Below are 71,882 nucleotides of genomic sequence, written 5' to 3' on the forward strand. Positions count from 1 at the left end.
GTGTGTAAGATGCTTTTTAAAATTTTTTTTATTATTAGCAATGACAGGATCCTGCTCCATCAATGTAGAATCGTCCTTCTATTCCCTCTTTATCCAAGTAAGGGTACCAATCCCATCAAGTAGGTTGTCAAAATAAAGCGACACAGAAAGGCCTCTTAAAGGCAGGGATCAAACCCAGGGTATTCTCACAGGGTTACACGGGGGCATTTTATCAATGTAGTAGTCAGTCTCAACGTGATTCAAAGCTTCGAATATTTAGGGAGTTTTTAAACAAGTTACTCATGTTATTACTCAGCGCCCTTGAATGAATTCAATTGAAATTCAATTTAGTTTCATTCATACCGCACCAAAATACAAATGATAGGACGGAGATGTGGAGCAACAATCAAACAAGTGTGCTTTAGTTATAAAAACAGCCATGCCGGGAAAATCATCTGTACATCCCTCAGACATGCATCAGATATGATTTTTCCCCCCCCCCACTATTTCGTCATCATTTTTACTGAATAGTACATACATTCATCCGGCTTTTCTGTCATGTATCTACATATGTCAGGGCTTCTCAACAGGGTTTAGGGCCAAAAATAGGCAAACACAGTGCGAGACCTGATAAACTACAATATGTTAACTTCTGCATTCCAAATTAATGTTGATTAAATTCAACAAAGATGTGTTTCGCCGGTCTCCCACAACGAAGCCTTATGAATTTTCCACACCTCGTTTTGTGCCTGCTTCATCTCCTTAGCAACCAGAGCCGAGGCTCATGGACTTTGTAGTGTTTAACATTATCGTGCTTTTCAAACTGGCAGAATGAACAGAATTTCTGAGAAACAAAGTTGTCATTAGAATCAGCAGAAATAACAAACACCTATTTGAGCTAAACAGAACCTGCCCTGTGTTTTGGTCATACGAGGATTTCTCAAGGGGAGAACGCTTCAACGAGATGTACAATAGAGGAAAACGAAAATGATTCGCAAATCCTTCCCAGTATGTCACTACAGTATTGTTCGTCATGAAGTAAACATTTTTCTTAGCTCTGACATCATAAGACGCAAGAGAATGAGACTTATCTTCAACACAATTTTACAGTAGTTGTTTGGAATTGTTAAAAGCCTTTGAAGAGCAACATCACCAGGGTCACTCATGAAAGGAGCCCAGAACACCCATTCTCAATCTTAGAAGGTGACAGAAAAACAGCATCTGAAATTACTCTACTAGTTGAAAGAAAATAACATCTGTAGACTGTCTGTGGAGCCAATTATACCACCGCACACTCATGTTTGTGTCTCTGATAAAAAAAAAAAAAAACGGGGGGGGGTCTTGTAACTGTTCAAACGTTCTTGAGAGGACGCACAGTCTGGATCCAATTTGACATCCAAGTCAACATATGTTTCTGTCGCGAGCTTTCAGGTCAAATGTAAATAAAAGGCTGTGAGCACTTCATGTTGTGAATTCTTCACACAAAAGCAGAAAAAGAAGAAAGAAAAAAAAAACTTGGCACATTGCTGAACCCATACCAATTGTATGACTTGTGCTTTTGTGGGGCATCGGATGAAGTGCGACCCTCGTGTGTTTTAATAAAAAAAAAAAAAAAAAAAAGTTAACTGATAGACTGTAACCACAGAGTATGTTTTTATAGTTCCCACTTCATTAACTCAACATTGTATTGTTTCCTCACTGGATTTAACTGCTATCAAAGAAAACAATTCGTTTTTTTGGAGCCAATATTCACTTGAAATGTCACCAAATAAAATGTGTGTTTTATCAACATATCACTAGGATATGACTATCAGTTAAAAGCCCTGCACTGACTGATTGCAATAAACAGCATTTTGACTCATAAGCATTCAAATCCTTTTTTTTTTTTGGTGGTGGTGGTGGTGGGGGGGGGGGGGGGGGGGGGTTGCTCTTGCATCAGCTGGACACTACATTGACTGCTGACAGCACAGGAAGGCACTCTTCTCCACAGTGTTTGATATCAACAGTGGGGGGAAACATGAGAGAGAATATGCATATGACTTTTGAGCACATGATCAAGGCTTCCTCTGTCATTTTCTGTCTTAAAAGTTGTAACCAGCTGTAACTCTTTCTTGTTGAAACAGCAGTGACTTCTTGCTGCCAAAAAGCCGTCTCAGTCCGATCAGAGCCGGTGGCTCTGAACAAGAATAATTGACAGTTGAGAGACGAAATCCACAGACTGGTTGTTTTGTGCAGCTGGGCCTCTTGAACCAGTCATCCAATGATGAGTTCTTTCAGTAAGCCATCCATATCCATCCGTCCGTCCACTTCCTACACGAGCTTATGGTCGCGTAGAGCAAGAGCTGATCAAAATGCAGACACCCCCAATCCATCACGTCACTAACACTGAAACCACACATGCTCACACCTACTTCAGATTTTTATTATTTTTTTTAAACACAGCAGTTGGAGGCTGTTGAGTTGCGAGGGCCGAACAAAAACTTTCATGAAGTACATGCAATATCAACCTGAGGTGCCTAGTTTACGTCTAGCTCCACATCAATAGGCCTGCATATAGCAAACAAGAATAGTGTTTTGTGAATTACTTAAAATTTGATTTAAAGAGATATTCTAGAATGCAGCCCAGGGCCTCTCTTGGAGAGTTTGCATGTTCTCCACGTGCATTTCTTGTCAGAGACTGTGTGACCGTCTGTCTCTCTGTGTTTGGCCTGTGACCTCAGCAACCAGATGCACGGACATATTCTTCTGCTTATCTTGCTCTGCGTATTCATCACAGTGGTAAATCGTATTACTTATGGGCAGAAGTGGAAAAAAATTTAACTCAAGTAGAACTGCTATTGCACTGCTAGTATTGTACTCAGTTACAAGTAAAAGTTGAATTTTTCTCAGAATCTACTCACAGCATGATTGTCTGTTACATGGAAACTGCTCAAGTCCTGAAAACAATGTAGTTTTTTTATATGTTGGACTACTAGCGGGGGCTAGAGTCACGACACTTGGGTGAAATGAGGCCTCTGATTAGTTGTTTCCCTACCCTTACATTGTCATTGCTAGCTCAAGCTGATTGTCGTTCTCGTTGCTGTTTGTTGTTCTTATGATATTCACAGACCCATCCCAGGAACAAACATCACATAGGAATCAGCATTTCTTTGGTATTGCAAAGTCAACTGAGACCTTCGCAGACAAATAAAAGTGTGTGATTCGTCTTGCGTGTGTCACTGGTCACAGTGTGAATCTTTTTCACATGCGTATCTATATGTGTCAGTCCCTAAAGGCATGTTGCAGTCAACCATGGGAACTTGTGTAGCTGACTGTAAGTCCACAGTCCTGCCCTGTCAGAAATAGGCCGGGGTAGGTTAGAAAATGTTTCATAAGCTCAGACTGACCTCCTTCCTCTCCGTTTCTTCCTTGCCGCCCCCTCCAGCCACCCCCCCCCCCTTTTCTTTCTCTTTCTCGTGGTGTCGCTGTCTCCATCTAACCAAAACATTGAAACGGTCATTGGGAAAATAGGATCATATACTTCCTTAACAAGATGCACAGACAATCCTGCAAAGTCTACATTTCAGAGTGATTTCTCTTCACTGCAGCACATCCAAACTTCCTCCACGCTTTCTTCATTTTTAATTTCTCTCAAAAGTCTCCGTTCTCATTAATATTTCCTGCATTCTGTTTTCTGATAGCTTTGTGCTGCAGGAGTAATATTCTTTCCACTAAACTGACTGAGGAAGGTGACTGAAATGCTTGAATTTATGACACTACAGTATGTTCTTGTAAATGTGTGCACGCTGGTGTGTGTGTGTGTGTGTGTGTGTGTGTGTGTCGTTGCACAGATGTGTGTGAGTCTCTGGACATGCGTGCAGTTGCCAGTCTGCATCTGTGTGCGTGTGTGTCTGTGTGAGCATGTAATTGCATGCATGTGTCTCCGTGTTTGTCTCCGTCTACCATTTGACTGCCATCTGAATCTGTGGCACGTACGGCAGAGCTACGGAACAGCAGATAGACAGACAGGAGGGAGGCAGGAGGGAGAAAGAAAAAAAAAGAGAAAAAAAAATGTACCCGTGTGTGTGTGCGCGTGTGTGTGTGTGTGTGTGTGGTGGAGGGGGAAACAGAATGGGTGAGAAGAAGTGAAGAGGTAGAAAAGAGAACAAGTGACGAGGAGGAGGAGCAGGAGCAGGAGGAAGATTTCGGAGGTGGAGAAGGAGAGATGAGGACAGAAAGCAGGGAGCGAGAGACAGAGAGAAAGACATGAGCACGAGAGAGTTAGACAAATAGAGATACAGAAAGAGAGAGACAGGCTCGGTGCAGGGGGGGGTGGGGTGGGGTGGGGTGGGGTGTGGGGGGGGCATCGGCATACAGAGGCAGTCTGTGGTCTTCCAAGCAGCAGCAGCAGCAGTAAAAATAGGGGAGAGGAAAAACAACGATGGCTTGAAAGATTAAATTCCTGTTGGAATAGGAAGTGCAGAAAGAGGGAAGGGCAGATACTGAGTGAGGCGGTGGGACAACTGGCTGAAGGTGCTGGATTTGGCTTTGGTGCACATTATATATATGAAAAATCCGGCATAAAATGATAAAACCATGACTGTCTGTCAACAACAAGGCAAATGGGCCTTAATGTCTGATATGATCCATACAGGAGCATTTATTTTCTAAAACAACAACAAAAAAGTTAATGTTCTGGCATCTACAAATGCAGATGTCCAGAATCAGATAATTATTACGTCTACTATTACAGGTAAAACAGAGTTGAACTGCAATTTCTTCGAGGTATTCAATCTGTGAGCCTGACAATTCTGTGTTTACATCTACAGTTTCTTTCTTCATAGTGATGTTGTTTTGTCATAACTGAAGCTCGAAGGAACATTTGGGCTGAAGAATAACCATAATCTCTAAAACTGGCTAAACCAATCCTTTTAAACTGAAAACTGTTCCTATTATGTGCCCAGATGTACATGCTTTTCCTGTGTATGGGCGGGTTTTCTATATTGACCCGGGTACTCTGCATACTCCCCAATTATAAAAGCAAGTGTTGGACGATTCATCAATATTTCTGAAATTGCCTGTTAAGTACGGAAGTGAGTATTTGCTGAGTGATGGTTGTAAACTGCCTTCACTCCTCATAGCCAACCGGGATTGGCTTCAGCACCCTTGACCCAAAGCTGGATGAAGTGTGTATTTTCGTCCTTAGATTAAGGAAAGAAAAAAAAAAAAGATGCAGTACTGTCATTTTGTGAATGTCTGAAACCTAAAGCTAAGCATGTTAGTGCTTTTTAAACTGCATTTATATGAACACCAGTTAAAATCAAACCGTCACATTAGATGTTGTTTTTACATCATGTGCATACTCTCAGTTTTATTGTATTCAACAAAAGATAACATTTTAGAAATTTACAGTGCAAACAGTGAGGATGTGACAGAAATCACTCAGAGATCCAGAAAATCCTAGAATCACAGGAATATCAGACCATTACTCTTACTTAAGCCACCCACTATTCTACTTTAGCTATTTCTTCTGCTATAATTTGATGATATAACTACTTTCAGCCACTTTCCTCTCACAGTAGTCGCCTTACATATATTAATTATTTGAACAGTTACATTTTCCACTCACAAACAATACCGTAGATTCAATGTTATTTTTTTTTTCTCTTCTTTTTTTTTCCAGCAACATTTTCTTCTCTCTTGCTCATCTGATCCCATGATCCTTTGCATGTACGCTACTCGTACTGTGCAGTGTAACAAAGCATTTCCACAGGGGAAGTATTTCAGGAGATTTCAAATTGTATTTTTTGGTTTGTGTGTGACATCCATACAGTTGAGACTGCACCGGCGTCTGTGTTTACGTCCCTCAAACAGTCACAGAAGACATCTTTACATTTTAGCAGTAATCCTCCTGCAGAGCGTGCCGGAGTTCATCTCTGCAGCTGAGAGCTCATCGGGAACTCTGGTTCTCTACACTTTCTCCATGTTTTGCTCCAGTGCTTTGGGTGGAGCACACTTTTGTTTTTGCTCGAGTTAAACCACTCTGAACTTTCACCATACAGTGTGAATTTGCATGAACTCATGTCCACTCATGTTTTTGCATTGACAGGTTATTTGCTGTCTCACTGCATAAGAATTCACTCCACTAAAGACACTATCCTTAAAGCAAGAGACCCACTGAAGACCAGGGGAACTTCTGTTTTTCTTAATTGGGTAAAGCCCATGATTTCATAAACATCTGTTTATATAATTGATGAGTGTGCTCTAATAAGAAACAATAACGCATTTCTGTGATCAATAATTTTGTACTGACTGTGTTGATTCATATTGGAAAATGAGCACTGAAGATGCAGAAATACAATTTTCTCGTGACATTGGGCTCAATATGAGATGAACTATATATTGCAATGACACACCCAAATAGAAACAAATCTACTTTTATCGTATATAACCACAGCTTTTCTTAGATTTAAGTAATTTAAAGTGCAAGCACAATATTTAACAATTACGAAAGCATTTCTTCATCAGATAATCTTCAAAAAGAAGGAGAAAGATAGAGCTGTGTAAACATGATCAAGGATCGTGTAAAAATATCTGCGTTGAACTAAAGAAAACCCAAATCTGCCTCAAAAAACGCCATTCATAGTGCCGCTTATTCCCTTCATCATACTCTTTGATTCAGAAATAATACATCCATAACAGAAAACTGTTAAGCGTGTGCAGTGCTTTGCAAACAAACTGTTTGAACGTACCTCAGTACATAGGTAGTAGAAGTTTTAATTTACTTTTTGCTGGTTTGACGGATAATGATCCCCCCCCCCAAAATGTCAACACTTGATTTTATATCTTCTCGCATTTCTGAACAACGCCTCGAATTTGTGATTTAAATGGATATCACACAAAGACAATCTCTTTTGTATTAAACATAACTCACAAAGGGAAAGCCATTTTTTAATTTTTTTTTCTTCTTCTTTTTTTTTTTTACAAAAGAATTCAGGGAGGGGGAGAAGGAAGGAAGTGATTGCTAAGTGCTGGAAGGAGTCCCACATCTCTCTTAGAAGCCAATGAGCTCTGATAGAGAAATTCCAACAAACCCACTGATTGGCAGCGCAAAGGATGCCATTCAATTAGAAATAAACATGTGAATGGAAGACTTCTGAGAGGGATCTGGAGTGATGAAAAATACAGGTTTGGCATGATTGAGCTCAAACCTGTTTGGGGATTGCGCACGCGCGCGTGTGTGTGTGTGTGTGCGTGCGTGTGTGTGCTTACGCTCTCTGATAGGATAGGGGCTTCGTTAGAGTAATTACAGCTTTGCTATGTAAATAAGCCCGTCATAGAGGAGTGAGACACACCCACCTCTTTTTCAGACCCAATTAACCTAACTCCCCTGGAATTTACATACCTAACAATCTCCAGAATACACACACACATACACACACGTGCATCTGCGTGCATACTGTACATACACGCAGACAAAACCCGTCCAAATATTACTCCATGCGCACGTTTATACACCTTAGTGCAAATATACCTATCAGTGAATCCTTGCATGCACCAAACTTTTCCATCCCACACACAGTCAGTCTGAGGCAGCGCACTATGTCTGAGTGTATGCGCGAGCGCGCGCGTGTGTATGTGTGTGTGTAAACTTGTGAACATTTGTGTGTATCCTGGTTGAGGCGGTAGACTCCAGCTAGCCAGGTGATATCTGTATGCATAAGGCATCACCCCGGGCTAACTGGCTGCTGGAGCTGTGGTGAGCAGCATCTATCATCTCAGGCCGCTGATGAATGTCTGTCCTGAATGGCTCTGTAGCTAGTGAAGGGAGCAGAGAGAGAGAGAGAGAGAGAGAGAGAGAGAGAGAGAGAGAGAGAGAGAGAGAGAGAGAGAGAGAGAGAGAGAGAGCACGGAATGACTCATGGTAGAAGGAGAAAGGAGGAGATGGGAGGAGGAGGAGGAGGTGGTGAGAAGGGGTGGATAGGAAGGAAGGAAGGAAGACAAGGTGCAAAGACGAGGGAGAAGGGCAGAAGTGAGAGGAGAAGAGGAGAAACGCAGAGATGAGAGAGAACGGTGATGGAGAACAAAATGCAGACGATGGAGGTGGAAAGGAGGCTTCGCCCAAGAAGTAACAAAAACCGAGAATATTGAATGGGACTGCATAGCGATGTCGGGATTTTGAGATGCACTGGGGAGAGAAAAGTATGGGAAAGTGGAGGTGCAGAAGAAAGTGAGAAGAGTGGAAGACAAGGGGGTGGGGGGTAGAGGAGCCATGCAGGAGAATGAAGAGAAATAGGAGATTGAAAGAGAAGAAGGTGGAGGAGCGTGAACAGAGAGAAGTCAGATAGAGGAAGAGAAGGAAGGGAGGGGGGGAGGAGAAAGCGAAGGAGAGAGATAGAGATGAAGGATGCGGGTGCATGAGGAAAAACGGAGGAAGATTGTGGCGAGAAGGCATTAAAGTGGGTCAGAGCAGAGGACGACGGCATGGAAGAGAGGGAAGAGGAGATGGAGAGATAGCAGTGGGAGAGGCAAGCGGAGGATGGAGATCGGATGGGGTGGAGAGAGGGAAGGTAGTTGAAGGTACTTTGGAGGGCAGGACGGTTTGGTGCCAAAACGCTGAGTAAAACTTGAGATTTCACATGTTTTCGAGTGGAACTCCCATTCAAGCCGGATCACACGAAAGAAAAAAACACAAGTAAACCCCGAAGATGAAGTACAACAAAATAGAAAATCTAAATAGGATTTGAATTTAACTCAACCAGTTTGTTATATTCAAAGGATTCACTTCAATATTCAGATATGACGCACACATTGGAAGCTGGTATTATTGAATGGAAATATGCGAAAGTGCATGAGAGCATGGGCACAAAACACTAATGACCTCGTCTGAATTGAATAAAACCGGGGAAATAGAGAGCAAAACAGAGAACACACAGTGATACTGCTTGTGTTTATTCCGTGCTAAAGACGAAGAGGCTGTGTTCCCGGGGATCATTGGGTTCTCGGATCAATACTGGTGCTATGATGAGACAGTGATAGAGTTTGTGGTCTACAGCTTAAAAGATACCTACACCATCACTTTCTCTTTCTCCCCGAGAGTATAACCAGCACTAAGCTAGCAAAATTTGAAAATGCACCTCATATTTATTTGTTTTGTCTGTTTGTACACATTGCAGGCATTTTCTTTTGGGACATGATAGCCAGAGTAGGTAAATCACAAACAGCCACTTGAATATATATTCATACCACGCTTAAGTGTGCAAACACAATATTTCCATGGTTTAATAAATCATTCTATGAACTTTTTGGAAATCACGTTTTTTTTTTCTTTCTGGAAAGACATGGAAAGAAATTAGACCAGCTACATAATTAGCTGTATGGAAAGTGTTGGTGATGCTTGGAGTCCTACAGATACATTTACCAATTGGCTTATTTCAGTTACTAACCATTACTTTGGGTTTATTCAGCGCAGATGGAACTATAATAATAATCTGAAAATGCTCCTGTGGACATGTAGTTTTCACATGCAGCAGGTTTAGTGAGGATGTAGTCTGAAACACACTGTGAATATGAAAAGATTAAGGCTAAAGATTAAACAAATAGAAATGCACAGACAGAGCAGGGAGGTGTTTTTTTATTGAGTGTGCACATGTATTCATTTCTGCAAGTAATACAAAATGCAAGATCAAATGGGAATTTATATGAGGAAGTAAAAATCTGCCATTTGTCTTTGAAAAAAATGTCACTCTTATCAACTCTAATGGCCACCAGTGTTTTAATTTCACCGCATCTGTCAGTGTGTCTCTGCTGCAGTATGTTAGATGTACCAGAAAAATATTGGAGATTTTCTTTCCCATAAAAAATAATGTTCTTTGTCTGCTTCATCACTCCATTATTTTTCTATTCTTTTATAATATGTATGCTCATCATGAGTTGTTTGTATTCTCATGTAAAAAAGCAGGCTCCACCATACATACAGAAATGTATTTTCTCTCTCTCATCTTCAACTCTCTCGCTCTCTCTCTCTCTCCCTCTTTCTCTCTCTCTGACTCTCCCTCTGACTCTCTCACTTGCATGCACACAGCACTGGTCTACACACACACACACACACACACACACACACACACATACACACCGGCGTGTGCACAAACATACACGCACACAGACAGTCAGCTGTGCCCTTCCCACAGCTAGTAGCACGAAAACAGAGCACACTGCCTGTCCCTGCCTTACACACACACACACACACACACACACACACACACACACACACACACACACACACACACACACACACACACACACACACACACACACACACACACGCACACGCACACGCACTCTGCAACAGCTCTCTACACACTCTTAAAGGGACATGACACAAACTTAGACAGCAATCGAGTGCCAACACTGTACCTAGACATTGAATACAGTACATAAGCACGAGTATTATCTAGTATTTGTCACTATGATACTGTGATGACTTAAAAAGATTTGGATATCACACAAACAAACCGCTTGTGGGGAAGTGACATTCCTTGGGATTGTATGGGAGTGTCTGACACATTAAAAATTTAATCAATTCTGTTTTTAACGCAGAGGTAAGAAAGCAGGAACACTCAATGTGCTTGTCAAAAAAGCTTACGCAAGCCACAGATTTCACGACGATGTAGCACCAGAGGAATGATGACTGGGTATAATCGAGAAGTAATGACAACCGTTAATGTGACGTATGTTATCGTCATCCGGTTAAAGGGGTGTGTTTAGACTGTTTGGGGAAATCAATTCAAGCAAGATTAAATTAGCACTGCCATAGTTTCTGTATTTGCTTATACCCAAAGCAATGAAGACACAATAAGACTGAGAAATTAAATGAAACTCTAAACGGAGTTGGACTATGTAATAAGACCGGAATCTTCTAAACTACAAGGAAATATTGAATATTCTATCAAAATCTGGAAATGAAAATTACAAATAGAGACAACCAACTTAAGTTGGGCGACTGTTTTGTGTCTAGCTCTCAGCTTGCATGCATTTTTGTAACGGACTGTGTAATATTTCGGAATTCCATTAACCACTAAAATAGCACTTTTCACTTTAGTTCAATTTGCATACTCAGAATATAACTTCGACAGTTTCATCAGATGTTTTCCTGCCTAAACCAAGTACAGAGAACTATAGGAAAAAAAACGTTTATTCTCTTTGATCTTGTTCAGGCTTGGATATCCATAAAAGCCCAATTGGGCATTTGAGAAACACTTTCCTTATAATTATGAACACACTCGTGGCCTCTCCTTTGTAATTACACAATAGACGTAAACTGATTCAATAATAACATGAATCATTACAGTGCTATCTGTGGTATTTGTGGACAAAAATGCTATAATGTACGTAATGAGATAGGTAGCCAACCTGACACGTTGTCCTAGCATCGTGAGTTGTGTTTATGAGTTTACTTATCATGTTTTATACTCGTGTATCCCTGTGTTACTTTCTTTATGAAGCAGCTGCAGTCAATGTTTAACACTCACAGAAGATTTGGTTTTTCATTCACATTGTCAGAATAAACGGAGCTCATCAACTCGCTTCATACACAACGCAAGCTCCATGAGCAAACATGTATACATGCACAGTCGGGACGGGAACGTGTGGTGGCATTTAAATGTGTCACTGGTTGGAGAGGACTTGGACAGAAAAGAAGAGGGACACTTTGGAGGGACATAGGCCAACAGGGGAGGATAATTCAGCCAATCAAATGTCCATTTTCTGTGACATTGGGCTGAAAATGAAATACCAGGCGGTTCCAGAACGATTAATACAAACCTAATCATGTTTTTAAAAACGTGCCGGCAGTCACTTTTGACAAAGTGGCACTGTACATACGCACACATGTAATGTAAGGCCTGAACTCGAAGGCCTCCAAAAGAGAACTTGAACTTGAGCGAAGTCGGCAAAAACTGACACACTGTAGCTTTAAGAAGCCCCCACCGTCTCACAACAGGGGGGGCGTGAGCTGAATCCAGGAACAGCGATTGAAAAAAAAAAAAACGCTCCACCAGTGGACTGTTTCAAGTTCCCCCCGGCTGAAACCCTGCCTGATTTGTGGGCAATGTTGGGGATGTAGAAAAAAAAAAAAAAAAAAAAAAGGAAACCGGAGCGAAGAGAGCGCAGGGGAGAGATAGGGAGACAACACTAACTGGGTAGCTATGGAGATAGTAGGTTTTCCTGGTAGCTTTCTTTGACAGGTGTCGAGTGGGATAAAATAAAGTATCAGAACAGCTTCCAAGATGTACGGCAAGGGTAAAGGAGCTGTGGTCCCCTCCGATAGCCAAGCAAGAGAAAAGTAAGTAAATATTACACTGTCATAACAGAAATCCAGCAAAGAGTGTGCTAGGTGGCTAAACTTGCTAACTGGTGTAGTTGAGTTACTTCAGGGGAGTCTGGCACGTTCGGCTGTGCTCTTTTCCTTTGTGTGTGCGAGCTGTACGAAAGAAAGAAAAAAAAGAAAAGTGATGCTGTGGGAGTTTATTTGCTTTGTGTGTGCTTGGTGAGTCTTCCTTTCCCTCTTCTTGCATCCTCCCAACTAACAGGCATGGCTGCTAAGTTAGCCGGAGCGGCTAGTAGCCAGCCACTTCCACTCTTGCTCTCTCTTGTTTCTCTCGGTCTCGTGCAGAAGGAGCGAGCGGCGCGCGGCGTCTGTGGCCAAGTAAAGTTGCAAGCGGCGGCGCTCCGCCGCACGTGTTTCCAGTAATAATGCAGAAAATGGTGCACAGATAAGACGGACGGATGGGGATGGAGATGGGGAGGGAGGGAGGGAGAGAGGAGGTGGTGGTGGTGGGGGGGGAGACAGAGCGAGAGAGAAGAGGGAGCGAGAGAGAACCCACAGTCCGGGCTCCATCTCAGCCCCGGCGCGAGGAACAATGCAATTGTAGCTTAGCTGCGCTTTTGTGTGTGTGGCCCCGGTAAAAATAGAATACAGCTGTTCCGAGGGCTTTGGAACAAAGTAGCGCAGGAACGCGTTCCTCCGGTTTCCTCCGCGCTCCTCGCCGACCGCGGCCGGCGAGCGGCTGGATACATTGTATCCATGCGGATCGGCCGGCGAGCGGGACGCGCGAGAGCAGCGCTGCGTCTCGTAACTTTTGTGGCCCGATGTGATTTCTTTCAGTGACCACCCCCACCCCCTACCCACCCCTACCACCACCACCACCACCTCCCTCCTCGAGTTGTGTGAATCTTTTATTCGAGCTATAAGCCGCTTGCATCCAGCGCTACCCGTGCTCGCGGAGGATCTTCCTCTCGGTCACAGGCTTTTGTTTCTCGCGGTTCGTCCGGAAACTTGCAGGCTGTTAGCTTGGGAAGCTCGTAGCACCTCCAGTCCCTTTGTCTGCACGCCTCTGTCTCGATGCCTGTTGTCCCCCCACTCCCCCCCCCCTTCCTCACTGGAGAACGTGCGCTCGCTTTCCAACACTCCCAACAGCCTCCAGATTCCACCCAAATGGGGGGTAATTTCACAAATCCGTGTGCAGCAGTTCTCGAATGAAGAACCACGATCATCCAGTTTAACCACCCCCCCACACCCCCTGCCCATTGCTGTTAACAAAGCCCCTTGTAAAAAAAAAAAAAAAAAACCTGTGCATGCTTTCATTAAACTTAGTTGAATTCAAAGTGCTGGCTTTGAACAGTTTGTGATCCACGACACAGTCAGATCACCTAAAGCCACATGCAGCTGCCCGAGCCCCTTCTGTTGTGGCTCCTTGTAAAGTTCACAAAATAAATAAACCTCTTTTATAACACGGGCTTTTCTGCAACAGGGACCGCTGTTCTAAATGAACTTTAATCTTGGCTGTGTCTGACACTTTAAATATAACATGCTGTGGAGTAAAATACACTTTTACTTGATTAAACGATTCAGTCCTCACCTCTTTGTAAGACATGTATGAAGCAAAATAGAACAAAAAGAATGTTGATATAATTCAATGGAGACAGATTCATGAGGAAAAATCGGCGATGGTAAAATAACTATTAAGGACTCACAACAGAAATAAAATGTGTTGTTCCCAAATTTCACAAGAGCAACTAGAACCCTAAACTCTATATGAGCTATGTTCTCCTTATTTTGTAAGTTAACCCTGTTTTGTGGTTCCCGGTGAGTTTTTATTTGGTGGAAAGTGGGTAAAAACGGCTCTTTTGGTCGTAAAGGTTGCAGACCTCTGACCTGAAGGTAATGAATTTGAGACTGTTTCTGGAAGTGTTCCTCGCAGCAGATGCGTGGAACCCGCCGTGCTCGCGGTCCCAGTCAGCAAGTTCTTGAACTGTCACATGCATTTATCCCACATCTGATCCCCCCCCCTCAGATGCGAGCTCCCTGTATTTCCGCCTTTTGACCACATTGCTTTTCCTTTGGCTTTCTTCATCTGCCTCCTCTGACTCTTCTCTTCTCATCCAATGCTGCTCCTCAAAGTCCTCATCCCTCACTTCAGTGTTGAATTATTGAGACAGACTGAAGCAGCTGCTCTCAGCTTTGCGTCAGAGTAGCGAGAGAGAGAGAGAGAGAGAGAGAGAGAGAGACGGAGGAGAAAGAAGGAGACAGAAGACACAGGGAGATATGGTGGGCAGACTCATCTATGTTTAAAGAAGGGGTTTTGTCGGGAGCCTCAGGCAGGATGTCAGGTGTGCCAATGGTGTACATCAGGGAGATTTCTCACTCGGTGGAAGTAAATGTATGCACGTACCGATGTCCCATTTCAGAACGCGCAAAGCGAGTATGGAGGTCAGGGGTCATCCCACACGGTGTGATGAAGGAAGGACATTTTGAATGAGCTTTAAAAGGACCGGGCCAGTGCGGACATCCTGTGATTCCAACAATGTAGTGTAAAGGTTATGCATCGCCATGCTTTAATATCTAATGAGCAAAAAGATGCTAACTTATAACCTTCCTTACCTTGCCTGATGAATGTAATTTCACATTCCCATCTGTGAAGTACCACTGACCCTGACTGCCTCTCTGATCCTCTGTACCACCTACTGCTTCTTCTCCTGTAAAAAAAACCCCCCAAAAAAACAAAACTGGATGTGTCCCCTCTTATGTTCCTGGCAAAGCAAATCTTTCCCCGCTCCCTCTGCTCGGCCACGCTATAGTAGCTCCCCTCCTCAAACTTCTGTTCCTTTTCTATGAGCTTGCTTCTGAGCTTTAATAATGCAGTAGGCCAGGTGCATGCACAAGGCACCCCTTTTGCAACCCACACAAAAACACACACACACACCACACATAAAACTTTCATTGAAGGCCTCTTGGGGGGGCATCTGCAGTGTGATCCTCCTATCCCCTGACATAAGACCAAGTCCTTAACTATTTCCTACTGCCGCTGAAACTCCCGTACGGCGATCCACAGCCTGCAGTACGCAGTGACATGTAAACGGTGTCAATATTGAAGCGCCCACCGGAGCCTAAATTGTCCTGTGAGATTTTTTTTTTTTGCCCCACGAGTCTTCAAATCGGTTTGAATCTGAGCGATCACCTGAGAGCAGAGGTAAAATTCTCCCATGATGTGTGGAAACGCGTGTGGCCACATACGAGGCTGACCTGCGAGTGGCAGGGACTTACACTCTACACCAGCGGTCACTGGGAGCTTTGTGACCTACAAATTGCCAGGAGCCTCAGAAAGTGGTCAGATTCCCCTGGCTAAAGTGGTCAAGTGTTAGTGTGTGCGTACGCGTGTGTGTGTGTGTGTCTTAGCAGAAGCTCAGTCTTTTAGCCTCTTAGGAGCAGCAGTCATTTGTACAACAACCAATCGCTTACTGTGTATGTAATTAATTTAGTGTATGCCGCCAGGATGTACTTCTCTTGTTTAAAGTGTGACTGATAGATGTTATTTACAGCGGACTATTGTTAATCAGTGTTGGAGTCGTCTGCGTAAGTCGAGATGTCACGGCCGCATCTGCTCAGTTTGTTTGTTCATCTGTAGGTCTGCCTGTGCATATATGTTTTGTCTCTGTAACTATCAGCTAAAGGGAAACACCCTCAGCTATTTATTACCTTCCCAGCAGGGCAGCCTGCTGTACATATAAAAAGGCACATGCCGTGCACATTGAAACTATTATCTTTTTTTTTTTTTTACAAGGCATTACTCCTAAAAGTGTGTCCAACTTGTGTTGACCCATATTTCCACTTGAATACTTGCATCGCGTGTCGATTCGTGGACCTGATTCTCCAGAGAACGAAAGAGTCAAGAATCCCTACAGTTTACATTTTACTCCTTTCATTTTCTGTACGATCGAGTCTCACTCTGGCACTCTTTAACTTCTGTTGACAAGCCGAGGAGCTGTTTAGTGTTCTTCAAACATCAATCACTGATTGCTGTCTGTTCAACGGAAGCAGCATCCAGCCGATGAGCCGCTCCAGTTCAGAAGGACTGCGTGCGGCGTTGATCCTCCGTTCACATGACGGCTGTGGTCTCAGGATGCACAGTGTACATGAGCAGAACAAGCAAGAGGCCGTGATTAGTGGCTAAACACACAGCCTAAGATGTATTCCACAAATATTTTGTTTGTTGCGAAACGTACAAGGTTAGTTTGTGGCCACATTCATGTAAACACGCGAATCTACATAATATTAGTGTGTGGGGCCCATTCATTAATATGCAGATTGCAAATTTCACCCCATTCAAGCACAACTGATCATGTGTGACTTAGATAAGAACTTAGTTGATCTCTGATTTTGTCCTGTTTCATGTTTAAAGCATGATAATCTTGCGTAATCATAAAATCCGAATTAAGCATTTGCCCATGAGTCTAGACAATATAATTTTGTCTTGTTTAGTTTTTCTTTTAAGGACAAGGTGTGCAATCGTGTCGGGACCGGCGGCTCCATACTACGGTTACTGTCTTATTTGCCTATTCATATCTTTTACAGACTACATTTGCATACTAACAATGCATATTTTCAACATTTGCATACCATTAGTGGTAAGAACAGGTCAGGCACAGATCATATCTTTATCGTAAAGCACTACAGCACTTATTATTTATCCCTCATAGCAGAAATAGTAACTGAACGTGATCATATTTTAGCCTTGACCTTCCAGAAAATTGTGGCTTGCGTTCCTATCCCCCATGTGTCCATTCACGCACATATATTATCTTAGGGTTATTCTTTACAGACACACAAATTGTAGCGTAGACAATCGAGTGCATATATAAATCTCATCATATTAATAACCTTGGATGTGATTGCAAAGGTGTGCTGGCCATGATTTTGTCAGATCGTTTTCCTTAAAGAGCATAAAGAACACGTGAAACAAAAGTAGGTGTGCTTTACTAGTTTGAGTGGTACAGAATGGATTCATACAGGAACTGGAACTCTTTGTCGGCTTCTGAATTGATTTGCAAATACTGCATCCCCCCCAAAAAATTGAAAAACCTAAATACAGACAAGACGAAAACATCGGAAGTCAAATTCAAAGGCAGCACCTTGGTGGTGTGTAGTGCAACACCTGGATAACAATACAGCATTTACACACTCGGGTCATTTTGTAGTGAACCTTCAAAAACATGGAAAGCCTTTTAAGATTGATTTTTTTTTTTTTTGGAAAAATTATTGACTTTGCAGTAGAAACAGTTTCAACTGCTTGAGACACACAAAAACCCCAAAATGCAATGTGGGAGTCAGAAGTCAATTGTTCCAGCAAATCTGATTGTTATATTGCTAAAGATTCCTAGACCGAGCTAGAAATTCTCAAACAGACTATTGTTTCAATCAACTGCTTATTTTCGGGTTCAGTGCAATGGCCATTAAAAAAACAAACAAAAACTAAAAAACTAAACTAAACCAGAAACGTGGTAAAGTGGACAATTTCACTACATGAACCCTCTTGAATAGATCCAGCACATAATCTCTGCTGTATTGTGACGAAAAGACGCGATAAAGTCCGGAAAACTGGGGCCTTTGCAATTTAGCTGCGTTCTAAAATGTTCCACTGATGGTTGACATGGTGGTGGATTCACTTTCTGTCACTCAGTGCTTCTCAAAGTTTCACCTTGTCCCTGACCATATGAATTCTACATTTACAAACGGAATACTCTTATTAAACCGATCCCTAGTTAGATTCTACATCACTTTGAGGGAGCTTATTGACTTTCTGCCCTTTTTAAAGATTGTGGTGGCAATATTTATACACACATATATATATATATATATATATATAGTGTGTGTGTGTTTGTGTGTGTGGAGTAACTTCTATTCATTACAATATAAAAGACGACAGCAGTGCAAAGCAAAAAATAACTGGCAGTGGTTGAAAACAAACTGCACAACAACCCGATTATCTCAAAACCATCTTTCATTGATCAGTTCATTGGCTAATGATGGGGACTATGACACTGAGCTACTGTCCTTCTCATTAGGACCTTATTGGCCTGTCAGAGGACTGTCTGCTCTGAGCACACAGGGCACTGTCATATCCACACTGCCGGTCGATTGATGGTCCATTAACAGCCTATTAAACATGACTAAGTGAAGGAGTTAGGAGTACAATGTTGGGCCAATGGGGGTTTCCCACTCCACAGCATGGTTCTTCTGTCTGTTAATAGACCCTGGTGGATTGCCATTTTCAAGTGTAGCCAGCCCCGTTATAATAGCAGTGATTTGAAAAAGTCTGACAAGAGCTTTTCAAATATTGTTGGAACTGATGGAAGGCCCCTTGTATGCAGGTATTTCTGTTAGAGGGTGGCACTTTCAGTCAAATTACACATTTTTTTTTTTTATATAGTGCAGTAGAACGACTTGGGAGGGTTAGAATTTGTAATAATCATGATTTCTGAAATTGACACAGTATTTCGTCTTCTCGCCAGTGTTTAGCGCTTGACTGGTTTATTGGTAAACTCTATATTTCCAGCAATTTGTACCATTCATGCATTCGATTAACCCAGCTGACTGTTGAGGTTTCCAGTCCATCATAGGGCTAATAGGGGTAGACAAACAATCACAAACGTTAGAGACAAGTTTCGCTGCAAACGCGTGTTTTTGTAGTTTTTGAGGAAGCCACAGAGAAAAGCGGTGCACAGGGAGGACACATACACACGACAAATCAAGGCTCTGAAGCTCAGCCTGTGGTCAGACTGGCGCTAACCACTACACCACCGTGTAGCCCACCGTTAGTACTAGTTTTCAATTTTAGCAGTCATATAACTCCTCTGCAATTACCAGATTTCAAAAAACTCCTGATAAATATTGTCTAGCATCAACTTAATTGACAAAAAACTTCCAGGTTTTGGAAATCAGAATAAAAAAAATAAAAAAATTTCTTGTTTTGTTTTTTTGTGAGGTCGAACTTGTTTGCTTGGTAGCTTTTTGAGGTTTCCAAGAAATACTTTTATCAAACATGTTTACCAGGCGGTCACAGTTAGAAAAATGCATGTATTGTGGATTTGTAGTTGGTTTGACATAGTTGTTATTTGTCTAAATTGTTTCTGTAGTTTTCTGTTGAACATTCATTTCGTCTCCACCGACAATGAAGTGATGTGATTACAACTTGACTAATCTTGACGAATATTCTAAAGCTGGAGTTTGACTAATCTACAGTGTCGAATTATGCATGAGAAAGATCGAATTTGGTGAGACATTGGTAAAACTTGGTTATATTTGTGGTTTTAAATTTTTTTTTAAAGTGTTTGTTATCTGCGTTTAACACACAATTTAACAGTGTGATTATTTCTGCACCTTGGTATTAAACCAAACAAAGGTGGTACGTATCGTCCAGTACTTGATTTTGAACAGTGAGCCATTTTTCCACAACGTCTGCGTCTTGACCCACCAAGCTATTGTAGCTCTCTGTTTTACACAGGCATCACGTTGGTCCTCTTTTCTCCCTCTGCTGCCATCTTAACAACCCCTCATTAAACCTTGGTGCCTTTTATAAAGGTGCAACATTCCCGCCTTGAACAAGCTGCGTAAAAAGAGCTATTGTCCATTCAAACAGAGGCTTTCTTGTGGGTTTCAGTCAGGAACTTTAAGTCACTTATGGGTCGTGTCTCGTGTTTTATGGCTCAAAATAGCTCTTATACCTGCGCTAGGTTTTGTCCATTATTTTGCAGCTGCTCAAATGAACTTAATGAACATTAACAGCTATTGAAAACCATTTGTCTACTTCTCTGATATGTTCTGCAATGCAAATACAACCCTGGACGTATCTGAAACTTTTAGAATATATGACTCTTATGTGATGGAGCATATTTTCAAATCACATGGAACGGATTAAAACCAACGACAAGTGAGAAAAACAAAGTGTGATATAGACCAGCGATCCATCCTTGGACTATTGCATTGAAACCCACTTGTTTATATATCTGAGGTTAATGTTGCTATCTTCTTTCCATTGTCTCACAAACCGGAGCTCCCAATGAGTTCAGTCTTAGTTGTTGGTTTTCCCAAAATGTGCTTTTTCAAACAATGTTGGGTCCGTTGACACCCGATTCTCCTCAAAAGTCGACTGCGTTCGCTGATGTTCTGTCTTTTCTTTTCGTTCCAGGTTAGCGTTGTATGTGTACGAGTACCTGCTACATGTGGGAGCACAGAAGTCAGCACAGACCTTCCTGTCTGAGGTAAGAAGGCATCCGCGACTCGACGCAGCTCAGAGCTCCAGCTGAAGGCCTCTTTGTTTCTTTCCGCCAAAAAAAAATCACCTATCTCGTTTAACTCGAAGCAGCTCCTGTTCAAACATGTTATCTGAAACACAGGCCCTGATTATTTATGAATGCTCAACAACTTTGTTCATTACTTACCGTTACATAATATATCTCCGGCATAGCGCGTGTGTGTTTATGGCGACCCGTACTCCCTCGGACATACGTCGTCAGTGCAAACACGCAAAAACACGATTACACGGTGCAAGGTGTTGCGTAAATATTTCATCAGGGAATCTTATAAAGTTACACCAGATCGTGCTCGCCGTCCACCGCGGTGAATCTTCGTCAAGTGGTGAAGTAAAACCGACCCTTGTCATTGGAGACATTCGGAGCTATTGTGCAGCCACTGTGCCTTGCAGTGACTCGTGACGGGCTCGCGGTGACTACGTAAATTACAGCGTGTGTTTATGAATGGAACCCGCGTGGCGAAATAGGACCAGTAGAGAGTTTAATAACAGGAAGAGGTTGAGGATGATGGAGATTGTCTGAGACAGAAAGAGGCCTATCCGCACATCTGAGGCCATTGACAGTTCGAAACTGACTGATTATATGTTCTTAACCCCTGGACCTGCAGACATAATCCTCTCTCCAGTGGCCATAAGTGACGTCTCTTCTCCTCTCCTCTCCTCAGATTCGATGGGAGAAGAATATTACATTAGGGGAGCCCCCTGGATTTCTCCATTCGTGGTGGTGGTAAGTGTTGCATTCAGTTTTTTTTTTTCCAGCATGAGCGGCGACTCTCTCATTTGTGTTCATAAGCACGTCCATTTCATTGACTTGTCTCTTTAAACAGATTTTACAGTATATAGCTCCTCCTTGCCACCTATGGACGCTCTTGTTCGTGGGCTCCTCTGTCAGCTTTAACTAGGGATGGGGGCCGATGTGATCCAGTATTCGTATCGGTTCCGATACCAACAAATTCACGGATCGGATATTTCCAAGCCACGTCTGTGCTTCGCTGTGTGCTGAAGTGACTCCACACGGGATTCCCTGCCGCCGCTCTGCTCGCTGGCTGCAAGATGTGGAATGGATTTCCTGAACAGAGGCTGGTCTCAATGATACACAGAGTATTGAGTCCAGAAGTCCATTCTACAGTTTGTAGCCAGCGAGCAGGCTAACGTGCGGCTATCCAGCGCCAGACAGGCGTCACCGTTTTAAAAACGCCAGCTCACCAAAGAGAACGGCAATTGACGGGCGATTCACACCTCCGTTGAAGCTGCGCCCCTACTGCGCAAAACTCCCTGAAAATAGTTCCAGTTGTTTGTGCTGCATTCTTGCTGGAAAGAGTGATGTTTGTGCTGCGTTGCTAATGAATTTCCCCAGGGATTAATAAAGTCATTCTGAGGTTTTAAAGCTATAACAAGTTGATTATGAGACGATGACGTCACGCAGACCCCCACATTTTCAAAATTGAACAAAAATAGTTTGTACTGTTTCCGTTTCTGTCCTTCAACTAACCTCACGCTTCCTTTCTGGAGCATACATGCACACATTCGTACATTTCATACTTGTCTGTAGAGGAGTTTATTACAGCCTCATTTAACGTCAACAATAGTATCGGCATTGGCAGATATCCATATTCAGGTATTTGGATCGGATCGGAAGTGAAAAAACCTGGATCCCTAGTTTTAACCCCATATGTAATAGACACAAATAGTTATATTTAAGTTGTCCTCATCTACGTTAGCCATTACCCAATTTTCTTAAATACATACACAAGCCTTTAGAGACCCAGGTGTTTCAGGTTTCCCCTCTTACATTGGGTTCTTCTTGTCCATTTTGTGGTCAAACATGGCTTCCAGGGGTTGGAGGTCTGGCAGAGTCTCAGCCTTTGGGTTGACCAGACTCACTGAGGGCGTGATCCCTCCCCTCCCCGTCTTCCAGGCTCTCCCCTCCTCCCGCTCTCCAGTCTTAACCCCCGTTTCTGAAACAATAGATCCAGATGGTTAGGGAATGGACCCCCACCCCACCCCACACACATACACACACACACACACACACACACACACACACACACACACACACACACACACACACCTTCCCCCTCCTCACCCTCCCGTCGCCCTTTGTGTGCCCCCCCCCCACCTCCCACTTTTTCCCCTTTTGTTCACATGGGAGAGGGTTTCTTAGCAGATTAACCCGTTGCATTCCAGGTTCCTTTGTGTCACCTCTCCCTCCTCTGTCTTCCTCCCCCCCCCCACACTCCTGTCATTTCTGCCCCTGGCTATGGTTTGACCTTTAGGGTCAACTTCTTAAGCATTGATCAGCAGTTTCTTATGTTTTTGGATGTTGCTCTCACCTGTGGCGCACGTTAACAGGCGCCACAGTATGTTCCTCACTCCGAAATTACACGCCTGCAGTCACATTCCTGTCCTACTTTCCGCACCATATGTTGGGTATAAGATTGGCATATGAGCTTCCCGAGGACCCAGTAGATGTACAAACACTAAACCGCAAATTCACGGCTCAAATCTTAACGACTGGATTCGGTTGTAAGACTGACGAACTCAATAGGTTTCAATCCATGTCTGAATTTTGGCTGTAGCTCAGACTACAAAACTTCAATCAATCTCTTCTAGACTTCCCAAAACAATTCTTGTGAGCGTCGAGAGCCGAGGAAGGAGAGCATGAGTCAGAGTCGGGTCAGAGGATAATCGAAGCAGAGAAACGGGCTGCGGAAATGTTTCACTCAATTAAAACGGCAGCAGTTGGAAAAACATTCTTAACTTGTATGTCAATTTCAAAGTTCTTTGGCTGGCAGTTGTCTTTATTTCCTCCCGAAACTGAAAAGGGATTTGTCTTGGAAGTCAAGGTCCATTACTTACTTCTAAAAGCACAAATTGAACGATTAGTGTCAATATCGATGTTCATTTTGAAACAATCCTTCGAAGCAGCTGATATTGTATCAACCAACTGCTGTAAATGGTATGTTATGTGGATCCATCTTTGGCATCGGATTGGCTGCATATTTGAGTTTTTACAAGACGAATGATGACGTATGCGGCCCAGAGATGAAACATTTAACATTAATGCTGTCCAGTGAGTGCTTAAAAGTGACATAACTATGTATTTTAGAGCCTCTCATAACACTTTTGTTGTAGCATCTGTTTTGTTTAAGTTGTTCACATTATTCAAATAAATATTGATTTTAGGATCACTACTTAAGCTGCAAGAGATAAAACATTGTGTATTTTCATATTGTAAATCTATATGGCGGGTAAAAAGAAATGGAAATGGAGCACAGTATCTATCAGCTACAAACTGCCCCAGGATTCAAAATAGATTCCCTGTGTTGCTGAAGGACAAACTGCATTGAATTGAGTATTATACAGATTAAAACGGAACATATTTGGGGGGGAAAAAAATATGTTAATTCAACACAACCAGTTTAAATATATCCTTAAATGGTCTATAAAAGTACAGTATTCAGTACAACTTTACCTTGGGAGGGGGGTGGCTGTGCTGAGTCAGAAGATTGAACGTCGACACCATCAGCAATCTGAGACCAAGGACATGTTTTAATAAGAAGAAAACGAAGGACCGGTATAATAGTTTGAAAACACAAGAGTCCAGAGCAAAGGTAAATCTGAAGAATAAAGTCCTTCTATTGTTTCGGGACTTAAAGAAATCTTGGAGCGGTGTGAATACAGAACTGCAGTCAAGAAACATTTCACACACAAGCAAATGTTCTTCCGATAGTGTAACTGTCAGCTTTTGTCTCTGAGACAAGCAGGTAGTACTTCTGGCCTTTATCCTGTTTGCCTTTTTTTTTTTTTTTAGCATGAATCACGAACAAACAGTTATTTATCTGTTAAAATTTCTTTTTTTTTATTTTAAAGTATTCTTCTCCACAGCTCACATCTGTTATCATGTGCTTCAACATGCTTTTAAGTAGATTCCTAAAACATATGATGCCTAATCACTCCTTTCTATAGTTGTGTTGGTGTTCGCTCCTCCACTAAATCAATGCCCAAAGAAAGATTCAGCTCAGAGATTTCAGGCAGTGACATTACATAGAGAGATGCATGGGTTTTTATCCACGTACGATTCCAATATGCTAGAAGCAGTCAATACATGGGAAGAAATCAGAAAGCGGCAGCTCAAGTTGTAGAGCGGCCATCTTCCAGTCGGAAGGTTGCAGGTTCAATTCCGAGTCTCCACTTGTCCATGAGTCCTTGACCAAGACACTGAACCCCAAATCGAGCCCCATGGATGGATCGAGCGCCTTGCATGTATGTCTTGCTCCAATGGCGTGTGAATGTGATTAACAGTGTAAGGCACTGTGGAACGGTTCAGGCAGTTGAAAATTGCTCCATTTCCCATTGTTCGTCAGAGCGAAGGTTGCGCAAATTACAAGCTGAAGTAAAGCGGAAGAATTCTCTTATTATTTAAAAACGTGTTCAATAAAAGAAACGCACTTAAAACAGATCACACTCGTTAAGTGAAAGAAGCATGTGAATGTGTGTAAAGATTCCCAGAATGAATTTAAAGTTCAGGGACAAAACTTCTTCAAAATACAAACATTGTGACAACCGAGGTCAGATTTTTTTAGTTTTATTTTTTTCCCTGCGCAGAACAATATGGTGCATTCGATGCCTTAGCTACTTCTTGAACTGTCGAGTCATTGGTCAGGAAGTCACCAATTTTCCCAAGCTGCATTAGATAATTGGTTTTGGCAGGGGTTCAAGTGCAGTGAAAGTAACTGTGACTATATTGAACGGCCGTTTCAAAAGATGTGCAAAGTTTTGTGCGAACAACACTTACTTTATGTTACTTCAGCGAGTTGAAAAGAGGTTGGTTTATTGGCGGCGTGGATGTCAGTCCCTTTAAGGGTGGACAAACGTGATAAGGTGCCGCCACTGAAGTCAACGCACGCATGGTGATACAAGTGTGTATGAGCATGTGTGCATTTTGAGAGAGTGAGAGGTTGATTGAGGGGGCTACACCGGCATTGTGTCCCTCTCACAAAGATGCTCAAGTGTGTAAGAGGTAGTTTAAGAGCGCTCGGGAGATAGCGAGAGTGTGTGAATGGATTATGAATAGCTGTTACACATTTGCTTGTATTGCTCTGTTTTGTAACCTCTGACCTTCTCTCTCTCTCTCTCTCTCTCTGTCTCTCTCTCTCTCTCCTCTCACCCTCTTTCCATTTCAGCGTATTCTGGGATTTGTATTGTGCGGCTCCAGACCGAAGGGAGACATGTGAACACTCCAGTGAGGCTAAAGCCTTCCATGATTATGTAAGTGACAGGCGGGACTCTGCCAACCCTTGTTTGTTTTCCGTCGCAAAAAACAATCACTCTTTGACACACTGTTGAATATCAGATTTCTTTATATCTGCCGTCATTCATGTAAGTCTTCTTCATTTCAATACTGGGGTCAAGGGTGCACGAGAATCTTGAAGCCTGCGAAGAATAACGTCTTGTTCAAGGACACTTGTGCAAGTAATATTGAGCTTTTGTAGCATAATATGCCGCTATTTCCTGGATTTATCTCAAAATTAACAGCTTATCCACCAATTGTGTCTACAAGGAGAAGTGGTAAACATGTAAACAACAATAAATGAGAAATACAAAGTTTCTTTTCTCAAGAGTAGTTGTAATAAACTAAAAAGAAAGACGTTGCGATGTCTCCAACTGTCCAATTCACCATGGCGTCAAATTAATAAAAAGAAAACACAATTCGAAAACAACATGAAGATAATTTTAACATTTACACCTGCTGATATGTTGGAGGAGAAAAGACTATTGTAGTCCTTTAAACTTTTATTTGTATAGTGCCAATCGTGGCACGTGGGACTTACCATCCTTTCACCGTTTCCAGGGTACAACCCAGTTCAAAAGGGCTTCGCACACACACACACGCACACACACACCATGTAGCGTCACCATTCACATCGCTGGATTGAAGGTGAAAGCTGTGGTACCCACAGGGGCTCAGCAGGTTCCACCTACCAGCTGCGATCCAACAGAGCAAACCACTTCACTCCCGCGCTGCTCGACACTCAACACAGTAAAGTCAAAGGCTTAACCAAATATATGCACAAAAAAAAAAATAGAAAATTAGCTAACTAGTCTCATATGTTTGGTTCAGACTTATTCCTCGTTCCAATCGTCGAACCGATTGACATTAGATGTTTGTCACAGGTTCGGATTTCTGCTTCTCCCCCCCGAAACAATTGAATGACATAATCCAATGAAAGGTGGCCGAAACAGTCAACACCAAGATGAAAACAATCAAAATGTAATTCATTTTAGAGAGGTTAGAAATACAACAGAATTAACAGAATGAGTCAGAAAACAGATTCATTTAAAGACCTTGATGATGCTAAAAATGGCATCACGTGGCCACATGGAGCTATTCTTGTTAAGACACAGAGCAGCCTCGCAAGTTAAATGCCAATACCTGAAATGTCACTTGGAAGTCTGGACTGAAGACTTCCGTCAGTGCCGTGCAACTCCAATGCATCTGTAAAGGCACAGTTCTGCATTCCTATACCATTTATAAATTTTAATGATATCTTTAATGTCACTTAACAGGGAATCACACGAGTCTGCTAGAGGGGGTGTGGGGGGGGGGGGTTGGAAACATTATTATTTAGGCGCATGCGGTGTCCCCCAGTTTTAATTATTTCAGTTGTTATCAAAGAGCCAAGCATTTTCTAATATAGTTTCTCATCTGCTGTGCTGATGATTCAGCTGGGAGCATTTCCATCCAAAGCTTTGGAAGTGCTGCCTCCACAATAGTCAAAGAGAAAATGAATTCAGGCACTTTTTTTTTTTTGCTTTTTGAAAAAAAGGGACACCCAAAATTGTTCCTGCCACTTCATAACTCCACAGCTTTTCTAGATCACGAGAGGATAGCAACATCGACACATCAGGCAGATTTTTGGAGGGATCTGATTGAATTGAAAAATGATGGCGATTAGATTTTTTTTTTTGGGTCGTACAGCTCTACTTTCAGGCTATTTAATCAGTTTTTATATATGTCCTTCCTTGAGTTATTTGAGAAACATTTTGTTCTTGTTTTACAGTGTGTAGAAGCTGAAGGCCTTGATCAGCTGCTGCTCCATAGCGTGCAATGTGACGTTTCAATATTTAGCGCCCAAACAATTCAGCAGTGGCTGCTTGTTGTCACAGTTCAAGTTTACACCTCCTTCCACGAGAGGCCTTCAAATAACACGTCATCCACTTTGTGCGCGGCAGCAATGCAAAGAAGTGTGTGTTTTTCTCCTCCAGTGCGAAGAGGAAACTGTCACTGTATGCTCTCGTGTGTAAATGTTATCTATTTTGATTGACACTGTTTGTCTGTCTTCAGCCTGTCCTCTCTGGCCAAGACAGTGTGGCATTGTGTGTGTGTGTGTGTGTGTGTGTGTGTGTCTGTGTGCGTATGTATGCATGTGTGTGTGCGTGAGTGTGAGCGCGCGTTCTGTATAGTGTGGGGAGATAATGGAATAGAGTTCTAATCCGGTAATCCCAGCACTGGGCCGAGGCTAAGCCAGGGATTTGTGTGTGTGTGTGTGTGTGTGTGTGTGTGTGTGTGTGTGTGTGTGTGTGTGTGTGTGTGTGTGTGTGTGTGTGTGTGTGTGTGTGTGTGTGTGTGTGTGTTTTGACGGACGGGGGGCATCTTTGGCAACCAGCCCGCGGTAGGAGGGTGGATGGGCTCGCACCCTCCTCCCAGTTAACCCTGTGTATAAATGTAGATGGGCGTGCGACATGGTTGCTTTCTGTCTGCGCCTAAAAGTGATAAAGCAAAGGAGACAAGACCGGTTTAATTTTGGCTCCAGCCCCCCGAGGCTAGTCTCTGAGCACAGGTCCTTTCTACTGGTTTCAAAAGAATGAGTCGGTTTGAGGCATTGGAGTAAAAAAAAAAGAAAGAAAATTCACCTTACCTCAAAAGAGTTTCTCGGTCTTTTGAGGATTGCTAGATTGCAAGTCTGTGTTTAAGAACTATTATCACAGTTCTCCTCACTGGGTGCAGACACAGCAGAGGCTGTCAGTTACTATCAAAGCAACTCCTTCCAAGTGTCCAAACAGTGGTTTAAGAAGCAATGCACGGATTGTGATAGTATTGGCTACTTGGTGGGTGATGTAACGTTCATGGAGCGATGCCTCTATGCTGATTTGTACGATTCATGGTTAATGGAGGGATGGTAGTGGTGGCCTACATCCTGGACAGGTCACAGGCCACCGCAGAGAAACAGATAAACACACATGCATACACTTTTAGGCCCCGTTTGCGGGAAGTTTTCAAGTGAACACGGAAAAACGTTTCGAAAACGCTCCCGACTCCCATCTCCAAGCGGGGTCAAATGCAACTTTTTGAAAATGCTCCAGAGTCTCCGTGTAGATGGAGGAAAACACAACTTTCCTGAAACGCTGCGATTGCACATGCTGTTGTGAATAGTTCCTCTTGCACATGCTCAGTAGACGGACAATAACAGTGTTTGCCTCATGACTCCCTGTCCATATTCTCAAGGGACTTCACCCATAATAACAATCCCAACTTCGTCGTCTGTCCTCACGAGTATCCGTGTACTCGCCATCTTTAACATTCAGAGAGTATTGTTCACTGGCGCGCGTGTCTGTGCTTTTATTAGAACAACACTCACTACTAAACTAGACTACAGAGGAAAGCCGAGTTCCAATAAGTACCCAGTTGCTTAAAATACACGCATGAAAATACGTCTATTTCAATTCACATATTTTACCTGATAGCATGCAGTGGCAGTAAAATTGAAAAACAAAGCAAAGACATCAGAACATGTCAAAATCTAAAGTTGCATCACTTTATATCGGTTCGTGTTCTATAGAGTCACACAATATGGCTTTTAATTGGTCCAGCTTTAATTACACTGCATGTTGTTGCATTATTCAGACATCCTGGATGTTTGAATAAGTGTGAAAACAAGACAAATAACACAAAAATCTGACATTTGATTATTGTGAATTCCTCTTGTAATCTAATTGCACTTTGCTTCTCCCTCTTTTGTTGAGTTTCACTCCCGGGAATTCGACGCCTGTGAAAAAAAAAACAGTTTGGTAAGATTAGGAAGTGGTTGTCACACCTCGTTAATAATCATTTTGAAGTGAGCGGCTTCCACCAGTTGAGATGGTTCATTTGGGAATAGACGTTACCTTCGAGCATGGCAGCATCGCTCCTGCCTGGAGTGAGTTGGACAACTTTTCAGTCTGCCTGTAATTTTACGGCACGAAGGAATATGAAAGGTGATTTTTTTTCCCCGTTGTAAACATTCAGTGTACACCAGCTGTAATTAAGGCTCCGACTTGCTGGTGCTTTCGTCGAGCTCTTCCTCCGTTTCCTCTGCACTCTTTCATTACTCGTCTGTCACTTTCCCTCGCACTTCTTCTACTTTTTCTGCTCTTTATGCAACTCCAGCCTCCTCACATCATGCTCCCCTGCAGCTTGTGGTTTCTCTGCGACACCCCCACATCTACATCTCGCCTCCCTCCCCGCTCGTTCACTCCGTACTCGTTCTCCCCGCACCTCCTTTTCCTCCCATCCTTCTTCGCCGTATCTCTTACTCTCTCCTTCACCCGACACACCAGTCCGCCCCCTCTCTTCTCACTCGGCTTATCGCTCACTCCCTCTCCCGACTCTTTCCTCTCTTGTTCTCTCTCTCTCTCTCTCTCTCTCTATCGCCTCTCTGACCCACTCCTCCCTTTCTCTCTGCCTCACCTCCGCTACCCCTGTTCCTGAGAGAAGATTGATTGGCTAATCTAGCTGTTTACCCACAATGCCTAGTAGCGCCGAGGAGGAGAGGGCAGCGTAGTCAACATAAAGACACAACCGAGAGACAGTCGAGGTATTTGAAAATGGAGCTCGTGAGCAAATGTCAAAACAGACTCGGACTGAGGGAAAGGCAAGATAAGCCGAGTTTTCTTTACGTTTGATCACTCAACTCAAGAGCCTCGTTCCTGCAATGAACCCCAACCTCTGTAAAAAAATAAATAATTAAGACCATTAAGGCTGGCCATTTTAAGCAAATGAATAAAGTACAATATTAGTAAGCGTATTCCATCGTGAATATGCATTTTTTTGAAAATGTTTAGACATTTAGCGGTTCCGGTGAATTTATTATTATTTTTTTTAAACATCCGTACCCTCCCAGCAAACACACAGGCACTGGATAATAACCTGCACCGAGCTGTGGCTGCCGCGAGCGACGCCAACCTCTCAGGCCATTTCCATATCGTTTACCCAGAGACACTGTGATCCCGTCCAGTCTGGGAAGATAAGTCTTGTTTTCATAACCAGGACTTCTCAAGATAAGTTTCCACTTACTGTAACTTTCTTCAAGGTTAAATACTCAGGAAGTAAAAAAAAAACCCCAAAAGAACAACAACAACAACTCTTGAGTTTTTTTTCAGTATCTTCCTTATTTTAGACTTTCAAAATTTTAACTATTGCAAAACCCTGAATATCTTCAGAATGTTTATTGCACTTTATTTTAGATTCAGCCTATTTTTTCCCTGATAAAACATACATTAGATTAATCTATTAGATTAGGCTATTAGGCTGGTATGGTTGACAGAAAAAAAGACTAAAATGTTAAAAATGCTCCGACTCCATCTCCATGTAAACAGAGAAAAATACAATTTGTGCCATAGTGAATAATTCTTGTGCGAGCATGTAGGAGCAGATCGTCAATATCAACAGTGGCGGCCTCCAGAGTGACATGATTCCCCGTCTATATTGTCCCGGGACTTTGCAGTTTCAGAATTGACGATAGCAATCCAACTTTATTGTCTGTCCATAGAAATGTCTGTGTACTTACCATTGCATGGCAAAACGCACATCGCAGCGCGAAACTGTTCTCAAACAAAAACGCAAAAACTGTTTTCACGTGAAATGTCGTCATGAAAACAGACCCCTCTGTTTTTGGTGTGCAGTACCCGCTCAAGGAAACCACACACACACGGCGAAAATATAGAAAGGCACAACCGAGACTTGATCCTGGGACCTTTGAACCAAGACTTGCTCCTCACTACACCAGCTTATCAGCTCAGCCATCAATGGAAAGAGATTCTATTCAGCTGCTGCCTTTTACATGTCAACTTTCACTGCAGGGTAGGTTCGGGATGTGATTCCCTTCCTTCTGTGGCAGGGACGTGAACCCCGGGTTCAAATCCTGTCAGGGTCAGGAGTTAACTCGATGCAGCAAGTCACCGGTGTCAATGTTTTCCTATTTTCAGACCCGTTTTCCATATTACCTTTGTTACTTTTCTTAATAAGCAATTGGACTTTCATAAGGGTATGAAGACATTTCACCTCTCATCCTCAGCTTCGAACGTCTTTGTAGACATTTTTAATATTGTAAATTATGAAAGAGAGCCCGTTCGACGACATGGGCGACTTTATTGAATTTAGATTGCCACATTATTCGTGATTTCATTAAAAAAAAAAATCACAAGTTTGCTTGACACGAGTTACATAATGGAGATGTTTGGCTTGTGACGCAGTAAAACCGTCGGTGTGTACATGCACTCCTCAGTCGAAGGCAAGCTGTCTAAAGAAGTCCCTTGTTTACCTTTTTTCCGTCACTGACAGCTGTAAGTAAATAAGAAACTTGACTTCAAATCAGCTGAAGGGATTCTGTCTTGCAGCTGTATCTGGCTGAAAACTCGCGGAGCACATTTTCTCATGTTTAAACAAGTGATTATCAGGTTGCTCTTTGTTTTAACTTGATGAACCGAGGCATAAACATCCATAATCATTAAATCCCTCCTACATCTTGATCTAAAGCTTCATTCTGGTTTACAGTTGTTCCTACTCGTGTTCTTTTTGGCCCCCTCTGCCTTCCCTCTGCGGAGCGCTGGCTTAGTGGATGTTGTGTCTGCGGCATGTATTAGTGCTGTCATCCGGTGCGTGTGCACGCGTGTGCACAGGCGCGTCCGTCTGGTTGAGCACCACCACCTTGGCAGCAGCCCTTTGGGGGGGGGGGGGGGGGGGTTGGAAGTGCATGTTGACTGTGCATGTTGTGCCAGTTTTGAGAACCAGCTGGGTTTCCAGGGACCGTACGTGTGCGTCTGCGGGCATTTGTTTGCCCGACGCGACGGTGAAAGTAGCAGCCGTATCCTGTTGCTCCGGAGCAAAACAGTCTGTTTTGACTGGACTGATAAATAAGCTGGATCGCCACAGTCAGCGATTTTCCCTCCCGTCTCCACACTCTGAGCGTCTCCCGTCCTCACTCCTTCACCCACACACACACCCCTCCTCCTCCTCCTCCTCCTCATCCTCTTTCCACTCCCTGCACTAAGGACAGCGGGTCAAGGAGACAGTGATGAGGTACATATCAGTGTGAACCAGAATGTAGATTAGTACCTCTCTAGTCAGGGACACACATAAATACAGACACACACATCCACATATAGATACATTTGCTGTCTCTTCCTACCTCTTCCCTCACTCCATCTCGTGTTTATGTCTCTGTCTTTATCCCTGTGAAAGGTATCAGGCGGAGGTCAATAATGTGTTGAGCACTATCGATCTGTCCGGTAGGTCCGATGGGTGAGGGAGAAATGGAGAGGGAGTGATCAATGCTATTCCGTATAGCCTATCTACATACGGTACCACAGCAGCCAATCAGATCATTAGTCTTTTGTTCCCTGATAGATTATTCATCAGCGTTGTGGGTTTTGTACCGAGGAGCAAAGGCAGGCACAACATGGTGTCCTCACCTGGGACCAAATCTCTCGTTTGAAATGTCAGATTTGTCTGATATTTTTCCACATGTTTGTTGGTAGTAATAATAGGGTTTTTGTTTCCTTTGCGAGCATATGCAATGCTTCTCAGTTACAGCCGAGTGTTAAACCAGTGAGAGAAAAAAAATGGTCGGAGAAGCCATTTGATGCTTGCCGCTATACAGCATGATTTCCACGAGTTAAATGTTTTTTTTAATAAAACAATTGTTTTGCCTCGAAAAATTATCAATAACGTGCACATTAGGACTCTGCGCTATATTGCAGATTTCTCGTTAAGAAATATGAAATAAAGGTCAAATGCACATAATGGAAAAATTAAAGAAAATAGTAACAAAGGATGGTCTAGTTACAGCTGGTGTAAATGAAATCCAGAAGAACTAGTATAGTTGTGGACGATGGAAAGTAAAAGTGCAAAAATATTAATATCATCTACTTTAGGTGCTTGTATTCTTCTGTCATATCCTTATCACAATAATAAATAACATCATCACATATTGCATGTTCGGCGAATTTCCTGCAGCCGTAAAGCACATGCTGACTTTCAAATGTTAAAACAATAAACCAATCTTTTTCCTAAAAGACTCCCCAAAAAGATGGTGTTTCTCTTTGGGGTATTTCTGTTTCCTGCCAAGGTAAATGATTGTTAATAATGAATTTTTTTGAATGTATGAAAAGAAATAGAATACAATATTGCACTAATTCTATAGAAATATTGCATTGTATTAAACTGAACAGAACTTCATCCACAAGTTCATATGAACTATTTTTACATGCTCCAAACACAAATCCCAACTGTAATCAAATGAATAACCAATCCCACATTTAAGTAGTTTTAGTTCAGCAACGCAGCAGCCACATCAAAGATGGCGTGCCACTTGAAATGAAAGCAACGCCACAGATCATGTGAATATAGAATGATACTCTGACGAGGTGCAGTCCCCAGTACAGTTTCAAAATGTTTGATGACCCTTGATCTTAAAGACAGCGGAAGACACAGTCAGCAAAAAAAAAATCCATAACCACGAATTCGAGAAACAGGGATAAGGATGTAAGGCCTGGGGGTCTTTCTGCGTGGAGTTTGCATGATCTCCCTGTGTATGTATGGGTTTAACTAACTTGCCCCGAGGTGTGAACGTGTGTGTGTGTGTGTGTGTGTGTGTGTGTGTGTGTGTGTGTGTGTGTGTGTGTGTGTGTGTGTGTGTGTGTTTGACGACATGTCCAAGGTGTATCCTGCCCTCGCATATTCGGCTGGGATTGGCTCCAGCTCCTCGCCACCCTGTACAGGATTAAGCAGTAGAGACGATGGAGGGATAGATAGATAGATGGGATTACAATACAAATCCACTCGTCAGATAACTTTGTTTTTTTTAAGTCGACAGTAGCAGAGAAATGTTTAGCACGAGAGAATAGAGTGGCCCGAAAAAAAAAGGTACATTCATCTTCTATACTCACTTTACAGAGTCATTGCGCTGGTATTCATATTTTTTTTTGAGAAAGACATTACAGGCACAGGGAGAACATGCAAACTCTACACAGATTTAAACCGTTGTGAAGCGTATGCTGACATCCAACCATGGTGTGGCTACCTTATTGACATTCATATATTCCCCCAAAAAACTGGTGCTATAGTAAAATAGATAGATAGAGAATAGATCATGATAAAGTTGACCAACAAGCTTGATTGAAATCCATCATAGTTTACTGTGACATGACCGTTGATGTTGCTTTAGATTTTAATTTGAAACTTTCTCCCTGCTTGTACCACAATCTCCATCCTACCCCAGTTCCAGACTTCGATTTTCTGAATGATTCCGCTTTAATGTTTTGACTTTTTGAGGTTTTAATTCAGATAGTCGTAATTTGTTTAATGCCTTGCAAACAAAATAAAACACTCCGACTGTACAGACAATCATATTGAAGAAGAGAAAAGGTTTATTCTCGGGTAGTTGTTGTGCTTCAGTACGCCAGGCCTATCTTTTGATAAAAGGCTTGTGATGTTGTGAGAAATGCCTGAGATTGCAGTTCTGTATCAAGATCACTGTAAGCAACATTTCAAGCCTGTAGTCCACATAGTTTTTATTGATACCCAGGTAACAGGAAAAACCTACCTGATATACTTTTTTTTTGCAGACTTGGCATTAAGATGCCTTGACAGTGTTTGTGCAGCGCCGCAGAGGAAAGCCATTGAAATATAGTTTTCCAGTTTAAATAGTGTAAATATTCCCAGGCATGTGAAAATGCGTCCCGTGGGTTTTGTTGAACTTTCAGCCGGCTTCAATGAGAGCAACATATTCTTCTTCTTTTTTTTTCCTGCCGCACGTCAGGCATTAAAGCTCTTCCAGTGCGTGTTGCCACTCGCTGCTTCGCTTTCTCACTCCTTCATTTACAGACTTTCCATACCTTATGTCTGAAAATGAATAATTCAGCTCAACTACAACAAAACCTACATATCCATTATGCCTGCTAATTAGTGCAGCACTAATGTTTGCTGTAGATTTCTCTTGTTTTGACAGTTTTTTTTTCCTTGCCTATAGGTACACACTTGTTGTCCCTCTATGTGAACAATCTCTGCATTAGCAGCTGTTTACCTGTACGAATGTCTACAATGCAAATTCTTGCAAATTTACTTCCCTGGTAGATCAAGTTATTCCTATTCACAAATATCTTCTTCTTTTTTTCTTTTCTTTTTTTTTTTTTTTGCAAGATTTTCTGACAGACTTCCACTTCCTAGTGAGGATTTGAATTAAAAAGGTAGATAGAGACAGTGCTGTGTGTGCAAGTACAAAAACTAAAAAGGCACCGTTGGATCCTTTTGTATTTCCCCAGGCTAGTTGGTTTTAATAAAGTCCAACTGCATACTAAATCTACCTTCCTCTTTGCTGGTGGCAACTGCGCTCAGTCTGCGTGTTTTCAGTATGCATTCATTTGCAATCAGCAAATTGGAGAACGTCTGAGCAGATGAATTGTCATTAATAGTCCATAACAATAACGTGACCATGTGACTGATCGTGAACAGAAATCTCTCTTTCTCTCGCTTTCGCCGTTACATTTCCCTCTTTGTTTTTTTTCCCCCCTCATCTTTTTTTTTTTCCTGCTCTGTCTCACTCTTGTATCTTCTAACTCACTCTCTCTTGCAGCTCACTCTTTCCTGCATCTTCTTATACTCTCTCGCTCTCTCTCTCTCTCTCTCTCTCTCTCTCTCTCTCTCTCTCTCTCTCTCTCTCTCTCTCTCTCTCTCTCTCTCTCTCTCTCTCTCTCTCTCTCTGCGCTCCTGGAGCGGGGGATGCCAGGGGGACAGAGTGCAGATAGGACCTGTCTCCATAGCAACAGCTTCTGCAAGCTGCTGACACCCTACTGGGGGGGGGGGAGGGGGGGGGGGGGGGTGAGGGGAGGAGAGGTTGTGATGGGGAGGAATAGTACAGGGGCTGGGGCATGGGGAAGGTGTGTGTGCTTTTGTGTGTACTTAAGTGTGCATCAGTGCAAGCAAAAAGGAATGCGTGTGTGTGTGTGTGTGTGGGTGTGTGTGTGTGTGTGTGTGTGTGTGTGTGTGTGTGTGTGTGTGTGTGTGTGTGTGTGTGTGTTTGACGGGTCACGAATAAGAGAAAAGATGGAGAGAAAAGTGCACAAAAGAAGGGAGAGAGGATGAAGAAGGAGAGAAAGCGGCTGCCGACCCTGCTTCTTCCCCAGGGACTCAGTGGCCTGCTCATGTTCACTAGCAGAATTAGCATAAAGATGGGGGGAGGTGTGTATATGTGTGTGTGTGTGTGTTTCAGTTTTTTTTCCGTGTGTTGGTCTCAGATAGGAGGAGGAGGGAAAAGGGCAGCAAGTGTATTTGTGTATTTGTGTGCATGCGTGTAATTGGTAGTATGCGTTCTTCTCCGGGCATACAGTATGTGTCACATGGGTGTAGTTGCGTTGGTGAGGTGTGTGCGTGCTGGTGGATCGGTGGACGTGCGTGAATGTGTAGCCGTGTGTTTGTGGGAGCGACTCCCTCCCCTGGGTCTTAAACCCCCTCCCTGTTCTGTCCTGTAGCCTGCGGTTCTCCCCAGTCTGCCGTTCTGTAACGGGCTGCACTTTATGAGGCTGTGATGCAACTCTTCGTGTGCGCGCGTGTGTGTGTGTGTGTGTGTGTGCGTGTGGATTCATGTGGTTGCGTGCATGTGTGTGTTTGTTCCGGCGAGCTTATGTAAGCACTCTGAACATGCATCTCCGTCTATGTGTGTTGACAAGACTACAGTTATATCATATTTAACTCCCGGGCTGAATCGTTTTCCCCCCCTTTTCTATTCTCAACTCCCCCCCCCCCCCCCCCTCCCATCATGTTTGACTGGCGTGAAGGGGGTGGGACACAGTGCTGGTGTTAATATGGTAATATGATTAGCATTAGTGAAGCCGCTGCCCTTATCAGGTCCGCCTCTTCCGGATGATTGTTGCTTTTCAACATGTCTGCCGTTGCTCATTTTATGTGTTGACAAGCCAAAGTGATAATATTGGTTGCAAACGACTTATGAGAAGAAAGAAAGAAACATCAATTGAAAATTACATTAGGACCAGGGCTTCTTATCTTTGGTATTTTGAAAATATGCGTAATATTTCTTCATTAAGAACATACGCTCAGCCTGTTTGCCGACGACTTGTTACTTTTAGTATATTCTGGTAAAATAATCTCTTCAAGCAGTACATTTACGATTCTCTGAAAGGAAAGTCGCATAATGTAAACTACATTGTCTTGCTCCAGTGCTCTTGAGCAAGACACTGAACAGCCAATTGCTCCAAGTAGATTGACAGCGCCTCGCATGGCAGCAGCCTCCATTGGCGCATGAATGTGCGTGTGAATGGGTGAATGTGATAAACAATGTAAAGCGCTTTGAGACTTCTTACACAGTTGAAAAGCGCTGTATACAGTCAGTGAAGTCCCTTTACCAAAAGGCAGTTCACCTGTTTTTTTTTAGGTTTTTTTTTTTTTTTCACAATGCATATTTTCATATGATTAGTAAATTAAATGAGAATATAAAAATTTTGAATAAAAAAGTATTGAAACATCTTTTCGTTGTCGTGTGATATACACATATTTTACATGAGATAGCTTTTTTAACTTTATGCCATCTGTAGAAGTACTACAGCTTTAGGATTAATATAAAGTTTGAAGAAAAAAAAAACCCAAAAGATTGTCAAATGTCCCCCCTCCCCCCAATGCACATTTGATATTCTGACTGCATAAATTGTGCCGCTTTCGTAAACAAACTGTCAGCTCTAATGTGCATTTGTCCTGCATCACCTCAAGAGCCGGCCATGACTCACGGTAAGAGTCAAAGTCCAGGCGAGGTGATCTTTTTTTTTTTTTTTTTTTAAATAAATTATACTGATGTTGCTCTTCTTACCAGACGCGAATCAAACTGAAGAACCGCCGTCTTTAACCACTGCAAATAATATCAAATTTGTGTTTTGTCATGGAGACTGTGGTTCTGCGTTGGACTGCTGCATACAGTTTTCCTCACAACTTTGTGTTCGACAGTATTTGTCTTCTGGAGCGTTTTGAATAATATTTTCAGAGGTATTCTCCCTGAGCTATTCTCCTCCACTCCTGCCCTCGTGTGCAGGCCGAGAAGAGGTGGTTAATGCCCTTCTCCTCTCCTGTGCCTGAACTGCAGGGATGTGGGGACGCTTTAAAGGTTGTGAGAGAAAATACTTTAAATTAACAATTTAAACTTTAAATGGGGGCGGAAGGTGGGGTGGGTGGGAGTTTGCTGTGATTTCTGGTGCAGATACTGCCCCCTGTAGTAATTTGCTGGTCAGTGCATCCTCTAAATGTATCTTGCTTGTGAAGCAGTGACACACTAACGTTCACCCATAAACTATCACAGTTAATTGTTGTTTTTTTTGTGCGTTGCAGAGCGCAGCGGCAGCGCCCAGCCCAGTGATGGGCAACATGCCCCCCAATGACGCCATGCCAGGGGGTCCCATGCCCCCGGGCTTCTTTCAGGTATGAACCTTCCTTCTCTATCAGTGTCGCCATCACCTCTAAACCCACATTTGATCTTATCTCTGCCTCTCACTTTCCAATCTTTGACTCCTCAAATCTAAAAAAAACAAAACAAAGCCAACTCTTTATTCAGTTTTAGACATTAGTGAAAAGTTCCACCAAAAACAAATTTGATTTTAACTTGACTTTGTGCCATTTCTTGGCATAATGGCACGTAAGTGTCGTGAATACATACTTGCTCAGGCTGTCGCTTCCTTTTAGCATCATTTTGTGTTTGCAAACAGGACTATGATGTAAGTTTCTGCAGCGAATGAGAGTAGTTAATGTCGATGATTGCCAGTTTGTTTGTTTTTAAATATTTTAGAAAACAAATATATACATGTACATTGACATCTCAAAAGATTTGAATACGATCATTTATCATTTAGCTTATAAGTAAAACATTTTTCCAGTTTTTAAGTGGAAACCATAATTCTAATAAAAGCATGAAACCTTTAGTTAATGTGTATGAGTGTAGAAATAACCGATATCCGACTTTTCAATAAACTACAGCTTTTTGAGATGTTCCTGCATAGTTAAGCAGTGTCATGAAATAATATTATGACATTCTTTATTTTCAAATGTAAAAAAAAAAAAAAAAAAAACCCTACGAAATATTACAAAACCAATATTCACTAATGTAATATTGTCAGACTTTGAAGTTTGCTAGTTGTCAATACTATGTTTGAACAATTCTACTAATTAAGTCCTTCAATAAAAATCCATTATGGAGTTTAATCAGGTGACTAGTTTCTAAATCTCCCACTTATTCCCCCCCCCCCCCCCCACGTTTTTTTCTAAACACACTTTATTCCACTCCTGATATTTACACCCACCAGAAGCTCACACTGTTCATTCATCTGTGGCTCTGCTCGCACTGGGCTGCTGTTCAACCGATTTGTGATTCAGCCATGCTGCATTCATCCTCCCTCCGCTCATCCATCTCCATCTCAGTCTGTCTCTGACCTGTCCCGGCTCTGTGAAGGGAAAGGTTTTAGTGTGGGAGATGGCTGTCTGAAGAGTGAAGAGAATGAGGCGCACACACACTCGCACACACAGATTCATACGAAAACACATACAAGTATGCATGTGCACGCTCACAAACAACAACAACAACAACAACACACACACACACACAGACTCTCACAACACGCAGCGGTGTGATGGACAGCACTGGCATTTGGCAGGAGGCACGATAAGGTGGTGGGAGAAGAGAGGGAGCAAAAAAAAAAAGCGAGTGACACAATAAGAGAGCGAGCGAGGAAGGCGGGTGAGCGGAGGAAGAGGAGGGAAAGGGAGAAATGTGAGAGATCAGTGGCACCCGGATAGTGGCCCGGTGTTTGTTTCTGTGGCTACCTACCACCTCATTGTTTGCAGGCTGAGAGCGAGGATGATGAGGATGACGATGGTGGTGGTGGCGGTGGTGGTGGTGAAGGGGGAGACGAGTGAGAGTACGGCTGTGAATAAGCAAGGGGAAGGGTGGGGGTAGAGAGGGTGACGAGAGACGCATGGAAGTGCTATTTTTAACATTGGTGGGGGAGTGAGATTGGGCAAGGGCTTGTGTATTTGTGTGTATGTTGTGTTCAAGGGATGTTATTGTAACAGAACGCCACGGCTGCTTAACGCTGCTTCGTCGTTTAAGGCCGCGTGTCGTTTGAAATGCTTTTTTTTTTTGATACCAGCACTGTCATGAATGTCAGCCCTGACACCTTTTTTTTTTTTCCTGTTTGTTTCATGGGTGTGTTTATTATTTAGTTACGTCTTTATTTATTTTAACAAATGCCTTTTTTTTTTCTTCTTTTTTCACGCGACAAAAGACGCCACATGTTCAAATGTTAAGTGCAGAATAAAGTCTGTCTGATCAAAGCCTTGAGTGAAACGAGATTAGAGCTGCTCCAGCACAGATGTGTTTCATTAGCGATAGCGCTTTTGTTTTAATTAATGGCTTGTGTTGTTTATAAAATGTCAGATAAGAGTGGCAAATGCTCACACTGACAGATTCTTTGCACAAGGTCAAATGTCTTGTTTGGTCTGTCCGGTCAGTTCAGAGATATTTGGTTTGTTGTCCATACCACTGGAACAAGCAGAAGAGGATAGACATTTTTATTTAAAAGAGAGAAAAAGAAAAAAAAAACCAGGAATCGTTATTTAATCATTGAAAAATATTTATTTTTTTGTTTTAATTAAGTTTTTTAGATAGTGAGCTAGTGACCCCATTTTGTGGGTGAAGTAGCATATTTAATCTATTCTTTATCACACAATACCCATTTAACTGATTTAGCTTCAACACAGTTTTACAAGTGGTATAAAGAGAATGCAGGTGACAGTTCAGTCCCTGTCAATACAGACAAACAGTTCGACGATAAACTTTGCTAAAACTCTTGTAAAACAGCTTCAAAATGAAGTTTCTGTGTGGAGTTTGCATGTTCTCCTTGTGTCTGTGGGAGGTTTGCTCCCAATTTCGAGAGCCCATTGCTGTAAACCAGTAAAATGCTACCATGATAACTTGCTTTCTTTTTGTATATCTTGAAAAAAAATTCACATTTATTCAAATGTTAAAAAAAAACCAACAATGAATAGCCATAGCAATTCAATCCAAGCGTGTTCAATTCGATACCTTTATTGTCATCGCAAGCTGTGCAAACAACCAAATGGAGGTAGTAACGCTTGTTAAAAACAAATATTTAAAAACAAACCCAAAACAACGCCGGACAATACAGATACCTTGTTAACTATAGTCACTGATGCCGAACAAATAATCAAACAGCCTGGCCACTTCTCCGAACACCGGATTTCTGCAGCCTTTAGCGAGTTATGTTCTCATCAACCCATCCTCACAGTTTGGACTTGATTCAAATGTAATTTTCTGAACAAAACGGTGTCACTGCAGCATCCTCCTGCAGTCGTCTTTTAATCACACGTTGTCCACTGTCCTCAACACGCTAATCACAACTCGCAGTTTGTGTCCACACTTTGCAGCGTCATCCCTGACAGACTGCATATGTTTGCACCCGTGCTGGAGATACTCAACTACTTAATTTGCGACTGCAAATTGTCAGTAGGCGAGCATGGGGGGGGGTGTTGGGTTAACCTTGTAATGAACTGGTGAAATTGTCCAGGGTGTACCCTTATTTACCCTCAATGTCAGCTGGGGATCAGCCCCTGCCCCTTCAATCCTTTACTGGGATGGATTTTCTAAACGTGTGGCCCACTAACTACCAGAAAACTGGCCGCTCAACCTGTCACACGCAATGAGCGAATATAGCTTCTTGCAGCATTTTATTCACTTTCTATTGATCCACTCATTGGTTAAGTTCCTGACTTCATTTTTTACACTCGGATACCAAACCACATTTCCAAGGATGTGCTGAAATTTGATTACCGTCCTCACTGACGTCGTGTTTCCATACTGATTCGAGTCTTTTCTCAATATTTAGATGTTCATACCGGCTCGGGCTTCACCTCCACAACACAGAGGCTTTCTGGGACAAATATCAGTAGAGTTTTTTGTTTTGTTTTGTTTTGCGAGAACCAAACCGGTGCTTTCAGTAGCCCGTAAGCCTGACTGTGAGTACATATGCTCCCCCAGACCCGCTCGGGTAATCAATGTGTGTTGTCTTGTGTGCGCGGACGCTTTGGAGGGACGCACAGGAAATTCTATTTGTAGACCATCCAGCGTTTGTGTTCTTAAGGCTGCTGGAAAAGAAAGAAAAGTGAAGCTTTTGAAGTCACTGACAGCAATGGAGGACAAATACTTATTCATCAGAGGTCATTAACCTCTTGTCTTGGGGTGAACTGTCAGCAATTATGTCGTGGGAGTAAAAGGGGATGAGTTTTCACACTTTGTGCACACTTTTGATGAAGTTTACAATAAGAACAGGGGGGGGGGGGGACACTTCCAGCCTTCACTATTTTTTGCCAGGATCATCTCTCTGGTTTGAAGTTGCTACTCATGCCCGTCCTGCCGCCGCCGCCAGGCCCGCTGCAGAAAACCTTTGGCAATACTGCCCCCATGTGGTTCAGAGGGAGCCCTGCGCCTCTTACTCAGAGGGTCCCGAGGATCACCTCCTGTGGTCTCGCCACACATGTTCAGACCTTCCTGAAGCATGGCTGGTGTCCCGACACCGAATACTTCCAGCTTGCTCAGACTCACACACGGCGAACGCCGCCCACAAAGACTTTTAACGCTGTTTCTTTCCCACAAAATGTCCTGCTCCCCCCCCCCCCCCCCCCCCCCCCCACCCCCCCACAAATTAAACACTCCCCACTGACCTCACCCCTCCCCACCCCCCATCGTCTTCTGCTCTATAATAGCTTTGATTGGGTAATTCCTCCAGGTGTAAACCCACATTTTGCCCCCTCCCCTCTCTGACATCGCTCTTCTTTCTTAAAGGCACCACCCGGCTCTCAGCAGTCCCCCCACGCACAGCCCCCCCCACACAACCCCAGCAACCCAATGATGGGACCCCATGGCCAGGTAAGATGCAAAGACTCAAACACCCACCCCTTTCTCTCTCATTCCCCTCTAATTCCCCCCCTTCCCCCTTACCCCCACGCGAGCCTTTCTTTCTCCATTCACGACTCGCACACTTTCTCCTTCTCCGTCTTCTCCTACCCTTGAGCATTTGTGAGCTCCAGTTTGGTTCTGGCTACCTCCCGACAGATATCAGCCCCTCCAGTTGCCCGCTCCTCTTTATGAAAGCCGAGCATCCAGAGGCAGCGGGGCCCGATTCCTCTTCAAGGCCTCGAATCGGCTGTCCCTGTGTGGGATGAATAATTCACTCCTTGCCCCTCCCCCGGAGCAGCTTGTGGGGGGTTGCACACTTATCTTCTCCTCCACTCTTGACACACACACACACGCACACACATGCACGTGCACACACACATACACACACCTCTCCCTTCCCCCCCCCCCCAGCATACTTGTTCTAGCACCTTATAAATAAAACAGAGGACAGGCGCTATGAACACGTCACATCTACGTACAGAACACATGGGTACGCCGCTGCATTTACAATCTCCACACATAGAGGACGCGGCTTCGTCCAGCTGCCGACTTTAATTAAGCATATTTATATGCGTCGGACCTTTTAAACCCCCCCCCCCCCCGTAACGGTGGACTTCAGCACTTTTCCAGAACAGTAGCTGCAGATGCCACAGCGGAGGTAAAGCTAGCCGTTGCCCATTAAACTGCAGCAGCTTCGGCTCTTCATTCTTGCGGTTTCTGGTTTCCGTCTTGTGCACGAGAGAGTGTGGACATGCTTCCGCTACGGTCTTGAACGGTGTTGTTGGCCTGAGGTGTCTCTAACTACGCCAGGCAGACCACAGGCCGAATCAGCTTACACCACAGTGAGAGCAGGCCGGCTGTGCAGGGAGCTGTGTGAGCGCTGCCTACACACACGCGCACACGCACACGCACCCACACACACACACACAAATCCATGCTTTTGAGTGCTTATTGTTTTTATAAGAAGGTATTGTTAAAAACCCTAAAACACTCTTATGCAGGTGTTTCTTCATTATTGTTGTTGTTGGTTGTTTGTTTTTTTTTTCTCTCCAGCCAACATGTTGATAAATTTGCAATTTTTTCAGCCTCATTCCCCATTTTCCAATCACAGTGTGTCCATCTATGTGTCCTCAGCGCTGCTCATGTTTTGGTGCTTTTGGATTTATTAATAATAGAAATGTGTTGTTTTTTTTCCCCTCTGTGTCCTTTTCCTTTTCTTTTCTTTTCTTCATTTCGCTGTGCAGCCCTTCATGTCACCGCGGTATCCAGGTGGACCACGCCCCTCACTCCGAATGCCAAATCAGGTACCGGACTTATTTTACACAACTTCAATGTATTTAACGGCTTTCAAGGGATGGGGCTTCATGAGAAAGTCCAAACGACTACTTGATGTGAGATGTATCCTGTCTAATATGAGAGTTTGTTGGGTTCAAGGGGGGGCCTCGTCTCGTTCTCCAACACTTTATAAAGTCAGTGATCTGATGCACTTTGCCAAGAGTCTTCAAGGTTTCTCCACATCTGCTTCCCTTTCAGCCTCCTGGAGGAATCCCAGGATCTCAGCCTCTCCTGCCAAACAGTTTGGACCCGACAAGACCGCAAGGTAAGCCCTTTGGAAGCTGTGTGGAATTTTGCATAATATAATAATAATAATAATAATATGCACTGTTCTTACAGAGTATTGCAATATTGCTCCATTTGATTCTATTCGATGTGACTTTTAGATCTTTGCAAGTTTCCCGAGCCACATTTTAAAAGGCCTTTCGGCAAGTGGTGCCCTCTCCACGAAATATCAACAATTGACTTCCTGATAAACTCGTGAGCTGTGAACGGTATCACATGTACCAGTACGACTGCACGTTTTTAACATCTGCTGTAAATCACAGCAACTACTGACCCTGTCGAGAGACGGTCATCTGTTACCATGGACACCACTCGACGAGAAACACTGTCGGGCTTCTTTAATGTCCACACGTGACTTTGCCCGCTTCAGCACACACCTCGCTCCACAATAATCACATCAATGCGTGTGCTTCAGTCGTAATTCGCAGCTATGAAAGTGTTGATTTGAAAGACTTTTTTTTTTTTGTGATTTTGACTCTGCCTGCAATTTATGAATGACGTCTTGGCCAAGAGTTTTAGTTGTTTCACCATTTTTGCCTTTTTTTGTTGTTTTGTTTTTCTTTTCTTTTTTGCACATATCCAGCTCAGATTTTTCAGTTTCTCTGGCCACAGACTGAATACGTGAGGGTGTGTCTGGCTCAGGAAGGGGGTCTGGGTCTGATTTTAGCATCAGATTATATCCTCAGGAGCCAGAGGGGTTACAGCTAATAAGATTAGGATGAAGCATTTGTCTGTGGCCCGTCTTAATTCCTGACTTTAGGACATAAGACATATGTGGATTTATTGTGAGTCGCGTGTCGTGGTCGGAGTGTGACTCTGGATTTCCTGCTCTTGCAGGACATCCTAACATGGGCGGACCAATGAGAATGAACCCTCCTCGAGGAATGGCCATGGGCCCACAGGTACGACAAATCAGGAACACAGTGACCTCAAATGACTATAATAACTGGGCGTCGAGCAAATATACCGAGATTGTCCCTCACACCTTTAATATTTGTGAACATGTCCTCATATTAATGTCCGTACATTTGTTTTATGTCTCGGATGCGAGTAGATAGTAACTTTTTCTCGAGATTGGGTTCATTTATTACTCTCACACGACGCGGGATTGTTGTGTCTGTTGCTTATCTGAGGATGTCAGCCCCTGCCAGCCGAGTGATGTATGTGTCATACTCATCGATTTATCGCGGGGAAGAGCAACACGGAACACTGAATCATCTGCAGACCAACGAAATCCGGACAAACTGTTGTCTTTTTTAAGAACCAGTAAATTTGCTTGTCATGTTTGACAGTGGTATATTTTTTACGACTTGTCTCGTCAGAATTATGGCGGGATGAGACCTCCTCCCAACTCCATGGGCGGTCCAATGCCAGGAATGAACATGTAAGTCCCCAGAGCTGCTTTTTCCTGTCGCATTAACCGTCCCAGCAGAAGCTTACAGGTAGTTTTACGGTATTAGCCGATGGTGACACCTCTTCTTGACTCTTTTCTGTACTGGTTTGTTCGTTATTGGAAAAAAAAAGACATTGAACTTTTCTTATGAGCTTTCATAATTCATTGTAGTACATGCTTTCAAAGAGAAAATAGATGAGTTTTGTAGGTTAAAAATCATAATTGAGTAAATGGAGACACACCTTGTTCTGTCAATGCCAGTGATGCTGGTTTACCTATAAGTTCACACACCCCGTTGTTCAAATGTGACGACTTTATCGTCTGAAGGGAGATTTATATACATTTTTCCCTTTTTGGTTAAGCCTTATATTCACACCACTTGGTCACCTTCATCTCTCCTTTTACATTTCGTTCTTGCGTTGCTCACATGCTGGATTCTTTTTGTCCCTCAGGGGTCCCGGAGGGAGAGGGCCTTGGCCAGGACCTAACGCTAACTCTGTGAGTCACGAGGCCTCTGCGCGGCGTACACACTCTGAACACTGCATCGCGAAGACTCACACCAGAAATATATTTATTACACAAGCAATAAATAGTAACCATTCATTTATTCATGCAATAAATAGTAACTTAATAGAGAAAGAAGAGCTTTAGCGTGTTGTGCTGGAATAGAATAGAATCGTTTAAATAGGGAATCATTGCAGTAGGTTTTTCTTGTTTCTCTAAAGGGAATTACAAAGTTCCAGTCAGTGATTTGACTGTTTAACAGAACAGGCTCTTTTTGGATTATTTCAACAAACTATTTTTCTCGGTCCTTTCTTAACTACACCTGTCTGACTGCGACTGCAGACAAACACAATATCCCGCAGCTTCGCTAAAGACAAGATAAGATAAATGATATTGATCCCAGAACGGGAAACTCAAATGTCAGAGCTGCTCAAGTGGTGCAGTTGAGAAGAGAGGAGTGAATGAGTGATGGTTATCGTCAGAATTAAGTAAATGTGAAATGTCAAGAAGTACATTTGATCAAACTATACGACCTGGACCGTTTACATTATTCACACCCTCCATTAATACATATATGTGGAGGGAGGGAGTGGAAATTGGCAGTCAGTTGAAACTACTATTGGATTCACAGAATTTAGCTATGACACGTAAAAGTCCTGTTGTTTTAAAATATTCATAGTAATAGTTCTCGCCAAATCCATTTGTTTCATTGTTGTGAGATACTCATGTTCTCGAAGAAAAATAAACTTATTTTGCACAAAATATTGGAAATCCAAAGGTTTAATATGAATTCCAGTCAGTAGTAACTTGTATTTTTTTCTGAGTTGATTACATGTTGTACATTAAGATAAGACCGGGGGAAATAACGTCATCACAGCAGCTCCATACTGCACAAAAATATATTGAAATAAGAGAATATTGTGAATATTTTCACAAACTTGACAGCAAAAAAACAGTATATTATGTTGTGTAATGTTTATACTGTACGTGTGTGTAACATGTCCTCCTTAAAAACACGTATTAAAGTCCAAGTACCTCTAAATACTACTCAGTTGCAGTAATGTATTTGCAATGTGTTTGTGCCATCCCAGTATAAATGGAAATATAGACATTTACATGGATGCATATTTACAGTTTTACCAGAGGTTTCATATTTCACTGCGTTTTTTTCCACCTCGCTCTGTTTCTTCTGACCCTCGAATTCTCTTTTTGTTTGTTTGTGTGTTCCCGCTGCAGATAGCCTACTCCTCCTCATCTCCAGGAAACTATGTGGTGAGTTAAAAACCTGCCCGTCGAGATGCCGCGCTCAACGTCGGCACGTCTATTCATTTCATTTGTCGCCTGCGTGCGGTATCAAAAAACATCTCCTCTTGATTCGTCCTCAGGGTCCTCCGGGCGGAGGAGGTCCACCGGGAACTCCCATCATGCCCAGCCCAGGTGGTGCGTCACCTAACTATGTCCCCAGCACTAACGCTCGTGTCTCACAGTCTGTCACATTCTTCCTCTCTAAAACAAGCATGAGTTTGTCACCCCCCCCCCACTCACCAACCAAGCTCTGTCAGTTTCTCATTCTCCGTGTCTACTTCGGTGTTTTCTTTATTAAACCACAGCTTGAGAAAATCATCTGTCTGACTCATAGGTTTTTTTGCGTCATCTCTTTGAGATCCTAAGACTCATGTTTGTGTTTTGTTTGCTCCTTCAGATTCGACTAACTCCAGTGAAAACATTTATACGATGATGAACCCGATCGGACCGGGGGGCAACAGACCCAACGTGAGTCGCCATGGATTCGACTTCTCTCAAAACACTGCATTAGAACTTAAACCCGGACCCTCAACGCGCCAGTTTCAGACATTACAGATTGATCATTGCTTAAAATAGTCATCGTCATTGTTGTAATGAATAAGATGACACATACCTCCCCCCGAATTGTGATGCAGATCAACTTTTTCTTATAAGTACGTCATTAGAGAAGCATAAGGCTGCCGCCATCAGCTCAATAAGCATCGACTGTAAATCAACCAGGAAATAATTTCAGATTCACGTCAAGCTAAAACGATCACATTTATATTAGCGAGATCAAAAAAAAAAAAAGGAGGATAACACTGCAGTCCTTGAGAACATTTTTCTCTGCGTCTCGTCACCAGTTCCCGATGGGACCTGGGCCTGACGGGCCGATGGGGGCGATGGGAGCCATGGAGCCGCACCACATGAATGGATCACTAGGTGAGTTTAAACGGGGCGCGGCGAAAGAAATGCCTCCTGTGTGTGCAAATATCGTTTTCGTGTGACGTTAACTAAACAAATGGAATCTTCATTCAGGGTCTGGGGATATGGACGGGTTGCCAAAGGTGAGGAAACATGACATTCTCTAAAAAAAAAACTAAAAAAACTGTTTGTTATACTTTGAATTTGTGTTTTCTTACATGGTGCGTTTTTTTTTCTTCCTCCTTCAGAGCTCTCCTAATAACATGGGGGGCATGAACAACCCCCCGGGGACGCCGAGAGACGACGGCGAAATGGGCGGAAACTTCTTGAACCCATTCCAAAGCGAAAGTGTAAGTAGAGTGAGTGGTTGACATCTCACAGCCCCTTAACAAGTTATCCTTCACACCCTGACATAAACCAGTGGAAAAAATGCAAGCAGAGGTTCTGCCAGGTTTCTGAACACTGATCCCAGAATATTGACCGTTGGTCTAAAAATAATGGGAGGACGTCAGCGTAACGGCAGCGGCATTGCTGCTCAGCTACTTTCTACACTGCATCTTGTTCTCCAGCAGTAACGAGGCTCTTATATCATGTACAATAGTTTAAAAGTAGTTTGAAGTAAAGGTCTCAACAGCTTCAAATGTATTCGATTCAATCTTAATAAAGTGCAGAAATACACAGAATCTAGCTGGGGAAATCAAGAGGATCTGTTAAAACAGTATAAAGAGACCCATATAGATAAAGGAGAGCTAATTAAAATATGGTTAGAAGTGAGGAGAGACTTGATGAACCAGTGATTAACAAGCACCCACAGTTAATAATAACATGTTCAGCATGTCGAAGCTCTCTCTCGTGCAACAGAAAGAAATATTTTATTACAGTGTCAAGTTATGAAGCAACAACTTCATCAAAGCCGATTGCAGATGAGTTTAAGACGCAGATCAGAGCAACACAAGGAGACCCGACCAAAACCTTCCTGATTTTCAACCCTCAACCTCCAATTTGAAGTCTTTATACTCAAAAAAGTACACAGTATATTCTTTTTTTAAAAATAATATCCCACTTTGATCTTAGGAATTCCATTTTAGTCATCCAAAAGAGAATTTTAAAAACTTAGCTTGCAGTGGATGTTTTTTTCATATTGGACTAATAGCTTTGGTTCTGCTTGCATTGTAGCCGCTCACTAATCACTTAGAAACTCATTCTACTCCCTGTATCAGTGACGTGTTCTCAGTCGATGGGCGTAAGTCATTTTGTAAATCTAACTAAATTATTTATTTATTTTTTTATCTATATATATCTTAATCACTGACTTAATTTAAATCATGTGACTGTTGAGGTCTGTGTTACGTCCGGGGGGGTTACTGCTCCTTGTATTTGTGTTAAATTGGGGCATAAACCTGGACCTGGAGAGCCGCAGGGTGCGCAGGCTGGACTTCTGGCCAGTAGCAGAGCAGGGGGTCTGCCTGAATAACACGCATTGGCTGGAAGGTCATCGTTAACCTGCAAAATATCTGGTGGAAAAATAAGCCAATCAGACACTTGTCTGCTGTGTGCTGTACATTTGAAGAGGCGGTTTGTCTTTGACGGATAAGTTTGGAGCCCCTACGATAAATGAAGGGTTGGATACCCTGCTCTTCTGCTTGGGAGTGTTGTCTGCGCTCCCTCCCAAAGCTCTGCACGACGGGCTTTGAGCGCCCTCTGGTGTTTAAATGTTGTCAGTGACATATCCACTCATCTGTGCCCTCCTGCCCCCCCCTTTTTCCCCCCTCTCTCTCTCTTTTCAGTATTCACCCAACATGACGATGAGTGTGTGATTTTATTTTATTTTTTTCCTTTTTTTTGTATTTTTTGTTTTCTTTTTTTTCTCCTCCCCCCTCCCTAATTTTGTAACCCTGCACCTGATTTTTTTTGTTTTTGTTTTTGTTTTTTGTTCTACAACTCAATCCTTACTTCACCTCGGATTGGACCACCTCCCCCCTCACACACTGTCACACACACACACACACACACACACACACACACACACACACACACACACACACACACACATGCATACCATTTGCAATCCCACCTATCCCTCGATCCATAACCAAACCCCGCCCTGCCGCCCCCCCCCCTCGACTTTTCCTCTTCCCACTCTGCGACCACGCAGACTTCTGGGACGGCCCTGGAGCATGCTGGGACTCTACTTAAGACGGGCCCTCCCGGAGCGTGCAAATTAGCGCGGAAGCAGTCACAGAGCCACAGGAAAGGCCTCCTCTCTGACTCCGGCCCCGGCCTCCCGGGTTTCCTGTCAGGGTCTAGACAATGAGCGGAGGGGACGGAGCCGCGCAGCACGGCACGGCGCCGCGCCACACGGCGACAACGGAGGGAGAGCGTGGACTGAATCACACAGCCCTCCCCTCCAGGACGCCATGTCTGGTCTCTTAGCAGCTGCCTGGAAGCTTCTCAACCACCACAACTTTGGATTTTTTTTTTTTTTTTCTAATTCTTAAACTCATCAATTTTTGTTGCTGCTGTTCCTGACCGATTCACTGGAGGGTCAAAAAAAAAAAGGAAGGAGAAAAAAGAAAAAAAAAAAGGACCCCCTTTTGCCCTCCCACATTGTTCTCTTTGTGTGTACATTTGTAACAGAGGTGTTGTGATGATCAGTGAACATGTTTTTATTTTTCTCCATTTTTTTTTCTTTTGTGTATGTATTGTATCATTGCTATTTTTATTATTGTATTATTGTTATTAATGATATTGGTATGATCATTTTAAGATTAGGTTCTAATTTCTGTTGGGTTTTTTTTTTAAGGGCACATTATTATGATGAAGACAGCATATGTGCACACAGAATCAGAAATCATTTGCTGTGTAACACGTGGAGCACACTGCCCCCTGCAGGTGAGATTTTTTTATCCATCACGGTACTGATTGGTCCTGGGTTTTTTTTCTTCTTTTTTTTGTTGTTGTTTTTTTTTTTTTAAACACTCATTTTGGAGATTTATCAACATTAAAACCAAAACAAAAAAAATCTAAATTGCAAAATTTGACGAGTAAAAGAAGTGATGTCTCCTGCTTTTTAGCAGGTTCCCTGCAGTAAAATGCACAGCTCTATTTATTTATGTACTTTTAATTTGTCTCATTGTTTTTTTTTTTAAAGTGTTATCCCTGGTTATTTGTCAACTGCAGAACTAGTAGCAACTGTGTAAATATGCAGACCCACCCAGCAGCGTCTCTCTCACACACACACACAAACACACACACAGCCCCTGAAGGTGCTGAAGTTATCGGGCGTCGACCCTCTTTGAGACCCCGCTCATGCTGCTTCCACTGTCGCTCCCCCACGACCACTCCTGTCACTCCCATCGTGTGCGTACGTCCGCTGATCTGTAGCGAAGCATTTCGTTTCACCGACAGCTTTCCAACACACTGTGATGTACGTCTTGTGTTTTTTTTAACTCCGTCTCGCCCCCGTGCGCCCCGGTCATTGAAGCCAGGCGGGAATCTTTTGTTTCCTCTGAGCTTGTGGTGAAAAGGACTTCCGGCTATCTGCTGACTGGACTTCTGGCGCGTTTACGTTGGAGAAGTCGCAGGTCTCCCTCCCTCTTTCACTCACCTTGAATAAGGCCCCTCGGTCCCGTCCGCCCTTTCTTTTTTCTTTTTTCTTCTTCTTCTCTTACCTCTCCAAGCAGGCCCGCATCAACTCACACTCCGTCACACACCGCGGCCCTACTCTCTGAGTTTTTTGTTTTTTTTTGTACAACTTTCCATCTTTTGGGTTCAATTTATTTGTAAATACTGTAAAATGCATTTTGATATCATTGACATGTTTTGATATTTCAAATCACAACCAAACAGTGGATCAGAAACGTGCTGATTCGGGGGCAACTGTGTATTTGTTCAGAGATGGTGTGTCTTCTAACTCAGAAATAATAATATGGATGGCGAGAAACAGGAAACTGGAGCTGCTATAGACTATTGTGCTACTTCACCTCGTCACAGACAGACGTGGAGCTTTAACGTGCATCGGAGCTTTTTTTTTTTTTTTTTTTTTTTGCGTCGGGACAAGAGAGGAAGCTGTAGTCGAGTGTGGGTGAACAACCCTGAGAGAACTCACTGTCACACACACACACATTTCCCTGAAAAGTCAGATTACAATCAAACACGATGGACTCTCCTTCGTTTGTCTCTGTTCTTGGAAACTCCGATTGAGGAGGCTTTAAAAAAAAAAAACTTTTTCCCCAGGAAGGGGATTTTCTTATTATTTCTTGCAATTCTTAATAGGAACTTTGCACGAACAGAGTGAAAGAAGAAAAATAATAAATAAAACCTGCCCCCTCCTATCCCCCCACCCTCCCCCTGGTGTCCGTGGTGACACATTGCATTTCAGCTTCTACCCTCTTGACCCAACTTGAAATAGAAAAGCAGGACAGGGGCTCTCAATCCAACGCACCAGGGACCAGAGTACATACTTTACTATGAAGGATTTTTTTAATGTATTTAAAAAAAAAAGAAAAAAAAAAGAAAGGTGCAGGAGAAATGTTTGGGAAAGTGAAAAAAAAAAGAAAGGACAAAAAAAAAAAAGAAGCGTGGACAGATTTGTTGCTGAGAAGACAAGAGAGTAGAGAGAGTACAGGAACAGGCGTTTCCTCCCCTGTACTCTGAAATACTGTTGTATAAAATGCAGTCCGACTTCTCTCTTATCTTTCTGTCCTGTAAGTAAAGCCGTCACAACGTTGATCATTTCTGTATTTCTATTGTGCTGATGTATAATACTGTAACATTCAGGGTTAGGGAGGGTTATGAGAGGACTTTCTGGGGGGGTGGGAGTAAAGATTTTTCCTGTTCAGTTCCTCATTTTTTCCTCTTGATGACAAAGCAGTATTGAATATGAGGCAAGTCTGTCCTTGGGGAGTTGCTTTGTATCTCATGTTAGGGTAGATTCAGATCCTAAATGTCTCGTGTAGTAAAATAAGAGGTTCCTTCGTATGTTTCTTTATATTGTAAAGTTTCTTTAGACAAAAAAATGTTGCTTATTGGAAAAAAGGTGGGAAATCTGCATTGATAATTAATGTATTTTTTGTTTGTTTGTTTTAATTTTCATCAAGTTGTCAGTCGTTTTTTGCCTGTGTCCCCCTTGTTGTAGATACATATTAAAAACAAATAAAATGAATTCACTCCTTTTGCCATGAACACGCACTTTTTGTCAGAAGGGGAAGGAAGTGGTTTATTTAAGAGACTTTTTAGTTTTCAATGTTATTCTATTGTGAAAAAAAAAAGTTTGAATTCAATCACAAAGGAAAATGTCAGCAACTCAAAAACTTGACAAAATATCATTTAATCTTTTCTTTTTTCTTTTTTTAGTTCATGAAATCCTATCTGTTAAATGTAAAGTGTCACTATGCAGTTATTTCTGTACAATTACTTGTCCAAAATCTTGTGATCACAGAAACTGAAGATAAATTGTTTATTTTATTTATATTTTATTTGGACGTCAAAAGAAAATTTGAAAAAAAGTTTGTAAAAAAAAGTTCATTTGTGAGTAAAAAGAAAAGCCACATAACCCCTAATTCTTTAGGATGTCAGTGAATGCAAACAAACGTAAAGCAAGTTAGAAAAACAGGCTTGGTTCCAATGTGGCTGCTTGAATTTTCATCGGTTAAAAACAAACAAAAAAGTCTACTTTAAAATCCTCGGACGTCTCGGTGGTTAACTTGGGCTCCACCGCTCATTTCGACTTGCACTGAGTGACGACGCACTGACCTGCTTCTCCCGTCGTGAGAGGAGGCAGGAGGCGCGATCAAGGAGCTGAGAGAGGAGGCGAGGGGCAGCGGGGGGAGTGACAACGCCGGTCTCGGTGATGCTCTGCGGGAAGACGGCGGAGGGGAGGAGCCGGGCGGCTTGGGCAACAAGACCATGCTTCTGCTCTTGGAGAGGGACACTTTGGCTGGAGCCTGAAGGTGGGGGTCTGATTGGTTTCCCAGTGGAGGGAGGTGGAGCGGAGGAGGCACCACCGTGACAGAGGGAATGTGGGAGTGGGGCGACAGGCGGGCGCGGAGCTTTCTGTCCGGGGTCAGGAACCCCGTCAGAGCCGTGCTACCCCACTTTGCACGAGAGGAGAGGATCTCGTTGAGCGAGAGGACGGACTGAGACACCCTCAGGGAGAAATCCTCCCTGCGGCTGTTGTAATTCTCCCCTGCACGTCCATTATCCCCGCTTTGAGCGCAGCCGTATCTCCCCTCCTTATAAGTACGGGCCCGCTCGTCTTCATCCTCTCCCTCCACGTCCTCTTCGCCCCCTCGCTCCAAATCCTCTCCGCTTCCCGCCTCCCGCAGGCTCCTCTCCCTCATGCCCTCCTTGTAAGCTCTGTTCAGACGGGCCAGGTTGCGAATGGCGAGCCAAGGTTCGGATGAAACCCTCTGCCTGGGAGGCGAAGTGCCACATTGGCTGGACGGACTCAGCTCACTGCTGGGGTGTCTGCTGCTGCTGCTGCTGCTGCTGCTGGTGTTGGCACTCCCTTGTTTGCCTGACACGGATGAGAAAGCTTATGTGTAAAAAAAAATCACACAAATTTAATGGTTGAAAAGAAAAAACACTCCCACTATATTTTAGTCTGAGTCAAAGTGGCACCATGATCCTCTACTAGTGTTATTAAATATGAGTATTCATCTTCAAAATGTATTCACTTGGTGTCACCAGATGTTCGGCTCGTCATCATTTCCCTACTTTTGTTCTTTCAAACAACCGGTCCCCTAACACTTCCGTCGTTTTCAGGGCATTAAAGAGTCCAACCATGTGCACGGATGCAGCTTCCTTCAGTGCGGGCGGCCATTAAGAGTGAGCGTCGCCTCACCCTGGAAAACACATTTTCATTTTCCCTCCTCAGGAATGAGTCTGCAGCTAACGATTTCAACCAGCAGGCATTTTATTCTCATCTGTCTAGACTTGTCTGCGCTGTTTTGTGTTGGAGGAGACACTCTGTCTTGCATACACAAACTGTTGTGAGCAGGTCTGCGTGCTGAAGTGGTGGAATTCACTGTGTGCTCACTGTCACAAAAAGCTGGCTTGCATACGCTCAGAGATTAGAAACGTGTCTCAATGTCATCCAGCTCAGCACAACAACCCTGCAGCCTCACGTAAATGAAAGATAGGCTCAATTAAAATCTCGGAAGGAAATCTTTAATGGTTGTAAGTCGGTGACAATGACAAAATGACAATTACAGATTTGTTGGGTTTTTTTTTTTTTAGTGGAAGGTCACAAATGTAAGCGTAAAAAGCTGAATGTAAAGTGAGATTGTTGCTTTTTATTTTCATGCCTCTCCTTTTTTTAACAAACAGATCCTACATATCAAAGACATAGCCAGGTAAAGGTGTGGCGCCGTGGGAGCCGGAGCCACTTCTAAGACAACTTGTGTTTTTAAACTTCGGAAGCCGTCATTGGCTCTAAATTCAATGGGCTTTAACAAGCGTTCAAAAACTGATGACACACATTAAATCATTTCCAAAACCACCGAAAAGGTGGTGTTGTGACGAAAGCCCCGCGCAGTGAGCGTGTGGCTGCATGTCGCGCCAAAAGACGTGAGAGCTCAACAGTGAAAGCCCGTCGTTGCACTCGCTGTCGACGTTGTTCTTTCTTGTGAAACTACGCTGCGAATCAAGCTGCAAGGCAAAGCAATCTGTCCTCACTGCTCAAGTTCAGGCAGCTTTCCTTTTAATATCGGTAAGAGCGGCTTTTTAAACCGTAAAGCCTCGCTGGAGTTTACTAAGGTTCTTTGTCGGATCATTACTTGTACATGAAAACAGCTTCCATCCAGTCGAGTCCAGTTGAGCTAAATGATCATATCAGTCAGACTGCAAACTGCTGACTATTCATCTAATGTGTCAGTATAATGCTACAGGAATAATATGCACACTGTATTAAAACAGGTCTATTTGAGTAAGAGGTTAAAATAGAACACAAGAGCCAGTTTTGTCATTGACAAGTTACTTTTTTGTGTGAAAGTAATTATTCACAAAAATACAAGTCAAAAGAGCTGAAGTGAAGACTAATTACTACAGTGACTCATTAATAAATTATAAAAATATCTGTCAAATGTGTCTTTTTTTCCCCCTCTCAGACTTCCTGTCAGATAACCAGCGTCACTCACTTGTTCCTCTGAAGTTGAAGATATTTTCTCCTTCGGCTGAGTTTGGTGCGTCTGTCTTCAGCACGATGTCAGACGGGGACATGCAGGACACCGGCGAGGTGTCCGGGGTCGGGGGAACGTTCAGGTAACGCCTGGTCACCGGGCCCCCGTTCACACCCACCTCTGTGGCGATGATGATGATGTCCCGGCCCCTGGCTCGACAGGCGTCCATCAACACCTGAGGGACAAGAGAGATTGTGAGGAGGTCATTAAATATGGGGGATTTTCAGGACTCAGAATAAGTAATTTCCAGAATGATGAGATTCTGTTAAAATTGCTGAGATGAAAAAGTTATTATTATTATTATTATTATTATTATTATTATTATTATTATTATTATTATTATTATTATTATTATTATTATTATTATTATTATTATTATTATAAGCACATTCAATTGCTAGAATTAAACTTTTCTGTCATATGGCTCTTTACATCTTCTTTCTATTTTAGGCTAAGATACACTTTTTAGTACACAACCGCATTGGACTGTACATTCAAATGGTCCTTGATGAGATTTTAGAACATAAAACCTTAACGCATGCATAAATTCACCCATTCAGTGTTATGAGTTGTTGGACAGGTCAGGTCGCCAGTCCACCACAAGTTTATCATTTATCTTAAATGTTTTAGGATTGTGATGATTAAAAGAGAAACCTGGATTAAAAATCCCCACAAAAGCCCCCCCACCCCCCACCCCAGGGATCAAACTGACCTTTAGTGTGGGTCGGTCCTGAGCATTGACGGCATAGACCAAAGCTGAGGCCCCCGAGTGGTCCTCCATGCTGGGGTCAGCGCCTGCCGACAGGAGGGTGGAGGCCACCGGAGCTCCAGCTCGCTCCATACAGGCGTACATCAGAGCCGTGCGGCCAGACCCATCTTGTGCATCAGGATCTGCCTAAATGTCACAAAACACTGCGTCACGTTGGCAGAAAAGGTTTTCCGGTTTTGAGCCAAACCAACTTCTGTTCATTCCAGAGTTTCTGAGACGATCTATTTATTTATTCATTTATTTTTCTGGATCTTGATTGAAGATATTTGAATTAACAGGCAATGTTCAGGAATGCGTACATCATACATCATGCGTTTACTATGCATTAAAAAGTTTCCCTCCGTCCGAGCAGGTACAGAGTTTATGCATTAGAATCGCTCCTAAATCAATAAAGACTTGAACCTGCAGGCCGACTTGGAGGCAGAAGATTACATTTAAGCGCAGGCGTCCTGAGTGAGAAAAGCTCCTCCCTGCAGGCTGACCTTGTTCCTGAGCAGGTATGTGAGGAGTTTAACAGTGTCGGGCCCGGCAGGCTCCCCTCTCGGGGCCTTGCAGACGGCCAGCAGAGCCGTCTCTCCCCTGGGGTTGCAGCCGTTCACCTGCGCCCCCCCTTCCACCAGGAGGCGGACCAGACGGAGCCGACCGCTGGACGCGGCACTGATGAGGGGGCTGCAGTCTGACAGGGGGTCCACCATTTCCTGGGGGACAAGCAATCATCCCATATGTCACCACATCTCCATTTTAATGAGCGAGACTCATTTCCAATTTGTCCTAAATGCCCGTGTCTCAGCTCTTTTTCACACTAGATAGTTTTCCTGTAAGCGTTTTTACTTGATTAATTTTGAGGAAATTGTATTTATGTATTTTTTTTTTTTTTTTGTATGATTGCTGCCGGAGTTGCTAATTTTTTTCCCCATTTCCGTCCATTTCCTATACAATTCGGTTCAATTATATGCATATTGCACCAAATACAACACAGTCATTTCACGGCACTTTTTTACTGAGAAAAACCCAACATATTCCACTGGGAGCCGCAGGGGTCGTCTGGCAGCGATCCTAGCTGAATATGGGTACACACACACACACACACACACACACACACATTGGCAAAGTTTTGTGGCTGTGCGAGGAAAGTTCGTTGGAAAAAACCCCCCACAAAAAAACTAACGCACAGGGAGAACATGTGCAAAATGCACAAAGAAAAGGCCTCAGACTTGTGAGAAGAGAGAGCGCTGACCACTTAACCGTGAAATAGAGTCTGATCATTTGAGAAAAGTTGAATATTAAATTAACTAATCTCGCGATCCCACTTACTCACACACCAGCCGCCACGAGGTTGGCACGCGCCAATTATTTGCAGACGGAGGTTGAGTGTCTTGCCCAAGGACACTTTACACAAATGCTCAGTGCAACAGCCTAAGTGACCATTGATCTACTGTGGAGAGTCCATGAAGTGATGGGGTAGGACCAAGTTGTCCTTCTGAGAATTTCACCTGTGGCAGAGTGTACGTTCATTAGTTAAATATCAACATTACACACTGTCGTGAATAATCAACTTCATAATATCTGAGCTATTCTCAGAGCGGACGCTATCAGAACACGCAGTGAAAATCATGCTTACCTTGATGATCCCTTTAAAATTGTGATTTACCCATTCCTCTTCAGCAACATCAAAAAAGCATCCATCCTGAGTTCATTCAAACGTCACTTTATCTCGGTCCTGAGAGAGGTTTCCCCCCCCCATGCTTTTTGTAGACCGTCTTTATGCTGCCGGCCCCGCAGCAGTCTGCGAAGCACAAAGCGAGAGTCTCCCTCTGTAACTCTTCTCTCCAGATCTGTCCTCCCCTCACCTGCTGGGTCGATGGTGGGAGGTTTCGGCCCACAACCAGCGTTTAAAGCCCGGAATGATTTTTTGAGCCCAAAATGTCACCTGTTGCAAAACATTGCACTACAAAGAGCAAGAGGGCCCTTTGATATGAGTCAGCTTTGAAACAGTCCTCATCTGCCTCGTGATCACCATCTGTGTTCAAACACCGGCATGGAGAAACACAGCGGGCAGATTTCAAGCACAGAAGTGCAGGCAGAATCTCCCAGCAACGCATTTGTGTTGACACATTTTTCCAGTTTTACATTTATAATCTGAAAAAAAACCAAAAAACCAAAACAAACAAGATAGAAGGAAAGAAAAAGAAACACCGAATGATTATTATTTGACTTGCCTGATGTGTATTTTAGCCCACCTGCAACTTACTGGAGCAAACTAAATGAGCAGCAGACAAGATAAAGATCTCTTCCTTTTCACATCAATAACAAACAAAGTGAAGTTGTACTGTGCAGTATTAGAAATAACACTCTGGACCACTTAAACGGTTCTACTCCCGAATTCCTAACAACGTGAGCCCAGGGGCCACGCTGATGAACCATTTTTAAAACCACTGAAAATCCCTTCCACCACCGCATCTCAATAAGAACAGTTGTAACATCACCAGAATTAGAAATAGCTTCATAGATCATTGACAGTCAAAACAGGAACTGATTTTTTTCCTTTTTTTTTTTTTTTTTTTTAACTTAAATAGCTCCACACACTCAGACATTGACCTTATGAAAGACTGAAGAAGCTTTCCAAATCTGGATTTAATCAAATCAAATTTAAAAAAGCATTTTAAAAAAAAGAGAGAGAGAAAGAAAACCACAAGGAGAAATGGAAGTGCAGATTAGAACCTCTGTTGCTTACTGTTCATGTTTACAACATGATCAAAATCAACAGTAACTGCATTTTGCAACACAGATTTCAACAAAAAGGTGGAACAAAAGTGCTTTATATAATATATAACGACGGTAGAATAAGAGATTTAAAATGTGCAAATTGGAATTAAAAATTCAAAACGAGAGAGGGGAGATACATTTTTCAGCAGTACAATACAAGGTGAAACATGAACAGAGTATCTCATGTTTGTTTCATCAAAACGCAGTCGCGTCAAAATGTGATACATGCAACTTTGTGTGATCAGACTAATCGAGGACAGAAAGAAATTCAACGATTGTCATTTTAATCCGACTGAGCTGAGTACAATTAGCCATATGGGTGTAAATAGCAGGAGTACATGCACAGTATAACCCATACATCATACAGAGCTGCCTTATGAAAGAATGCCACCTCACTGGTTTATTGTATGAATAATGACAAGTGTCTATTGTTAAAATGTAAACTGTGTTCCTATTTTCAGAAGGTTTTCCGGGTGAATGGAACATTCAGTCGAGAGACTGCGGTGCACTGAAGCTATTTAAACAGATTTCATCTGGTCTGGTGATGGGAACACAGTCTTTGTATTTTTTTTCTAAAATTTCTGTTTTTTTTCAGTAGAAATCAAGGCTGCTCATCTTGGCCTTGCAGATTAGCAGAGCTGACTGAACGTGTGTGTGCGTGCATGCGTGTGCACGCGCCTGTGTGTATTAGATGTTTAGTATTTGACACACAGTACCACAGCTTGCAAACCAAAATCTCTTATCCTGACATTTTTTTCAAATTAAGGCATTAATTATAGTAATAATAATCAAAATAAATAATATTTTCTCTTAGCTGCTTTGTGAAGCAATGGTAAATTATCATTAGTTAATTACTCCCCCCCAAAAAACAAAGCCCAAGGGCCCTATGGGGCCTACCGCTGGACCGAGACCAAACGTGAGGAGTCAACAACAATCTTTGAAACATAAAAGAATTTGGTCACGCGATGCCACCTTTGGCTTACATGTCCTCGCAGACATTTCAACTCTTATCCAGGCGGCTTCAGTTGAATCAATTGCTTTGAGACGCCTCCACCTTGGACAAATGAGAGCATGTATTGACGTGTTTGAGGACTGCAGTTTGAAAACTCAGGAAGGAATACAAGAACTTGGCTGATGCAACGCACGGAGCAGTGGTTTATCAAAACCACATAACACATTCGAGGTGCGATTTCTTAGTGGGAAGGAGATACACCCCTCCCTCTGGTCTATGCTTTCTCACTTGGGCGCATTTGGACTGTACTTCAACACAATGATTCCAAAAAAACATCAAATAAATAAGTAAAGTCGAGCAGAGCTGTCAAGTCTCACAAAAAGAGAGTTGCATTTGTTTGACTATAACTTGGAAAAAAAACCAAACCAAGTCCATTTCGGGTTGATTCCAAATATCATCCAGCTTCTATACGCCTTAATCCTGTTCGAGGTCGTGGGGAGCCGATCCCAGGTGACTAAAGGCGAGGGCAGGATACACCCTGGATGAGTCGCCTGTCCATCACGGGGCAAACCCACAGAGACAGACGACCACATACACTCACATTCACACCGAGGGGCAACTTAGGGTCACCAATTAACCTCATGTTTTTGGAAACCTTCACACACACATGGAGAACATTCAAACTCCATGCAGAAAAGCCCCAGCAATTGAACCCACAACCTTGTTGCTGTGAGGCGAGACCTCTCATCACCGCCCATATGTCATGTGCCTTCAAAATAAGAGATATTGTTTTCAAGGAATCCATATATGCAAAAAACTAAATTTGTAGATTATTGTTAAATAATCGTTTTTACTTTGTTATTCTGTATAAATGACTTCATCGCATATGAAGTGGTAAATCTTTTTATTTTATTGAAATGTTGATATGGTTTTAACACTGTGTTTATTCGTCTTTTGTTAACAGAGCTGGGTAATCCCATATTTTATTGAAATGTGTTTTCTCATCACCGTTATAGAGGAGGCATGAGGCTGTCATGAGGAGCTGGCCAAGGCCCTGGATGAAAATATCACATCTTTTAGAAATCTGGTTAGACCAGTTTTATAAACTGCGCGTGTCTGTTAAAGCCGCCAAGAGAGACGCAATAGATCCGAAAGAGAGGAAACCGGAGCGTGATTTCCCTCTTGCGATAGAAAGAAAGGCAATAATAAAAAATAAAAAAAAGGAAAAAAAAAAGTAGAAGTGGTTACGTAAGCCCTACGTAACGGTTTATTTATGTCTCTCGACCAATCGGAGCCCTCCTGAGTTCAGCCGTCATGACGTAATGCGATCTACTCCAGAATAGCGCGCGGCGGAGGAGCAGCCACACGGAACCGTGGAGGAGCCTTTTCTCTCTCCGGCTCGTCTGGCCAATGTTTGTGTATCTATGTGGCTTTCCTTTGGCCCGGAATGAGCTCGGCGGAGGGGCGGACCGGCGGCGGCATGTCGGAGCTGAAGGAGAGCCGGTGCTACGGACTGTCCAGCGGGAAACTGAACCGCGGCGGCAACGTCTCCGTTTTTCACGTCAAACTCACTGACAGCGCGGCAAGAGCCATCGGTACCTTTCAAGACGGCAAGGTGGGTCACTGTTTACGCGTTTTAACCCGTCAAATAGCCACCCGCCGCGCTCACGGAGAGGCGAATTTGTTTGTAAGCACTTGACTTCAAATACAGAAGTAAAGAGAAGGTGGCGAGGGCGGCTTGCTGCTTTTTTGCTTTACGACCCAAGTTGTCCACTCTCTCGCTACCTCTCGCGCGCGCTCTCTCTCTCTCTTCTCGCACGAGCCCCCAGATCAGCAGGGGAATGAAAATACGTGTTGCATAATACAACGCGGAAACGCTTCTCTGTGAGATGATGCTCGTAACAAAAGCTGCTGGCCAAGTCGTTACAAGCTGCTGGCAAGTCTTATGAATGCTAATCATGAGTGGTGTGAGGGAGGGAGAGAAGAAAGCTGCTGGTAGGAGGGGATTCTGGAGTACTTCATCTTTTTTTTTTTTTTTTTTTTTTTGCTTGAACAGATGCCTCAGTCCCTCTCATTTCAATTCAGTTTTCTGCATATGGAACCTTCTCGTGGGCACTTTTAAAAAGAAAAAAAAAAACACAGCAGTCCTACATGAGCCAGCATAGGTGACAGTGGGAAAGACCAAACTCTCATTGAGCAGCAGAACATGGATCAGAAGTGGACACAGGAGACGGATGGAGAGTGGAAAGAATCAGAAATCTCTAAATATTTGACCCGGTTAATCACAGATGAATCAGACGCAGCAGGAAGTCGAAAGAGAACAGTCATCTGCATTTCCTCAATTCGGTAATTCCTAGAAATAGAGAATGGAAACTCCTCAATGAAGACATTGCAGCTCAATGAATGGTTGAAAAAAAAACCCAAAAAGAAACCCAGTGTCAGAACAGAGAAAGATGGGAAAACACCTAAAATGCACACAACATGGCTTGGCTAGATGCATTCACTTTCTTTACTGAGCTTTACATGTATCTATTCATAACCTAGTTTATCCCGATCATAGATCGTAATAAAAAAAAACACCTTGACGTGTTGCCAGGTCAGAGTTTATACTGGCAGCCGTTTTACATTCGGCAGGCATCATCAGCAGGTGGGCTTACCACCCCCCCTCCCCTCTCCTCCATTCAAAGGTCAGTTAAATTCTAGCACATCACATAGTTTCCATCCATGCCACAACCGCGTTACTTAACACTGTCATTTCTGCATTTCCCTACAGGCAAATGCAACCCCCTGCGTGACAAATGACAGGCCGGTTTGTTTCTGTTTCACTGTGAAGTGGCTGTGTTTGAACTCAGCCGGCGCTCTCTTTTAAGCCTAATTTGATTATTTAAAGCACACGGACACACGAGTGCCATTGTAGCCCACGGTGCTTGCATTGAAGGAGGCACTGTTGCAAATGTCAGGGACGCAGCAAAACGAGTGTACGGCCGTAGCCATAAACATTTGGACGTGGACACAATTCTCAGCCGGCTACCAAAATGGTTTTGAAATCAGGATGAGCCTTGAATGAAAACTTTTAGCTCAAATTTGAGGCTATGTATTTTCAAACCAGGGAAACAAGTGAGACGCGTCTCATCGGCGTCCTCCAGCTTTTTTAAGGGACCAGAAGTCTAAAGGTCTGTAAATATCAATGAAGCAAGCCAGATAAATCAAAGCGCACTCATCCGAGAGCTGGCAGTGATATTGGGTGTGTGTACGCTAAGCAAAACCATGTAAAGCAGGTGTGGTAGGTGACAAAAGAATCCATTCATATCTTGGTGACGGTGAATGAAGTAGCATTAGATTAGATTGGACTTAAAACAGGATCATCATCATCACCACCTGCGTTTCTGTAGCTTTTTGGGTGTGTGTGTCTGTGAGTCTGGCAGATAAATTAATTAGAACTCCGTACACATTGCATGGATATGAAGAAACGCTCACGGACCAAACCAGGCATGCTATGAATCGATGAGCCACAAAAATGTGTTGAGACTGCAGCACTGGCACGGAAGCAACCAACAAGAACACTTTATGTGTTTCATGTTCAAGTACTGTAGCTATGGTACCGGTATTACTAGTTTGCGTTGAGCTATGTGTGCATGGATTCCAGCACTTTAATCTCGTGTTGTTGGTTTTTTTTTTCCCCTTCCCGCAGGGCTGGTCCTCCAATCCCACCGTCTGTTTTAATGGCAATCAAGGGGTAAGCTGAGCGTTTTGTACTACTGCTCACATGCAGTAATTCACTGATTGAATGTCAACCCCATGGCTCATAATCGAATGTGTCGCACGTCAGTCACACCCATCTTTACTTCACTTCTGTCTTTGCTGCTCTCCACAGAGAATCACCATCCCTTGCTCAGAGAATCAAGAAGACTTTAAGAGTTTTACGTTTGGCGTCACCAACGTTGCTCGCGATAATCCACATGGAAGCTTTGACTGCGTCCAACAGCTCAGCTCAGGGTAAAAAAAAAAACTATTGCCAATTGTCACCATGTTTACCACTGTCTATTTGAATGGAGGCTGCACACTATCACTATATCAACACTTGACAAATATGCATGTCGCCCAAGAGAGACTGAACCGCAATAAGTGATGTTTCCATGCACGTCAACGTCTCTGACCAATCAGATGCGGCATTACTGCCCCGGACTGTGTCGATCAAATTTCACGTCATCATTTTAACATTATATCGACCATGGAGGCCGGAGTCCGAAGCACAAAAACCAAGGAAATTTAATAAAAACAACAAAGTCAACACACGGCTCCGCTTCTGAAGGGCTGTACAGCTGCTTCTTGGGTCTGGGAAAAGAAAGATCATGATGATTTGAAAGCGCAAAGCACCGCATCATACATTAAGTGTTGGTATCAAAATACTCAGCAACAACATCGCATGTTTAAGTGAGACTTTGTAATATGTAGTAATATTTATGGTGCATTTCTAATTTAAATGCGAGAAAGTGTCTTCATTCTTCTCCTGCTCAGCCAGAGTCATTTTATTGATCTTTAAATGCCAGGAAAGGAAAAAAAAAAAGAAAAGAAAGGAGCTTCTGACTGCACAAGTGTGCGAAAGCAGAGGAAGGCGGAGAAGAAAATTTGACAAATGTCAGATGTTTGAAAATGTTCCCGAAATAATTCATCAAATCTGTTGTCGAGTCCTGACGCAGTTATTCAATGTCCATCTTGAAAGCTTGGAGCGCCGCGCGAAGTCGTCTGACTGATGCAGCCTAACGCATTTTGTCAAGCGAAAGACGTTCCGACAAACAATCTTTCTTTTTTTTTTTTTTTTTATATTTGAAATGGATAACATGTGGGAGTTGTGAGTGCTCTGTCAGATCGCTGTCTGTACTCGCTGTCTTCCCTCCTTCTCTCAGCGCGGCTGAGGAGCTGTCGTGTCTCGGGGTGATTCCGAAGAAGATGACAGTCAACGCCACGGATGACTCGTACGATAAGGCCCGTCAGAGCATGGCCCAGGCCGAGGAGGAGACGCGCAGCCGGGGGGCCATCGTCATCAAGCACGGAGGGCGCTACCAGGGTAGGGAGTATAGGATGGGCTCGCGTGTCGGCCTGGTTATACAACAGATAACTCCAGCTGAGGGATGAGACTGGCCTCGAGACAAATTTGTACTGTGCCGATAATATCCACACAACACAAGTCGGCCATATTGCATCGGTTGCCGTGGCAACGTGTGTGGTTACCATTGACACAGTGATCGCCTGTGTTAATTTTCTCCCGCATGCTTTGACCGACTTGCTCGTCTTTAAATTGCGCGTGTCTGTTGCACGTGCAGTGGTCTGAAAGGATACGGTGCCTGTTCACTACGAACACAAACGTACAGCACAGACTGCTGATTTTGTTTTCCTTTTCTCTGCCGCCACAGCTTTTTGCGTCACTCCGCCAAACCACTTCCTCCTGGATGCAGAAGAAGAAGCACACACGATCATATTCATAAATTTGTTGTCCATCATGAGTGTCTCATTTCAGAGGAATTGCGAAAAACAGAAGTAAAAAAAAAAAAGTGCTTCGCTCACTACAGGCTTGTGCAACTGTGCAGTGGCAGAGTTTTCTCACTGATGTGTGTGTTTGGATGTCGGTTTTGAAGGGGTGAAATGAGGTATTTTCTCTTTTGATCCAGTATTCTGCTGGAGGTAAGAGTCGAGGGGGAAGGAAAGTCCTCCCCTCGTGTGTGTGTGTGTGTGTGTGTGTGTGTGATCCTTCCACATCAAGCTTGAGATCGCGACGGTTAGCACACCTTTACAGCCCATTCGCGCTCTAATGAGCTGCATTTTAAGACAAGCGAGGGCCGCAGCACAAGGTTACCTTTGATGGTGGAAGCCATCAAGTTCAACGCACCTCTTTGAAGATATTTTTTTTTTGCTTTCATTTGCGAAGGGCTTTCTTTGATGTGTGATTTCCCCTGCTCTCTCCTCCAGGCAAAAAGGTAACCGTTCGACCGCCGGGTCCTGGACTGGCCGGCCTGACCAAGCCCAAACATTCATCCCCGTCTCTGCTGAGCAACATAAAGAGGGGAGCCGACATGTCCAGGCTCAAGAAGGGCGCCGGCACGTCCCACAGGAAGAGCGTGGGTGACGTGCAGGAGAGGCCTCTGAGAGAGAGGGTGACCCACCTGCTGGCTCTGAGGCCCTACAAGAGACCGGAGCTCATCCTCCGCCTGCAGAAGGATGGACTGAATGGAGGGGACAAAGACATGCTGGACACTGTACTGGTGGAGGTAAAGCTTTTCGTTTGACCCACGTTTTGCATGTAACCATGCATATTTTTAATAATGAACCTGAACAAGTCAGACATGTTTTTCTTTTTTTATCTTTTTTTTAACCACTTTAAAAAACTCACGAATCAAAGAAACTGCACAGTCATCCCACATGAATGTTAGGCAAGACACAATTCTCTAAAATTGCACCGAAGACCTTCCTCTATTGTGTTTTTGTGTTTGTTTGCAGGTTGGTCAGCTCAATAGCAGAGACAAGACATTCGTTCTGAAGGACGGTCTCTATAAAGAGCTGCGTAAGGATTGGCCAGGATACAGTTCAGGAGACCAGCAGCTTCTTAAACGCATCCTTGTCAGGTGACGCAAATGTCCTGCAGCCGTTTAGTCAGAGGAACCTTGCATTTGATAACCAACTGCTAAATCATTTTAGATTCATTTGTTTGTTTTGTTTTTAAGTCCTCAGGAGCTTCAATGAGGAACTATCTTGGGATGTTTAATAACATTTCCTTGTGTTCCTCTCAGCTGAAGAGCTGTGGAGATTATGTAAATAAAATGTAATAATCAGTCTTTTAATACATGCTGCCAAAACAATTTCCATCTAAGTAACTTTTCAGGTGAGGAAACAACCTGATGCTCATTTAAAGAAAAAGAAAAAAAAAATCTACAAATATTTCTCTCAACAGTATTGACTTGAACCAGATCAGATCTTTGATAGATGCGATTGTTTCATGAAGACGGATGACACTTTAAGAATGGAGCTGAAATGAAGCAACTATAAGATTCCAAAGAGAATATCAGCATTTGATTGTGACTGACCTATATTTCTCTTCCTGCAGCGATTTAATACTGCTGTTTTACAGCTGGAAGGTTCATATCTGTTAATGTCTTTGGCCTGTATTTAAAAAGAAAAAAAAAAAAAAAAGACAATTGCAACAAATCCACAGGATCCTGGTTTGGAGGCTTTTAGGTACAATCCAGAGGCATGCATGTTAATTGGTTTCCCTATATGCATTAGTCATTATTCATCACGTGTTATTTCCCAACACAAAACCGTAGACATGAATGTCATGAATGCATCCGGAGCAGTGTTGTATAATTGGTTGATTTTTTTTTTTTTGTGTGTGGTATTTGTGCAGGAGATTATTTCAACCGCAACAGAACCTCTTGGCGGTCCCTGAAGCCCAGGTCAGTCCCCTGCGAGACACGCCCAACTCCTCACCAGCACACCGCCCCAAACCGTCCATGCCAGAGGAATACACAGACCCCCTGGCCAACAAGAAGCCCAGGATATCCCACTTGTCCAGCAAAGCAGCCGGCGACAAGAGATCGAGGCCGAGGCCGCCGGAACCCCCGGCACACAAAGACGTCACGGATCCGGTGGCGGACGACTGCAAAAGGAACTCGCTTGATCCCGAAACACTGTTGGACTCCTTGTCAGAATTCTGTCATCAGGAAGCCGAGGCGGCTGAAAGGCTGGAGCCGAACGTTACGGCAGCTCAGAAAGGACCTACGAACCCGGAAGGCGAAACCCGGCCGAACGCCGACCTCTCGCCTTCACCGCTCGTGGCGCCCGGTCGCACCAAACACTCGGTCAAAAGGAAGAAGACCAAACACAAAGAACATGTGAGGGAAAAAAAACACACAAAAAAACCCCTCCTCGGCGCTGTCAGTTTCTCCACGTTTCCTGCAGCTCGTTATTAACTTCAGTCCGTTTTTGATTTTTTTGTGAAGGAAAAAGGCAGGTGGAAAGAAAAGAGAGACCGGAAGCTTCACGGTCACGAGGATGCAAACAGCAAAGGCTCCCTGGAATGTACAGGTGACGACTCACCCACGAGTTACGAGTCTTAACTCCTGATCCTGAAGGGGAAGGGACAGTTTGTTTACATTCACCGAACTCCACAAATCCTTATGGGGGGGGGGGGGGAAACAACTCCTTGCCTAACTGTAATCTTTCTTGATTTCAGAGCCAAGTGAAAATGTATTTGCCTCTAAAGTACTTCAAATGGACAGTGACACACCAGACTACTTTTTGTAAGTCATTCTTACTTCTTTAAAAAAAAAAACACACACACACACTTTTTTTTGTTAAAATTGAGCTTGCGTATGTTTTTTTTTTTTACCGACGTGACCTGTGGTTCCTCTTTACTCCGTTCAGGAAGTACACGCCGATCTGCAGCCACGACCAGCGGCAGAGCTACAAGCAGGACTTCAACAGCGAGTACAGCGAGTATCGGGATCTGCACGCCCACATCGACAGCGTCACGCGGCAGTTCATGGAGCTCGACACGCAGCTGAAACGGCTCCACCACGAATCGCATAAATACAAGGTACACGTGACGCCGTCGTAGAGGACGCCGCCACGAGACGAAGCTCCCAAACTGTAAGCGTGTGGGTTCATAAGAGGTCACGGTGCTCCGCTTCAGGTCATATTTCTTCTAAAGTAAACCAAGCAAAGTCTGCTGTGTCGTCTCACAGGCGGTGAATAGGATTCCCTGAAAACAAGAATAAAAACTGACATGCAACACAGTGAAAATATGCGTTGCACATAGAGAATTTCTTTTTTTTTTCTTTTACATTTCACTGCAATTTGAACCAGGATGTCTCATTAAAGAAAAAGATAAAATTGTTTTTGGGGGGAAGGATTCTCATTGTTATTACTCTGTTAGTACTGTCATTGTTTTAAACTAATCTAAAGAAATATTAAGAGACACTTCTTTTTGTACTGTGTAAAATGTTAACAGCTGATGCTGTCATTATTCGCTATAGATTTTCTGATACAAAAGATGCATTTTTAAAAATTATATTTAACAAACTCAACTGTGGCTGAACTCTTAAGTAACATCCATTTCTTTTTTTCCCCTTTGGCAGACGGTTCGTAATCAAATTCTTCAAGAGTATCGCAAAATTAAAAAGGTAGAAACTCCCTTCACAACTTCTTCACTTCTGATTCAACAAATCTTTGTTAATATCACTGCAGCACAGTTTTATTGTTCCACGAGGAAACCGTTCCAATATCTGGTTGTTTGTTTTGGTCATGTCCCCGCAGTCCAACCCCAGCTACAACCAGGACAAGCTGCGCTGTGAGTATCTGCACAACAAGCTGGCCCACATCAAGAAGCTCATATCGCAGTATGACCACCAGCAGCTCCGAATTGACGACTCCGCTCCAAACTGAAGCGCAGGCGCGCGCCTTGGACACGGGTGGATTTGTCGACTTACCGTGAACTTGACGGAAGTTCACATTGCTGCGTTGCCATGGAGCTGGACTCTGTGGTCTTTACGGCAGGCCTCACAGGAGCCGCTGTAAATGTCCGCGAGGTTGGGAGTTGATTTGTA

General features: G+C 43.2%; 3 protein-coding genes across 8 annotated transcripts in view; 2 read left to right on the forward strand and 1 right to left on the reverse strand.

The window, feature by feature from the left end:
- Positions 1-12,088: 12,088 nt before the first annotated feature.
- Positions 12,089-51,930, forward strand: LOC308142726 (single-stranded DNA-binding protein 3; the record flags this gene model as incomplete). Of its 6 annotated transcripts, none has more annotated exons than XM_080513256.1 (18): positions 12,089-12,301; positions 20,484-20,556; positions 21,272-21,333; positions 25,793-25,877; positions 39,256-39,345; positions 43,778-43,861; positions 45,136-45,195; positions 45,425-45,491; positions 46,349-46,413; positions 46,834-46,895; positions 47,357-47,402; positions 48,645-48,680; positions 48,794-48,848; positions 49,111-49,181; positions 49,556-49,634; positions 49,731-49,759; positions 49,865-49,966; positions 51,772-51,930. In XM_080513256.1, the coding sequence occupies exons 1-18, from the start codon at positions 12,246-12,248 to the stop codon at positions 51,928-51,930; spliced, it is 1,281 nt and encodes a 426-aa protein (XP_080369382.1). In that variant the 5' UTR covers positions 12,089-12,245. The 6 variants fall into 6 exon arrangements, with proteins under 6 accessions (XP_080369382.1, XP_080369383.1, XP_080369384.1 ...); XM_080513257.1 differs by having other exon boundaries at positions 51,404-51,774; XM_080513258.1 differs by lacking the exon at positions 43,778-43,861 and having other exon boundaries at positions 51,404-51,774.
- Positions 51,931-55,291: 3,361 nt separating this feature from the next.
- On the reverse strand, positions 55,292-59,260 carry LOC308142276 (ankyrin repeat domain-containing protein 34B; the record flags this gene model as incomplete). The annotated part of the gene is made up of 4 exons (XM_080512624.1): positions 55,292-56,133; positions 57,755-57,971; positions 58,509-58,691; positions 59,048-59,260. 4 exons carry the CDS (start codon positions 59,258-59,260, stop codon positions 55,292-55,294), a joined length of 1,455 nt encoding a protein of 484 aa, XP_080368750.1.
- A 4,380-nt stretch (positions 59,261-63,640) lies between these two features.
- The window catches only part of LOC308142104 (RNA polymerase II elongation factor ELL-like), an 8,250-nt gene continuing 8 nt past the window's right edge, over positions 63,641-71,882 (forward strand). Inside the window, exons 1-12 of the mRNA XM_080512419.1 lie at positions 63,641-63,898; positions 65,975-66,019; positions 66,158-66,279; positions 67,191-67,351; positions 68,251-68,549; positions 68,779-68,903; positions 69,683-70,169; positions 70,278-70,362; positions 70,511-70,577; positions 70,702-70,873; positions 71,415-71,459; positions 71,593-71,882. The exon at positions 71,593-71,882 is cut by the window's right edge and continues 8 nt beyond it. Coding sequence (XP_080368545.1) covers positions 63,731-63,898; positions 65,975-66,019; positions 66,158-66,279; positions 67,191-67,351; positions 68,251-68,549; positions 68,779-68,903; positions 69,683-70,169; positions 70,278-70,362; positions 70,511-70,577; positions 70,702-70,873; positions 71,415-71,459; positions 71,593-71,721 — 1,905 coding nt within the window. The 5' untranslated portion in view covers positions 63,641-63,730 and the 3' untranslated portion in view covers positions 71,722-71,882. The remainder of the gene's footprint in view (positions 63,899-65,974; positions 66,020-66,157; positions 66,280-67,190; positions 67,352-68,250; positions 68,550-68,778; positions 68,904-69,682; positions 70,170-70,277; positions 70,363-70,510; positions 70,578-70,701; positions 70,874-71,414; positions 71,460-71,592) is intronic.

Source organism: Blennius ocellaris (assembly GCF_963422515.1).
Source record: "Blennius ocellaris genome assembly, chromosome: 17".
Classification (NCBI taxonomy): domain Eukaryota; kingdom Metazoa; phylum Chordata; class Actinopteri; order Blenniiformes; family Blenniidae; genus Blennius; species Blennius ocellaris.